The 72089-nt window shown below is 37.6% G+C and overlaps 1 protein-coding gene across 1 annotated transcript in view; it reads left to right on the top strand.

Moving 5' to 3' along the window:
* Window positions 1-70434: 70434 nt before the first annotated feature.
* The window catches only part of LOC136790031 (uncharacterized), a 1792-nt gene continuing 137 nt past the window's right edge, over window positions 70435-72089 (top strand). Inside the window, exons 1-2 of the mRNA XM_066991763.1 lie at window positions 70435-70798; window positions 70877-72089. The exon at window positions 70877-72089 is cut by the window's right edge and continues 137 nt beyond it. Coding sequence (XP_066847864.1) covers window positions 71222-72089 — 868 coding nt within the window. The 5' untranslated portion in view covers window positions 70435-70798; window positions 70877-71221. The remainder of the gene's footprint in view (window positions 70799-70876) is intronic.

Raw genomic sequence — 72089 nt, 5'->3', positions numbered from 1 at the left:
AGGTCCACTGGCCTTTCCTTCCTAGGTACCCACTTGGCAGGCTTACTTTGGCTAGGTAGCAACAGGCAAGGGTCAGCAGGGAGATAAAGTATAGCTACGCTTTTTCAAGGTGTCCTCTATAAAACAAATCTAAAAAGCTACTACCATTTATTCCCTCAAATCACAACACGATGCCTAATTCTTCATCACTAGAAATATTGAATTTCTTTAACAGCAATGCAAAGCTTGGAACTGAAGCTGTTATGTGTATTTATACAAAGTAAAATATGGCATATAAGTATGACATATATTTGCAAATAATTACACATGCTTTTGCATACAGCTGTCCCTGTAGGTTTATGTTTCTCTTGTCTGCCTAAATTGGAAGAACTTTGAGGAAAAGAGTAGTTCCATATGTTTGTTCAGTGCTTGTACTGATTTAGGCATTTAAACATGAATGTATTTCCAAGGAAAATGTACCAGGTTTGACATTTAAACATGAATAAATTTCCAAGGAAAAATAACAAGAATTTTGAATATTAAGCTATCCCTGAAAAATGAAAATGTCATTTTATTTCATTGAAAATTTTGGTCAGGAAATCATTATCTGAAGATCGTGTAAGTTGACATTATGATTTTAATCACAAACTTCCCGTTCTTGTCCTATATTCTGCTGAGAAGTGATTCTCTTGAAATTAATTTAAAGAAATAATAGATTTTTTTTTACATTGGAAATCAAAATTTTCAGAGACAAGTAATAATTGATTTATAGGGAAGAAAATACGTTCCTGAGAAAAGTAACTGGAAAAAAGCAAACAAAATACAGTGCCCCGATCTGCCTTCTTGTACAAAATCTAAGGAGAAACAAGACCAGGAGGATAACAGGACAACTGAATTTTTTGCTATGTAAAGAGGGGATTGTTATCATCAGCAATAGCTTAAAATTACCAGACTGAAAATTTGTCAATAGCCATTCTCCTGGGAGAAAATTCTACTTCTCCTAAATCAAAAGTTTTTAAATAAAAACTGCAGGAATTAAATGTGTATTGGAAAGAATCTTTAGGTACACATTAGAATTTTTATCATAACAAAAAAAAAATAATAGAGACCTCAGCTGACATAATCATAGCTCAGTATTTTTGCAGTTATGTGCATACAAGAGTCTTTAGCTTAAGGTCCTCCTTTGCCCAGTTCAGACAAAGACATATTTTACATCCCAGCAGAGTGTTCTGGGTATGCAAGGAGGATCTATCATATCTTTTTGTTAGCAGTGTGGTATTCTGTGCAAATAATCGATTGGGCCAGCTACTTAAAAGTTGAGCCTGCTACTTAAATGTTGACCCATTGTTCACTGTATTCCCTCAAGAAACAAGAAACAGTGACACAAGCCCCACTGTGGTAAATATTTAATCAGTTACCTGATGTGAAACAGCTCCAATAAGAGAGCTTGGAAAAAGAAATTACATTCTGACAGCTACTGCACACATTTATTTCACGGGAAACACTTTGCTTATATTGTTAAGACTATAACTATATGCCAAAGGAGGAAAAATGTGATAGTAGAAAGTTTTCTGTTCTAGCACACTAGTTTCATCATTATAAAGGCTGGAAACTTTCATATGGGAAATAAGGGAAATAAGTTTTATCTAGAACTATTTATTGATGACAATGATGGATTTTTCACCAGAGGTTGGTTTTTTAAATCAAAATGTGTTCCAGGTTCAAGGAGACATTGTTCAAGAAAATCTCATGGCCAAGCTTGTCAGGAGGGATGATTAGGTGTTTACAGTAGTCGCCTAATTCTGGCTTTGTAAGCTCAGAATTTATGAAGGCAACAAAATACAAAGAGGCAAGTCAGCAGAAAAAGACATTGAAGTATTTATTTCCAGTTTTGTGTGAGTGACCTACTGAGCTCATTGCAATGTTATACTATTTGGTCTGAACAAGACACAAAGAAAACATTCAGACGATGGACAAAATTCCTGCAAGTTGGAGGATCCATATGCTAGACTGAACCACCATGTGACTGAAAAGACCTTGTGGGCCTCTCTACATATCTAAAGGAGCAAGCAGAAATTAGTTCTTTTTCTCCAACCCTGTTTACTATTTAAGCAGCCAAAGCTGTGATAACATTGAAAGTACTAGTCCTCTACGAAGTTTTTTGTAACCTGAATATTATTCTTGTATATAACTTGACTTTGAGATGCCAGAGGCAATGCCGTTTCAACCAGATTTCATGGCAGTGAGGAACAGCTGATGACATGAAATTGTTACTTTAGATGTCTACAATCTAGTCCACTGTTGACATCAGACTTGCTCTCTCCACCATAGTCCTGGAGAGCAAATAAATCCAGTTAATGGAGTTTAAAGAACAATTCATCTGACCAAATTTGAGACAAAATGAACTGTTCTTCAAATGCCATTGACCTGCGCCTAGGTCTCTATTGACTATAATGGGACTTAGACAATTAATTCAAACATGGACAGATTCATTACTTATAACCACGACAATATGAATCCTAACCAGAGTCTTTCCATTATTGTGGATAATAAGAATACCTACACCTACACCAGATGATGTGCATGATATGCCTGCACAAGAGCTTTCTGTTTAAATCCCTTTGTTTGTTTCACATGAAAACGAACTTAAAACTGCCCTCAGCTTTCATCATGACTAAGAAGTTGAGAGCAATCAGACATGTTGTTGATGATATTGTTCCTTGAGTGATATGGCAAAAAAGAACTGCTGTACCTTAGCATTACTAGACTGGCAGGCCATTTATGTTTGAGCAGATTATTGACTTTCATGTGAGAATATGAATGTTTATATACCCCTGGCAACCAAACTGTGCCGTATAATCACTCAAGTAATTCACTAACACAAGGAAAGCCTAGACTTCAGAGTACAAAATTTTAAACCAATGACATTTGTCGCTATCCCACCTCCAATTGATAGGAAAGGGGAAAGTTAGATCTCAGTATTTGACTATTACTTTCTTTAGATCTTAAAATGTGTTGTTACATGTGACATAATTATTTTAACATAAATTTTAATCCCAGTAGATGAGTACAAAAACCTAAATTTAGAAATAAATAAATAAATAAACTCCACTGTGGATGTTTCAGAAAGATCTATATAACACAATATTGTAAACCATGCTAGAAGATGAAAAGTTCCTTGTGATAACTGTTCTCATAAAGTATATGTAAATGTTCACTGTGATGAATAAAATATTCAAATTCAAACATTAAAACTTAGAGATTAATACACTGAGTCCATATTTGGTTCAACCTTATCTCATTAAGAACTTAATGCTGAAATCATATCAGCCAGATGGCATTATAATTGTGGGACCAAGGAGCATAGACTAATTCCTTCAGGTAAAATGTTTTCAGACAAGACATGTCAGTAGTGGTCTCCTGTTACTTTTCAAGTTTGCTTAACTAATACTATTATTTTGCCTAAAATTACAGTTATACAGCTCATTCTAATTCCAAAACTTTAACTGATGGGAATACAATTTCTAAGAATCAGCTGGGATGTTCCATTTTATGCTTCCCACCAGAATCAGTAACAAAGAATAGTCAGTGACTTTGTTGGGTTTTGTTTTGTTATTGTTGTTTTTCAAAAGTTCAGTAATACAAAATAATGTTTTTCTAGAAAATGAAAGGTTTCATGGATGTTCTAGATTGGGTATTACAAGAAAATTAATTTGGTTTCATTACTGACAGCATTTCTCTAAGTACATGATTTTAAAGTATTCTTTTGATCTCTGGAGAGACATTATTACTGGTAAGCCACAGGAGATTGTTTCTCCAGATTTATAGGACAGTCTTCAGTTCATGTGTGAGATGGCAGCAGGGGGATTATTAGTAGTTTTACAGATGGATATAAGAAACATATATACAGATTGACAACTATTTTGTTTTGAAAACTTGATTCGTGTCATTCTGAGCATGTGGTTATCAACAAGCACAATCTGACCATTATCTTTTACTTCTAAAAAGCACATCAGTGTCTTAAGTATTGTGGCTGCCCTAGATAATAATTTGCTGCTACCCACATACATATTCATATAATATGCATATAACCTCAGTATGTTGGCAGTATCAGGAGAGACTTGCGGAAATGCTATGTTTTCTCCCTTTTATAGTTGCCTGTTTTTGTGTGTTTAACAGCACTGTGCTGATCTTCAGGCTCTAGGAATAACACAAAGTAACCAGAACAGATAGTCAGCAAACAGCAAGGAAATGTTTTCAAAGCAGGAGGAACAAAGATATTTGTGATCATGTTTTTGACCTGTCCCAGTGACCCTGTGGAACACAGCAGAAAACTTCTTGAAAGGAAATATTTGTTTAAAAAGGTCTTTGATTCCCAGGATGCTCTAGCAGAAGTTGTAGGCTGGTTGATTTTTTTGCTGTTTTTTGTCTTTTTTTTTCTTCCCCCCCCCCCCCCTTTTTTTTTTTTCCAACAAGCCACTTTAGGGTGTTAACCATACCCAATACATAGAGTCTATTCTTGGTCCATGCCTGCACTTTGCACTGGTGTTAAGCAGTATACTCTTTTCAGTGTCTCACAGATCCCACCTAGCAAAATTTACTTTTCAGCACAGTCGCACAGCTTTGGGATTGTTTAGCTTGTGGGCATACATTTACTTTTTTGTTGTTTCTTTAATAATAACTATATTAGCAAGAAGTACAGTACATTTCTAAATATTAACTTTTAACAGCTGTAAACACCAAAATAATTCTTTTTACAGAATTGCACATTAAAATAGTGGTATTAAATCACAGTAATCCTTCTGCTTTGAAGAACACCTTCATTATCCGACAGTAAGAATCACCATAGTAGGCAAGACCATAGCAGTAGCTCTTCTGATGCTCACACAATTCAGCTTCAATCACTGAGATTCAGCAAAGAGACAAACCCATATTCTTCTGAAGCTGAACTAGAACATAAGAAAAACTAGTTCTCTTTCAGTTCTCAGACTCCTAAGATTTTTCAATTTTCTTCACAGCACTTATAAACACAGCCTACCTGTTCCTTTCAATTTCACAATCCTCCCTCCTTCCATATGCTCTGTAACCTCTGAATGAAAATCAAGGGACCTCCACTGATGGTTCTGGCTGACTGTTAAACCATCTTCTCACACTCCCATTAAAATCCTTTTGCATTACACAGAAAATGCTCTTTAGTTCACCTACAGCTACCATAAACTTAAGAATGGAACATGGTGCAAATAGGATTTGTGCACATTTTTTCTGATGTGTATTTTTCTGCAGTGTTGTTTAGGTTTGAATACATCTATAACATTTTTCATACTTGGAGAAGAACCTGGATCCAAGCCAAGAAGAATTGCAAAATAATTTAGATCTGATTCATTCCAGTTCATGTAATAGGTCAAAGAGCATCTTAGCCTGTCCCTCACTCCTGACCTTGAATGCAGTCTAGCTGTAAATTTGAGGGCTATATCTTTTCTTTTTACCTCAAAAATTTTACATTTGTTTCATTTTCACCAAACATAAATTCTCAGCAATATCACCTAACACTGAGAAAGACACAAGTAGAAACATCTGACAGTTCAGAAAACTGTTAATGGAATTTCATAGAATCATAGAATCACAGAATGGTTTGGGTTGGAAGGAACCTTAAAGATCATCTAGTTCCAACCTCCCTGCCATGGGCAGGGACATGTCCCACTAAATCCAGTTGCTCAAAGCTCTGTCCAACCTGACATTAAGCATCTCCAGGGATGGGACTTCCACAACTTCTGTGGGCAACCTTTTCCACTGCTTCAACAACCTCATAGCGAATAATTTCTTCCTAATATCTAATCTAAATCTACCCTTTTTTAGTTTAAAACTCCTTGTCCTATCACTCCACTCCCTGACAAAAAAACCCTCCCCATCTTTCCTGCAGGCCCGCTTTAGTGACTGGAAAGCTGCAGTGAGGTCTCCATGGAGCCTTCTCTTCTCCAGGATGAACTACCCCAACTCCCTCACCCTGTCTTCATAGGAGAGGTGCTCCAGCCCTCTTACTATCCTCATGTTCATCCTCTTGCCTCATTCTAATAGGTCCACGTCCTTCTTGTGCTGGGGACCCCAGAGCCGAACGCAGTACTGCAGGGGTGGTTTCACAAGAGTACAGTAGAGAGGAAGAATCACCTCCCTTGTCCTGCTGGCCATGCTTCTTTTTATGCAACCCAGGATGCAGTCAGCTTTCTGGACTGCAAGCATACATTGAGGGCTCACATTGAGCTTCTTTTCAACAAACACCCCCAGGTCCTTCTTCTCAGGGCTGCTCTCAATCTGTTCTCCACCCAGGCTGTATTTGTGCATGGGATTGCCCTGGCCCAGATACAGGACCTTGGACTTGGCCTTGTTGAACTTCATGAGGTTTACATGGGCTCATTTCTCCAGCCTATCAATGTCCCTCTGGATGGCATCCTTTCCCTTCAGCATGTCGATTGCACCACACAGCTTGGTGTCATCAGCAAACTTGCTGAGGGTGCACTCAAACCCACTGTCCATGTCACTGACAAAGATGTCTACATAAGAGGCCAAACTTTCTCTGTATGAAAATTCTGCATTCTACTAACCCTGTTTCCTGTCTCTTTTCTCCCTTTTTTTGACAGTCATGAGTGTCAGCCCAGAGCAGTAAAAAAATCTGATGACCCTCAGCAACCTGAAGACCCATGGGCCATTTAAGAATCCCTCTCAGAAGGCCAAGCAACACCTATATCATATTATGAGATTGACCACGGCCAGGGGAGTCATCACAAAACCCTGATTGCCACTGGTGATCTCTTCCAGGCTGAGGTTCCTGTTGCAAATGCTGAATGCTTTGCTCAGATGATTAGACACAGCAAGTATAAGTTCTCTGGACACCATGCAACTTGTTTTGAGTTTTTCCTAATAGCTTTCTAAGTTACCTGCAGAATGGATCTCCCTGGATCTCCAGAAATTAAAAACAGATTTTTTATTTATTTTTTTTTTCCCCAGCTACTACAAAAGTAGAGAATTTGTTTTTCTACATGAGGAAGGACATGAGTGAACAGGACATCTGAGTCCTGTTCACTTTGAGTGCAAACAGTGAACCACACAAATATTCCTCTCTGGAAGACTGGAAGAAGAAAATACAACATTTTTTGAAAGCTAGAAGTCAAAGAGGCCAAAATTATACTTTTACTATATAAACCAAAACTTTTTTGACTGATAGTTGAACTCCAGATATTTTTTACCAAAAAATAAAAAAATAAAAATCATATACCTTTGAAACAATTTGATTTAGGAAATGATAACACACTCTCTGGTGGGAAGTAAGCAGCAGTATGACAGTTCGATCTGCTCCACACGTAACAATTAGTCCAACTAAGAAAAGGCAACTGCTGATAATAGTAGAAGACTCTCTTCTGAGAAGTACAGAGGTGCCCATCTGCCAACCCAATCCCCTTTTGAGGGAAATCTGCTGCTTACCAGGGGACTCGTATCAGGCATGTTATTAAGAGACTGCCAAGACTTGTAGAGGCTACAGACTATTATCTGCTGTTGTTGTTTCATGTGGGCATCAGTGATGCAGCCAGGAGCAGTATGAGGAATATCAAGAGGGATTACAGAGACCTGAGAGCAGTAGTAAAGGACACAGGACTGCAGGTAGTTTTTTCATTAGTCCTTCTGGTCAAAGGGAAGGGGATTGAAAGAGTCGAATGTGGCAAATCAACTGATGTTACAGGACTGGTGCTGCAGACTGGGGTTCAGCTACTTAAACCATGGCACTTGCTTTGAGAAACCTGATGTGCTGGGTGCTGATGCGCTCCACCTGTCAGAGAAGGAGAAGATCATCTTCAGAGTATGTTCACCTGGATTTCTTCCCCTCACAAGACAGGACTGCAATATGTTAATAGAAAATGTATGAAAGCATTTATTCGGTGACCAGTGAGCAGAGTATTTTGATCTGACTCATGCAGACATTAGGCACACTAATTACATAGGCTGACATTCCCTACAGGCAATGAGAAAGGAGCTGCCATCATCAAAAATTTACATACATATAAAGTCTTTTTGTGTAGATCTATTACTTTGTTTGTGGAAGTATGTGGAAGTCAAAGAGTGTATATATTGTGAAATATTAAAGTAAGCTATTTAGATTCAAACACTATCTGCTTACGATTTTAAAAATACCAAAACGTAGAAAAGAAAACTTGATGTTTTCCTTTGTAACCAAACATCACTTTAGCCTTGAGTTTCTTCCATCACTTATAGGGTAAAATCCTCCTTTCTTACAGAGTAAAATAAAAAAGAATTACACTGTTTTTAAATATGGGAGAGTATGGGAAAGTTCTTGTACATTAAAAATTCCTTATATAAAGGTCATAGCAGTAGAAAGAAGGAGAGGGTTAATTTCCCTGTGCCATCAACAAGCTTCCTTCACCCCACAGTGAAAATTCCAGAATAGAGTAGTAAGACCCAACAAGGCAAATCATAATAATGATAACAAATAAATAAAAATATTGAGACATATCCCGGTCATATTTTTCCTTTTATTTTACTTTCATTTTGCCATAGGCATTCTACTTTTTCCCTATTAAAATAAAACAAACAAAAAACAACAACATTTTTTATCTGCTTTGGAAGTATTTTTTATTTTTTTTAATGAATCCCTCTTAGCAATTTTATTAAAATAAAGTTGAATATATTCTGCTTTTAAAAGTGGAAATGATTCTGTGCTTTTAATTTCTTTCTGAAGTAACAAATAGCATAGCACCAGAATGTTGCTTACCATTACTGGTCCTGGCCTTAGGGAATGTTACTTTATTACCTTTCCAAACCATACTTCAGAGGAATTAATTAATTGATGCTCTTAGCAGCCTCATCCTGACAAAAACATATGATACTCAAATGTTAAACATGGAAGCTAAGATGAAACTGTCAAGAGAAGGCTGAAAGTAGTTATTAATATGGGTTTTGATAAATATCTTCTCAGGCTCACACTGTGCCTCGTCTACTTTCATCTTGGAAAGTAGTTAATCTGATTGATGAAGATCCTGTTTCAGATTGTCTCCATGCTGAGTTTAATAACTGCTCTTTTTTTTTTTTTTCCAAAAATAAGAAGGCCCTTATTGCAAGGCAAAAATTCTTTGCACTGTTGTGTTTTCCAATCATGTAAGAAGCCTAACAGTGAAACCCTTGTTTTTTGCTCTCTCCATGCTTGAACAGTGTTGCTTAATTACCACACTATTCCATACATGACAGCATCCTGTCCACTTCCTCCTCCCTGTGTGCTTTGCAAATCAGACTGATAAGAACACTGTCATATGCTGCTAATGTTAGGCCCTTAGGCTTATAAAGAGCAGGCTCATCATGGCATCCTATCAGGCCTCCAGCACGAAGGGGAGACACAGCAAGCCAATTTTGTATCATTATTAACACTCCAGTGTTAAAAGTGAAAAAGTTGATTTTTTTAATATTATTTAAATTCTTCTATTGTTGTTTTAAATATATAATCACAGTTGGTCACCAAGTTGAATAAAATATATATATATATATCTGCAGAATAACATCTGTAGATGTGTTACCTTACATAATGTAATTTTTCATGTTAGAAAGAGCAAAAACTGAAAATACTGTATATAAAATTTAGATAGAAGAGAACTTTAGATATAGAGAGCTACTGTACAGACATTAAAAGCTGTCAATAGTGTTGTTATTAATTACTAAATCAACTTCGGTTATAAATGTCATTATAATATGTCTACAGAAAATTCTTCTGTTAATTTGAACCTTAGATATTTTCTCCATGAATGTTCTGAGATCTAGTAACAGGATATATTGCCACAGCTATCTCTGTAATCATAGCAATGCAGTTCCCCTGCAATCCATTCACCATGCTATGCAAATATGAATTCCCTAGGCCACCTCTTTCTTGGAGCCCACCACTGATTCCCCCTTTCCATAATATCTAAAGCAAATAATCTCCCTTGTGTCCTACAGACTACACCTTACAAAGCAGACTGCAAATTCAACCCCAGACTCCTGATCCATTCTTGGTTACTTTCCTAGTAATGTTTTCTCTACTTCTGAGCCTGGTGATTAGGGCATGTTGCAATGTTCTGCTCTTAAACATCTGTTTTACTGAAATGATTGGGAAAGTTTCACAACCATTAGGTTCCTGCGGTGTGGAGATCACTATCTCCCATGAAGTGCTGGTTTCAGCTGGGATATGGTTAATTTTCTTGATGGTAGTTTGAATGTCTCTGTGTTCTGGATTTGCTGCCAGCGTTAAACCACAACGCATGCCAACCTGTGTCATCTCACTGTCACTCTGAACTCTTCTGACTGACTCACACATGTAAGCCCTGGGTAGTAACTGTTTTATTTTTAAGGAAAAGAAGTCCCACAATCTGAGAGCTAAAATTAGGCCATATTCAAAATGTGCATGGAAGTTCCCATCAAAATATCTTCTAAACCACTAAATTTACAGCTAAACCTGGATAATACTTAAGGCTAATGTGTGGGCTGAAGCTAAAAGGCAGTGCAATACTGAGGAACAAGTATTTTATTGCATCTACCATCCAGCCAAGGCAATAACCCTTTAGGAAATTATCTGGGAAATGTTATTTTCAGTAAAAATACTGATTCATCAGAAAATAAATTTAGAGAGGTTCAGTTTCAACTTGCTTTCTATTCTAAAATCTGTGTGATAAAAAGTGTATTTGGTTTCTTTTTTTTTTTTTAATCTACAGCAGCTCTTTATTTCATATGTAAGTTGCTTTTTGTAATTGAAAGTAGTCAAAATATACCTAAGTCATTGTAAAACAAATGTTCCAATTCAGTGTAAACTTATTTATATAGCAGTACTATATAAACATTTTTGAGAGGGCAGTAAGAACATTTTCAATCGTAACAGATAAACCAAGACAAAGAAACACAAGAATTACAATACATCAGGACAGAGACCCCAGTAGTCTTCTCTCAGCAGTGTCAACAAATTCAATTTTGTTACTGCAAGACTAAGGGGTCTGCTGGGGCCAGTCTGCTGCTTCTTCTAAGCAGATGGAACCTTGCAGAGGTATGAGTGGATAGAGAAGTTGTGAATCTGTATACATTGGAGGAAAAACACCCAAAGAGACAGGCTTACTCTTCCTTTTAATGGCAGGGAACATGCAACATGAGGATTCGGGCTACACATCTATAAAGAGCAAGTGCTACTTTAACTCATATACCCAGATCCCTTACTGGCAGTATTGCAGAAAATGATGTGTCCCTCCAGGGCTCAAACACTGGCAAAGGAGGTAGCACAGGCACACAGGCATTTGGTTGCTCCTAGTTCTCAGCTGACCTCAGCAACTGCTTCCCCAGTCTGTGCCTACGGCTAGCTCAGCAGCTCTGGAAAGATGACATCCAGTGGCTCCACTGCACTCTTCTTCAGGTAATAACATGCACTTCACTTTCGCCAACTTCATTCTTCTGAAAATCAATTCAGTGATTAGGTGACTTGGTTAGGATCTGGGAGATGTGTCAAATGACCCTTCCCGTTTGACTTTTCCCTGTTGAATATTTCCCCTGTTCATCAGTTACACACAAGTAAACTAAGACTTCCTTACCTCCCTCACCACTGCCATTATCTATTAGCAGTTATTTACTGCGAGTTATTTACTTGTATCATTGTCTGCAAATGCCACATGCAGTGTGGCAAACCAGTGGGAATCCAAGTTTGCTGCCAGTGGAAAGACTGATGAAATCTCCGTCTCTTTCAAAATGGTGGAAAAGCTTCTCACAACCCATTTTCCACAAAACAGTAACAAAAATCTAACATTGTGTGTATATTTTCAAGAAAAAAAAAAGGAAGAAAAAAGAACAAATGAATGAAGGAACGAAAGAAAGAAAGAAGGAAAAGAAAAAAAAAGAAAAAAAAAAAAAAAAAAGAAAAAAAAAAGAAGAAAATTAATGTCTTGATAAACACTTCACAATACAACATGGTTAATAGCCACATTCAGATTATGCTGCTCATAGCAATTCTAAACGTCATATAAGTGCCTTCGGCACCGCATCATTTTAGGTGTACTTTCCTGAAGGAATAACATGCTGAGCCAATTGCTGGCAAATCTTGAACATAACATTTGCAGGAAGGGGCTGCAAATATTCTGTTTGCCTATCTACATAGAAGCAGCTGGTGGATTTTTGCCCCATGTTGGTGTTACTTGTTTTGTTTTGTTCTGTTTAGTTTGAGATAAGTTACAGGGACCGCAGGAAGGAGAAATCAGCTGATCCTGCTGGGAAACAGACACTGTTTCAGACTAAGATGGAAATAAAAACACACTATTTATTTACAAAAAAAAAAAAAAGGGGGGGGGGGGATATTTTCAGTGATGTTGAGTCAGGTTTTCTCTCATGCTGTCTTTTTATGGTTTTGCAGTGGAAGAAAGGACAATAAGGAGCTGTATAACTGACACTGGAAATTCATGCAAGAGTGTCCCAGTAGGAGCAAAGCAAAATGTGGATTTTGACATTATGGGCAGTGTCACTCATTCAGTATAATGATCTTATATCAAGAAAGCAGAATTAGGACTAGAATGAGATAAACTCATTCATTCACTATAGTAAAGATAATTATTGAATGGCAAACTCATCCTCAAAAGGAAAACAACAACAACAAGAAAAAACAACTTTCTATATCATCAGAACTTTGTTCCCCAAATTCTTCATGATCAGTACGTTTTTGTCATCTACTAAAACCTAATCTGTCGGAGTGTTATTTAAATTATGCATGTAGTAAGGCAGATTTCCCAATCTTCTGGGATCTCCTCAGACATAGTGGAGTTAATTCTCTGATTCTTACTACCCATGGAAATAAGGAGTAATTTTCTCTGACTTTTGGTGGGCATTTCACATCTCATATAGAGATGTGGCTTCCTCTGCTGAAAAACACGAGTGCTGTGGGGAAAGAAAACATGAAAGAGGCAGAAATTATTTTAAGAGAGAGAGAGAAAGGAAGAGAAATTTCATTTAGGTGAAAAAGAAATTCTTGGTGGATGGAAAAAATATATTTTTTGGCAGAGCAAACCCAGGAAATTTAGTAAGATTAGATATTTTATGGGAAAATGGAAAACGATTGTCCTTGTGGAGAGGAGAAGCTTCAGCTTTCTTTGGAATTTTCCTTCTAGCTATGAACTTTCATGCATGAGAAAGGGTGAGGAGGAGATGGAGAAGGGTGGTTCAATCCATCATGATGCATAGTGGAGAAATGAGTATAATCACTTCCCTTTCTCTCTGTTAGTTCCTGGTCTTCCTACAGCACTGAATGTTAGGTAGTATAAGACACCTTTGAGGAGATCTTCTCTTGAAACTTTGTAACCATCCATAAGCAAGGTGACCATCACCAGGCCATTAGTTCTTCCCTCTCCAGTATCTCCTGATTTTCTTTTTGTTTTATGGACAGTATTCTTACTCACTTTTTTTCCTCCCATACTGAGGCTGATGGGTTTTGTTGAACTTGAGAATATCACACAATATGACTCAGTTCCACAGCTTCGTAAATCTCAGAGATGGCGTCTTTAGAATCTGTCAGGCCAATACTAAAGGTGCAAATTTCTTTTGTAAATGAGCACATTCTATTAACATGTTCAAACTTTGCTCACGGGAAAAGTGAGTTGGCTCTTTTGTTTGAGTACTTGGGAGTAGCGAAGCCTATTATTTTGTGTCTTTGCTATTCCTAACACTTCATACATAGAAAGCAATCAATCATCGGGAAAAAAAAATGAAAGTTGATTGTTTAACTTATTTTGGAGGAAAGAGATGAAAAGTCCAGCATTGCTACAGAAAGTACCACACCACAAAATAGTATCTTTAAAAAAAAAGGGAAAAAAAAGAAAAAAAAAAGTGTACTGTTTGCAAATTGCTATTAAGAAATGTAATTTTAAAAATACAAAATTACAATTAGTAGCAGCTCTGAGAAGCTATGAGGGTACATATTAGTTTCTTTAACAGCTATGGGAGAAACAGTAAGACTAAGTATCTTCCTTTTGTTTTTATCAATCTCTGTGACTGTTAAAGAGATAAGTATGTCTGACAAGATTCATTTCAAAGAAACCTCTTTGTGACTAACAATGAGTTGATCTCATTACCTGCTTTTTGTATCAATCTGGTGAAAGAGTAAATCTGAAGTTTAATTTGTCAATCTTTCTTAATCAGTCTAGAAAAAAAAAAGTCTTTAAAATAATTAATTCAAAAAAAAAAACACGAAGTGTTTCTATCTTTTGAGACCTAGGCTCTAGCAGGAAGCTACTTTTTTTTTTTTTTATCATTTTTATCAGCCTAAGAAATTAACTAGTCTAGAAAAAACATTTATCAAAACCACAGTTAGTCTCTGAGAAGCACTTAGGTCTAAGCAAAATGAAATTAAGTAAGAAAATTTAATACCATTGAATGTGAAACATTCATAAAAACAGTGCATGGGAAAAAGTATAAAAAAATGCCTGTAGACGTTAAGTAGTTTAGCATGTACCATACAGACAAAGTTGTTACTTAATTATAATTAAATTTGTTTAAGTTTATTCCTTAAGTTTATTATCAAAGGCCAAGAAAATAACCATTTAAGCTTTATTACTAAAGAATGAAACTCAAAAAAAAAAAAAAAAAAAGGCAAACAAGAGGTTAAGACTCTCAGGTGTAGGGTATTATTCTGAAGCAGCAGAAAATAGAGTCATTAGCAAAATAATACCAAAGGAATCAGAGAGTGAAGAAGTGGGCTAGAGAGAGTGACAGTGGAGAATGTAACAGCAAAGGCTACTGGACAAATAAGGAAAAAAAAAGTCAGCAGGGTGAGTTCAGAGTCATTCAGAGTCAACAAAAAGCCTGAAATGGGAAGAAACTTGAAGTGTCTAAGTGGATGAAGTCTCTGAAATAGGATTAAAGTGTTCAAGGTGAGATTAAACAAACGACCTGAGCTAGAAACGTGAAATGCAACATTTCATAGAAAAGTATTGTTTGTAATGTTCAAAAAGGCTTATTCAGTCTTTCTGAGGTCAGGGTGTTTAAAATAAATGAATAGGTATTTTTCCTCACTTACATAATTGAATATAGGCAATGTTTGAGTTAAAATTTTCATTTCTATTTCACAATATTTTGTCACAGGAGAGGATTTTCAGAATTAAAAGTTGAAATGCTCAGGTTTTATAGGAACATGTTAACTTCTTCAATTTTAATGACCAATGTCAACAAAAAAAAAAGTTGAAAGAAAAAAAGAAAGTTGAAAGAAGAAAAAAAATGTTTTCATTCTGTAATGATCTTAAAGAGTATGGGGAAGACATATAAGTGGAAATTAATTATATGTAAAAATTCCAAACAACAAAAATGAAGTCTTTGTTTGGTGCTTTTTGTTTGTCTTTTTGTTTGTTGTTAAACATGGCATGAAATAGTGCCTTTCTGTCCCTCAGCATTGCCATAATCTCCTAGGTGCAGCTGTGTTATGCGGGATCTACTTTGACACTCTTCATCACTAGTAGGCCCTAACTCACTTGCCTTCAGCAACCCCCACTTTCAGATCCTGCTTCCCATCACTTCACTGACTTGCTTGACTTGGCAAGTACATTTGTTCCCCTGAAGTGAGGATCTCCTGCAAGACCTTTGTCAGGAAAAGCATGATGATGATGGTTTCTTTCACCTTATTCTAAGGTCCACCACTTATGGCTGTGACTCTACAGTTTCCACTATGTCTTCATATTGTGCCCTTTTTCCAGTGATCTTCAACTCCATACTACATGCAAGATTATTACGTTCAGGGTGCCAGAGATATGTTGGATATTTGTTCTATGTTCTCTTTTTATCCCTAAAACCATTTTTCCCCGCTCCTGAGATTACATACATTCCATTTATATATATATATATATATATTTATAGCACTGGGATCTTCAGTATTATCTCCTGCCCCATCAGGCAGTGTTTGTATTCCTCTGTGTTGTATCCTGTGTTTCCTTTAGCTGATGCTAAGTCTCAGATCCCAGACTCTTGTTATTTAGTGATAACTGATAATTTTATTTTTATTAAGACAACATTATTTTCCTTACAGTTGTAAACAAATACCTTCATGTCATTCCCTAAGTTTCCTCCACAATTTAAGAAGATAAATGCCTATATTTATTTGTCTCAGAAACTCAGAAACTAATGAAAAATAAAAATAAAATCGGTATAAGATCAGTATTCTGATCTGAGAGAAAACAGAGGCTGGCTCATGATTTCTGAATGCTGAACTCTTGAGACTGGGCATACTGTTGATTAGGAGATATGTTCCTTAGAGACAATAAAAAAAAAGAAAAGGGGGGGGGGGGTGATTGCATGTGGTTAATTTACAAGTATGAGAATGAAACAGAGATGCAGATGGCAAAGGAATATAAGGGCAGGAGAAACTGGATGAACATCACTGTTTATAGGAATGGTGATGAGAGAAGAGGAAACAAGGGCGATAATGGTAACTGAGGAACATTGTCTGTAGCAGTCAATACTCAATGCAAGCAGTGTTCAATCAATATGTAAAGAAGCAGTTAAGTGGCTACAGCACAATGCTCAGTGAAGAAGTTAAAATGGCTGCAGTACAGTGTACATTTGTTAATCAACAAACAACTGAAGTAGTACCGTCTACTGTGATATGAAGCATGAGGCAGGGGGCAGGCAAACAAAGGTTAAGTGAATAAAATGTGATTGGTTAATAAGAACAGCAAGCAGGCAGGAAGCAAAGCAATTAAGACTGAGGGATGAAAAGCACAATTTTTGTAATGACAACAGAAAACGTTGAACACGTGCGTACAGCTCAGCTCTGCTCAGGGCACTTCCAGCCTCTGCCACCAGCACTGAAGCTGCATAGCTGATCAAGCAAACTGTATGTCTCTCACAGCAATAGGCCATCTGTCAGTCCATGCCTGTCTAACCACTAAGGAGAATTTCCTCGTGCAACTTCTCTCCTCTTCCAGGCACATTCTCAACACTCACACAATCCCCACCTCCTCATCCCCTCCCCCCTCACCCCCCACCCCCCCACCCCCATAATCCTGTATATTACAGTAGCAAGTAGAAACTGCCTACCTACCTACCACCACCATACACGTTTTTTTTAGCTAACGGTAATGCCCACTCTCCTCTTTCAGATCCTTCTTTCACTGCAGATCCTTCTTTCACTTTGCTATTTCCTTGGCATGCTCCCTGTCCAGATCTTTACTTTCCATTGTTACTTCTGCTAGTGGAGTTTATACTCTTTGTATCATATGAGTACATTAACAAAAATTGCTAACAAAATGGAGAAGGACTTCATACAGACATAACATTGCAGTTAGCCTAAAAATGCAGAGAAGAGCAGAAACATTTAGTCAGTCTTTGGAGTGGACATTCCCTATTAGACTTCCTCCAGTAATATTTTAGCAGCTTTCTCTCCTGGGTTGTTTTTTTGTTTCTTTAGAGAGGTGTAGGTTTTTTGCAGGTTATGAGTAAATTGAAACAATCCCTAAAGGAGATATATTACAAAAGGGAGGTGAACAGGTGCAATCAATTATCTGACTATTCCACAGCAGAATCTGCCAAGAGGTTTGTGACCTGTAAGTCTTATACCTTATTTTTTTAACAGGACTGGCCAGGATGGCTGAACAGTAGTAGATTCTCAGCATCATCAGAAATCTGAATATTACTCTTTGATTAACTAAATAGGCCATGAAATTGTCCACTGTAAATAGTAATAGTAATAGTAATAAATAATAGTAATAAAAAATGTGCTTAGCCTGTGAAGAACATACCATTTAAGAAATTAAGTACCTTTTTTTTGCCTGAATACCAAAATCCCACAACACATTACACATAAATACTATATATTAAAAACCAAGATAAGGCTCAGAGCTTCTCAGCAAACCTGCCTTCATTTTTCTATAGTAGTTTAAAGAAGACACTAAGCATAACAAAAATACCATGGTACAGTTTGATACAGTTACTCTGAGAAATTATTGTTAACTAAAATGGTTATTCCAGATAATATGTAGATTTGTCTATAGACATACAGTGTTCTGCTTATACCTCCATAAATACTAAAAGACACAGTCATCTGTGGCTAGATAGATGGATATCACTCTCTCTATAAGTGAAGAAATAAGAGTGTACAATTCAGAAAAATAAATACTAGTTAAAACTTTCAGAATATTATGGACTTAATATTGAATTTTATATTTTCTCTAATATAAACAGCAAGAGTAGAAACATTTGACAGAAGTTAAGAGTCTCCAGGATGTCTGACAGAAAAGAAAGATGGCACTGGTGATCAGTGAATGAAGGATAAGGGTTGCTTCCCATTTCCGCTATTGCTGAACACTGGGGTCTTGTTCAACTGAGAGTAGTGCCTTCACAGCTGTAGGAAGGCTACAGCTGACATTTATGCCTTATTAAGCATCACAAAATCCAACTGCAAAGGATAAACCCAAAAGTAATCCAATTTGATTATTCCAATTTACAGAGCAAGTTTTCAGAAGACATCACTGCTCTTTATTAGAATGATAGAATCATTAGAATCATAGAATCATTTCACTTAGGTTGGAAAAGATGTCTGAGATCATCAAGCACAACTGTTAACCTAGCGCTAAACCATGTATCTAAGCACCACATCTACACTTCTTTTGAGTACCTCCAGTAATAGTGACACAACCACTTCCCTAGGCAGCCTGTTCTAATGCTTCACAACCTTTTCAGTGAAGAAATTTCTCCTAATATTCAATCTAAACTTCTCCTAGCAGAACTTGAGACCATTTCCTCTTGTTCTTGCTTGGGAGAAGAAACTGACCCCCACCTCATTACAATTTCCTTTCAGGTAGTTGTAGAGAGTAATAAGGTTTCCCCTGAGCCTCCTTTTCTCTAGGCTAAATAACCACAGTTCCCTCAGCCACTCCTCATTAGATTTGTTCTCTAGACCCTTCACCAGCTTTGTTACCCTTCTTTCATGCTTCAGCACCTCAATGTCTTTCTTGTAGTGACAGGCCCAAAACTGAACAGAATATTTGAGGTGCAGCCTCACCAGAATATTAACATGATTATGAATTTTGGAACATGACCACAAGTAAATTATTGTCCATTATGGTGCTAGCTGTAGTGACTTTACAGTGTCATAAGTGTGGAGGTGAATGCCTCCAGATAGTGTCCAGGGTTTTTCAAGACATTGATGCAAAAGGGAGCCTTCCCACATGAAAGCATCAGTGGAAAAATATTTTGTGGAGGACAGACTGGCCATATGTTGTAACTGCCATTAGGTAGAGCTAACAGGTGAAGGAGGAACATAGCTTATTGGAGAAGGTTTTATCTTCACAGTGAAATATGCTCATTACTAGGGAGCAGCACTTCTGATTGTGTATGCCCACAAATTAATGACCACAAATATTAGCTTATAGACCAGCTCCTTCAGCATGGATTAAGATACTGGAATGCAAGGCTGTAATCTTTGTCCAATGTTACTCCACTGTGTTTCAAAGGGACAAAAGTTGTACTTTGAAAAGAGATAGGGAAAAGGCAGATTCGAGTCAGCTGATAGGATTGAGAAAGGGGTGAGAAGGTGTTTTTCCATGCTTATTTCCATGGGTCTGAACTCTTTATGCAATATGGTTGAAAGAGAAGGTGACAGATTAAAAAGACATTTGTGTGAGCTGGCAAGAAGAAAATAATGAAACTATGCAAAGGTTCTGTGATATAATGAATTGATAGATAAGCAATAAGGAGTTATAGCAATCTCAGATTTTTACGGAAGTCATAAAAAAAAAAAAAAAAAAAAAAGGATTCATTCACGATAAGCAAACTCCTGGCAGGCACACCTTTCACAGTGTCAGAATTATAGTAAGTTTGCAAAACCTGTGGCTAACCACGTATTTGTATGCTATGGGAATTTCAGGCAGGCTTGGCAAGTTCTCTCAAATTCTGGTGTATAAGGAAAGAAGTCCTACCAGGACAGTCTTCAAGAGAATCCACTTATTACTAAGCCAAGGTGACAGCTAACTCTCTATCTTTGTATCAGATTCAGAAACTTCTCGTCTCCCCTTCCTACCACCATTCTCCCCAAGATGAAAATTCTCTGTAAATTCAGTTCTAATTAAAACACAATTGTAGGAAAGCTAATAACCCAGTTTTACCTTTCCAGAACATTTTTAAACCTTGTTCTTTTCCGAGCATACAGTATATACTGGCAAAAAAAAAAATAAAAAAAATGTTATAAAGGTGGGACAATATCACTTCCTCAGACTCTAAAGGGAATTATCAATTATCATCAAAACAGTAGCATTGGACTAGGAAAGATAGGCTTCTTTTCCATTTTTAATTCTCTTTGGCAAGACCTAAACATATTTCAGGTAGGATTTTCTTTAAGGGCCATATTTATATGGCCGTGTGGGTAAATAAGGAATATAAAAATCATAGTAAGGTTTTTAAATCATCCAATTTAATGGTGGATTAAAATAATAAAATCTAAGCTGAAAAGCATAAAATGTGAAAATAAATCTCTCAAGGTATTTTAACATTCTAAAAAGTCTTAGCCAAAGTGAATTTAGAAGCACACACTGCCTGAAAAAATCATCAGGATTTCTGTTTCTATATTATTTATGAGCTTAAGAAAATTCCACCTAGCAACTTTTTGATTTTAACAAAATATTTAAATGCCTCAGTTCTGGAGATGATTGCAACCTAATCTCATGTCTTAAAGAGTCTTAAAATGGAAAGACCATGCAGACATTTTTTCTTGTTTTCATTTACTTTGTTGTATTAAAAAGAATATATTTAGGCATATAACACTATTCTTCCAGCCACACAGGAGCAGTGACTGCCAAACAACATTTGATAAAAACAGAGAATTGACTGGATCATTTCAGTGTTCATTGATGGCTACTACCTATACCAGTGTCTATACTTACTGCAATAAATTATGCAATGAAGACACACACAGAGAAAAAAAATAATAATAATAATTGAGTTTAAAATATTGCTCTATATCTCCAGTATTAAAAACTAATACTGTATATTGAAGTAATAATAACAATAACAATAATAGTAATGGATTTATTATGTATAATTCTCTATAACTTAAGCCTTCGTGTTTAAAGTTGAGGTATTTACCACGAGAACTAGTCACTGGGTGCATTAAAGAGGCATTCAGAATCAGAGATTGAGTTTACTTCATAGTTTTGCAGGTCCTCAGTGAGATAGAAGAACCCAGAAAATTCATGTCATTAAAAAGCAATGAATGACATAGAAAACTACATGATGCAAGAGTAGCCCCACCACCACCCTCCACCTCCAACCTACTGGTTTGGGCAGAAAAATGTTAATATTATTATATTAATATACAATATTAACCTTCCAAGCAATCAACAGATCTCCACAGGAGCTGTTGGTGTAGGGATGTGGCAGTGCTGTTTCATGAGATGTCACACAATTTCTGAATAGGTTTGCAACTGTGACTGGCCTCATTCGTTCAGTAAGAGGTATTTTTAATTAATCTAAGTGCCATGTAACCTGCACAACCATGAGACTTAATCCTTCAAAAGAATATGTTTCATAAGAAATTCTTATAAAATTTTTGTGCACACACTTTGCAATTATTTCTGCTTCTTAAAAGATCTTTCTTCAAATTTGAACTTATTCCTTATCAAAGACATTATTCAGACAATTGCTTATTGTGGTTTGTTTGCTTATCTCTAATCCCAACAAACTCAGCAACACATTTCTAACGAAGTAACAAATACAAACAGCAAAATATAAAGTCAGACCTCCTTCCCAAAATTCCTGCAGGAAGATAGCAAAGGAGTTCAAAAACAAAAAGTCCTAATCTGCTTAAACACATTAATGAGCAGACATAAATGTCTAAATTTGTTGAAAAAATATTCACTGTTATTAATTCTTTTATTTCCAGGTATGCCTGATTTGTTTCCAAACAGAATGTCTGTTCATCTTTTTCCTTAAATTTATTGTCTCCTGTTATAGAAAAAATAATATTTCCAGAGCTAGATGTCTGAAATAAAAGCACACTTAGGTATCCAAATAAGTGATCTGATTTTTAGAAATGTTGAAACTCAGTTTCCAGTGTAATCAAAATATATATTGATTCCATATACTACTTTCTCTTTACACAGCTGAAAACATACCAATATCGGCATTCAGTATTCCATCAGGAAGCTATAATTTATTTTTTTTAATATCCACATTATTAACAAACTAAAAGTGTCAAACTATAATACCAATGGTGTATAGCGCTAGAAATGATCAGCATTGATTTGTAAAGTTTGAATTAGAGAACTTTATATATTTTATATATTCTCTTTATTATTTTATATTATATTATTTATTATATCTTTTATAATTTATATATTCTCTGAAATCCAAGAAATGTCTTAAAATTGCATGCTGTAGACAAGGTCTGAAAAACTCTCTGACCTCTCAGATAATACACTTAGAATCTTTCTTAGTGATGTAGTTATTAACATTATACATTTATATCTTACATTTTGTGTAAGAACAGTTTCCCTGTGAAGCCAAATCATTGATCCTTAAAGGTTTGTAATATTTTGTTCATATCATTTTTATCATCCTGAAAATGCCATAACTTCCCTCACCTTAAGGCTGTTACTGGATTATAAACTGGAAAAATCGACATCCTATCTCTGTTAACCTTTGGCGAAGCTTGAGGAACTATTTCTTGCTCATGAAAAAGCCATCTAATTGCTAATCTATAATCCTTTTAATATGCTCTACGTTTTGGATTGATCTATTGCCAGCTGACCCAGCAGTGCCTGTGGCTATATTAATCCTATTATTCACATGTTCCAATGGAACTCTTTAATGAAGTCTGAAAGGCTTGCATACTACTGATATTAAGGATGGTTACACTTGTATTGCATTGTACCTAATTATGGAGCATTCTATTGTCCTACCTAATTGTTCAAATTATGTTTTTTTCCCAGGGCATGATTTATTTTCATTACAAGAATTATCATATTTTTTCCATCTGAGTTCTTTTTCTCCTTTTCCTTTCTTTTCCTTTTTCTTTTCCTTTTTCTTTTCCTTTTTCTTTTCCTTTTTTTCTTTTCCTTTTTTTCTTTTTTCTTTTCTTTTCTTTTCTTTTCTTTTCTTTTCTTTTCTTTTCTTTTCTTTTCTTTTCTTTTCTTTTCTTTTCTTTTCTTTTCTTTTCTTTTCTTTTCTTTTCTTTTCTTTTCTTTTCTTTTCTTTTCTTTTCTTTTCTTTTCTTTTCTTTTCTTTTCTTTTCTTTTCTTTTCTTTTCTTTTCTTTTCTTTTCTTTTCTTTTTTCTTTTCTTTTCTTTTCTTTTCTTTTCTTTTCTTTTCTTTTCTTTTCTTTTCTTTTCTTTTCTTTTCTTTTCTTTTCTTTTCTTTTCTTTTCTTTTCTTTTCTTTTTCCTTCCCTTCCCTTCCCTTCCCTTCCCTTCCCTTCCCTTCCCTTCCCTTCCCTTCCCTTCCCTTCAATATTTATAGCTTTAAGGATGAGTTTTTAATACACTAACATGCATTACATCACTTGATCAGGTAATCTGAAAATAAAACTAACAAGGTAAACAATGATATCTTGAAAAGTAGCATTAATAAGTAATAATAGCATCTAGTGTATTTGGAATTTAACCTGAGGATTTTAAAACATTCTAAAAGCAATGACAGGTTGGTAGATCTTAAAGGTACACTTTTAGGAAAGCTTATTTAATAATAACATCATTATATAGAGAAAGAAATTAATGAAGCGTTAATAGTAAAAGCACTTTACTCTCATCTGCTGCAGTTCTTCAGTCTTGATTCTTTCTTGCAGCAAATACAGGAACAGTAAACATTGAATTGAATTATCCTTTAGGATCATGGAATATTTCACAACTATTGAGACTGATGTCATCACTTCAGTGTCTCACAGTAAAAAAAAAAAATAAAAAAATCTATTTCTTCACTCCATGCATTGCACAGCAAGAAAAACACACAAAGTGTAAAAGTATTGCATTTAAAAAAAAAAAAAAAAAGTTTCTAATGCAGCTATCTGTAAAAGAGCACAACTTGGAAAATAAAGGCCCCTATTCCCTACACTGATGCCCTTCACTGAGTCTTATTATAGCTTGGGTCATGTATCTCCACAAAACCTGCCCTGCAGTTACAAGAGAAATCACTTACGCTTCATGATGCCATAAGAAAAATAATAGCCTGCCCCCTCAAAAAATCACTCAAACTGACTGTCACGTGTTATTCTGTACACCATCCCAAGATATAAGAGCATCGAGAACAAAATTACTGTTTTCTAAACTGTATCTTGCTATGTTAACATCTTATCCAAACTCAGGAATATTCTCCACTTGCTTTATATTGGAAACTAAGATTTTATTATTAAATCTTAAAAATTAAAAGAAAAAAAAAAAAGAAAAAAAAAGATTAAGGACATTGTAATGTCTGAGCTGCTTAGTGATCAGCAGAATACATCTGTTCCCCATTGACAAAAAAAATTTCAACGCATCTGCCACACAGCAACCTTCAGCTACCTGAGCTTTCGCTCTCAGATTTATTTCAAAATACTAAATCTCTCCCACCAAGTTGTAAACTTAGACAAGTAATGCACAATGGAGTATTGATCACTCTCTTAACCTCAGTAACTCATATGTATTCTTTACATACAAAAATAAATTCACAACAGAATATACTTAAAATATCTGGCTTATATTGTACCATGTTGTGCAACTGGCTATTTACTCGTGCTTCCTAAACAGCAGTGAAAATGAAGATATTTTCATGCTATTTCTGAAAGACATCAGTAAGGTCATCTAATAGGAATGCTACTAAATTCTCCAGTACTCTGGCTACAGGTTCTCTACTTATAAGCAAACATCATGTCTGATTCAGGACAATATTTTAAAATTTGTTACATTGGTTTCTTTGGGTGTTAAAGCTATAGATAAACCAATGCAGAAATAGTTGCATATTACTCAACATATATTTTTTTTTACAAAATACTGGTCTCACAGAAATCTCTAGGAAGAATAATTCTCCATGGCAAATGGCGCACACTCTGATTTTGGCTTTTTTACCAGGCATGTGCTTTCCCCAGACACTGTTCATTTCTTCCATGGGGATTTCCATAAAGCATCCTTCTTTCCTTTCTGCACATATATCTTACTTTCCTTACAAAGCAAAACAAGACTGAAGAATTCAGTCTGTCTCTTCACAACATCAGGAACTCAGGACCTACCTCAAAGGACCTGTGTCCTTCAGCATAGACCCAGGCAACATTTCCCATAACAAAGAAGCAAGGAACAATTCAAGGTAATTTCTCATGCTGTTTTGTCTCCCCTCCTTGTGTGGTAGGAGGTAACTATGCTGCTCCCTTGAAACACTTCCCTTCCCCCACTGCAGGAAACACTTAGAAATGAGGTGCACAGCGCTTGAAGTGACTTCATAAGCAGAAATTGAGACTGAAAATTCCCATGGGATTTCACAGTAACCCAGTTTCCCAGTCTAAGTAATCCTGTGCCTTTACCTCATTGTCATTCTAAGGAAGGACTTTCTGAGTAAGGTGCAAGTCAGCATGGGCAACAGTGTAACAAACTAGGACACAGACCTGATAACTGATATAAGTGGAAAAATAAGTAGTCCAACTAAAGGAAATCAATAGATTACTCAACCCTTGGCAATACATGCTATTAGCATAAATGTGCTCATTAGTCTGCTAATAGACTTAACAGCCAAAAGCATCTTTCCTTTTAGGAGCATTAGCACCACAGAATGTAGCATAGACTTACATTGATTCATCATATCATCTCAAGAGAAGAGAACTGTGCCAATGTTGTATATATTGCCTTTGCCTAGCACTAGCAAACACTCACTGAATTGAAGGGGAAAAAATGGTTATGCTGGACTATCAACATTTCTCACTTGATACATTAGTTGACATTTGCTTGACTGACTGCAAGCAGTAAACTGTTAAAGCAGCCATTAAGAGGGTTGAGAATCAAGTTAGGACAATGTTCTTCTCATGTCTTCATCTGTGATAGAGTTAGTTTTCTCCTTCATTGCTGGTATGGTTCTGTGTTTTGGATTTAGGATGAAAATAATGTTGATAAGACACTAATGTTTTAGTTGTTGCTGAGTAGAGCTTAAACTAAGTCAAGGACTTTTGGGCTTTTTATGCTGCCCTGCCAGCTCCTCTCTGGGGGTGCTCAAGCAGCTGGGAGGTGACCCAACCAGGACTACTGACCCAAAGGGACCAAAGAGATATTACTATATCGTGCTCAGCAATGAAACCAGGGGTGTTGGCTGGGAGGGAGGAGCTGGGCATCTGTTGGCTGGAGGTAAGCAATTACACTGTGTATCCTTTCCCTTCCCTTCCCTTCCCTTCCCTTCCCTTCCCTTCCCTTCCCTTCCCTTCCCTTCCCTTCCCTTCCCTTCCCTTCCCTTCCCTTCCCTTCCCTTCCCTTCCCTTCCCTTCCCTTCCCTTCCCTTCCCTTCCCTTCCCCCTTCCCTTCCCTTCCCTTCCCTTCCCTTCCCTTCCCTTCCCTTCCCTTCCCTTCCCTTCCCTTCCCTTCCCTTCCCTTCCCTTCCCTTCCCTTCCCTTCCCTTCCCTTCCCTTCCCTTCCCTTCCCTTCCCTTCCCTTCCCTTCCCTTCCCTTCCCTTCCCTTCCCTTCCCTTCCCTTCCCTTCCCTTCCCTTCCCTTCCCTTCCCTTCCCTTCCCTTCCCTTCCCTTCCCTTCCCTTCCCTTCCCTTCCCTTCCCTTCCCTTCCCTTCCCTTCCCTTCCTTCCCTTCCCTTCCCTTCCCTTCCCTTCCCTTCCCTTCCCTTCCCTTCCCTTCCCTTCCCTTCCCTTCCCTTCCCTTCCCTTCCCCCTTCCCTTCCCTTCCCTTCCCTTCCCTTCCCTTCCCTTCCCTTCCCTTCCCTTCCCTTCCCTTCCCTTCCCTTCCCTTCCCTTCCCTTCCCTTCCCTTCCCTTCCCTTCCCTTCCCTTCCCTTCCCTTCCACGCATTCAGCTCTGGGGCCCCCAACACAAGAATGACAGGGACCTACAGGAAAGCAGGAGAGGGACTCTTTGCCAGGGAGTTTAGTGATAGGACAAGGAATAATGGTTTTTAATTAAAGAGGGTAGATTTAGATTAGATGGACGGAAAAAAACTCTTTACTATGAGGGTGGTGGGGCACTGGAACAGGTTGCCCACAGAAGCTGTGTATGCCCCATCCCTGGAAGTGTTCAAAGCCAGGCTGGATGAGACTTTGAGCAACCTGGTCTGGTGGTAGCTATCCCTGCCCATGGCAGGGGTGTGTGAACTAGGTTATTTTTAAGGTCCCTTCCAACCCAAAACATTCTATGATTCTATGATTATCAAAAGTTTAATTTCATATCATCTAATTTGGTTAATATAATTATTATCAAAAGAAGCATATGACAATAGAAAAAGTGGCTAAGATTTTAGTTTTGGAAGGAAGAAGGAGAAGAGGGAAAAATTGATTTATTTCACCTTTGATTTTGCTTTAATGGTACTGATTACCATGATCAGTCTGTTTATACATCATTTTAAAGATGTTTGTGATAGATTATAGTTATCAGATGTATTTGTGTCTGTATGCAACTGATATATTTGCTCTGGGATTTGTTATATTAAATTGGTATAGATTTACAGGTACCTTGATGTGTGTTTGTTTGTTTTCTAGCATATTTAAACCATTTTTAATTATTCTCAAGAAATTATTATTTATTACTATAAGGAATAAAAATAGTTACCTATTTTTTAAAGTTTAAAATGAGCTGATCTTTTCTTTCTGGGAATTAATGAGTTTTTAACTCTGCAGGTTGTCAATCAGCAGTTTGGATATTACTGAACACCTCAGCAAGAAGGCTTTGTACTATTTCTGTTGTTTATGATATAGTTAGACAATCTCAAAAGAATGAAAGTGATTTAGTTACTTCTGCTAATTTATTGATGAGCTCTCCTGAAATTACCAGATTTCCAACTATGCTACACGTAAAGTTTTACTAGGCTAACTTCACAACTGATGTTGGCTAGCAGAGCTCTGAGTAGCAGCTATAAACTCTTGACATCAGGTCTTGCTGTCATTTGGAAATTTTGAATCAACTTTCCACTTTATGTAAAATTAGTATATCATTTCTCTGCTGTTTCCTGGATTATATCTGTTATTTGCTTTCTCCAGAAATATGTATTTCAATTCACATCTCACTAGTTCATCAAAAAGAGTAGTTATTAATTCATCATAATAATTTGCAAGTGCAATATGTAGTACTTCATACAAAGCACAGCACAAACTTTAATGAAGTTTCCCAAAATTAAACTGATTGCCCACTGTATAATATTGCTGGTACAATATTGTATTCCTAATTTCTGCCAAAATAACATGAGCAAATCAATATGTTACAAAATAAGTGGCAGTAAGTTCACTAAACACCTATTGTAAAGAACATATCAACTATATTTAAAAGTCCTAAATAAAATTAATTGTAAATTGTCACAGCTATCTGATTTGGGAGTTGAGCGATCACACAAACTTAGGCAGCAATATGTTTCATAAAATAGTAAGAACCTTGCGGCAAAGCTATCAAACAGAAATAGCAACATTAATCAAAAATGGCTCAGTGCAATAAGTGGAGGCTTAATAAGTATAAATGTACTGAAGCAAAACATTTAGTTAACCCTACATGCTCTGCTGAATCAGCAAACTATTCTGTAGGTCGTTCTAGTACAGCATATCTGTATCATAAAATAATTGGAGATATCTGTTCCTGTGGTGTCAACAGTTTATTTATTTCATATATAAAGAAAACTTTATTACCAAAGAAGAGAGAGAGAGAGAGATTATTGGTTCACTGGTTAACAGATAAAAATAACTAACTTTTTTATGCTAAAAGCAATGAAAAATAATACCTGGGTATTTATGGAAAATAAATTACCTGAGTGCTGAATTCAGATTGTTTCAGGAAAATATTTTGTATATTCATTGCAATCTGACTGAAAGCAGGTTCTAGTTAAATATTGCCAAAAGAAAAGTATGAGAAACATTTAAGTATTATTATACTTAAATGTTTTTGTCAGACAGAAAATATTTGGCCATATTGGTTTCTTTTATACAGATGCAGACTTTTCATAGTTTTTGTCTGTTTGTTTGTTTGTTTGTTTGTTGTTCCCCCCCCCCCCCCCCCCCCCCCCCTTTCTTTTGGTTTTGGTTTTGTTTTTCTTTTGGTAAAATTTAAACACAATTTTACTATAAATCCATTGCAGACAGAAAAACCATACCCTGAAATCAGCTGAAGCTTTTCCTAAAACAAAAACAAACAGAAACAAACAAACAAAAAAAAGCCTGCAGGTGAACAAATGTAAGGGGTAAGGTTATGAAGATATTTGCAAGGACACAAAAATATGAAGCATAAATAAGAGGTCTGAAGGGTTACTGTTCTGTCCAGGAAAAATTGAGGAAACAAGGAGCTGTGCATACAGTCTGTGCTGTGGAAGAAAGGAGTATAGTTTATCCACTTTATAAACTTCCGAACTAACAACTGGAACTTTTAGGCATCCATCATCCCAAAATAATGCATTGCAAACAGCTGAGAATAGCTAATCCTCAAAAGAATCCTTGGTGATCTCCCACTTGCAATCCCATTGGTTCCATGGATCCATCCCATCAGTTGCATGGTATACTTGGGACTGGTGCCTGGTAACACAGGGAATATTCACAACTTACAGCTGCCCATGGACTTTGAACTTCTGTAGAAGGGATATTTTAGTGGCAACACCTGCATCCACAAATTGCAGTATATTTCAGATTTATACTTTTCATTCAAAGACTTATCTTTGCAAGTATTTTGTAGTTCTCTGTAGAGCATCAGAACTAATAGATCAGGGAATGAGTGATTTGTTAAAAATATTCTTCCACTGAGCTTTATTAGTTGTCCAAGTGAACCTATTTTGACACACGGTGATTGCTTTGCTTCATCTTCATAGTTTCAGTGTGGTTCTGGGCACAGCGACTGAAGTTCCATTGAAAGGAAGTATATGTTTGATTCATGAATTTTGATGTTACCTTTTAGAAAGGGTGAAAAAGGTGTTAACTGTACTACCTTCAATGGCCAGGTTTGCCAGCTGTTATTCTGATAAGGTCTGGTTCCATATGACATCAGCTTGCTGGATGTTTGGCTCAAAAAGAACCAAAGATTTTTTTTTTTTTGGGGGGGGGAGGGGAGTAATAAGTGGAAGAACGAATTTAAAGATACTGCCTTCCAGTATCGATTGTTATAATTTAATGTTTTTTATATAGATTTTTTTTTATGTGGTAATGTGTGAAAGTTAGAACTGTATAATTTGTGGTGTTTGGAATTTTTTGTATTCTATTTATTTTCTGTTTTAAATTTGTACATAATATTAAGGTACAGGAGAGAAACAGGAAAATACATACATTGAGTTTGTTAGCTAGTGTATTGCTTTATGTTTTATGATGATGTCCTTAATTGCTTGACCACTTTTGAAAATTCATGGTAATTTGATATCTTTTTCACAACATGCACACAAACACAAATGTTCACAGAGGTCTTTCTAGAAGGAGACACCAAGGTGAAAGCTTTCTTTTTAAATAACAGCTAGAGTGAGGATTCATTGACAGTTTCATTTGGGAGATTCTAGACTGGCCTATAAACAGTCACTGTCCTGAAGATGGAACAAGGATTGCTTGTGTAGACATAAATTGTAACATTAATTTAGCTTGTAGAAGAATTGGAATCAAGTTCCCAACTCTTTTATTCTTCCACTTTTATATCCGATTATTTTTGTTGGCTAAAATATAATTAATTTTGATTGAATATCATATTTAGAGCCAAACAATCTTTCTGTTCATTTCTCAAAAGACACCCTATACTTTTACAGCCCTGCAAAGCAGTTCATGTCTGATGGAAATTTTTCTAGCCATCTCTGGTCAGGGACATCTGGGGGGGAAGAGTTATCTAATCTGTTGAGAGTAGGTGGGTATCTTAAAATAGAGATTTTTGAAGATTCTAATGAAAAAAAAAAATGTCTTCCACTGATATATGCCTTCCTTTGTAGGTTCAGAGGGAGAAAGATGAAGATTCAGGGAACAGTTAATCGTATTAGCAGTTCTTATAAATGTAGCTTGAGTTTTCCTGAGCAAGGCTGTAGTGACCACAGTAAGTTGTATTTGTTTCTAACAGTATATTACTTTACCACTATTTGCAAATTTACTGTTTCATACTTTAAAGGCTGCCACTTGGTTCATCATGAGACTTACTCATGCATGGAAAATAGTGTTATGTTTCTACCAGTTACTAGACTAATCTTTTGCAGACCATTCAACAAATATATATATATATAATCAAGAGTTGTTTTTCCCCATCTTTAATTTGTATGTATTGCAATAGTTTTTATAATAAACTATTCTATATATTTTCAAAGCTGATATGATAAAGATAAGCTTTAAAAAAAAAAAAAAAAGAGGCAAAACACAGAATATTTGAAACATATAAATATTCCAAAACATATACTTTCTCTTCTGTCTTTTGCTGTTTCTAAAAAGGCACCAAATTTATAACAGCACATGCTAAGCCACAGTTACATTTGCAAACTTTGAGAGAGAAAAGTGGTCAATAGCAAGGTACAAAATTGTCTTGACGTGGATAACATCGAATATCAACAAAATAATGACCCTTCGTGATGTCAAATATTTTGGTAACTGAAAACAGTATAAAAGCTTGTCCATTTAAGTGAACAACAACAACAGCAACAACAGCAACAAAACATTGATGTTCCTGTGCTTTGTATATTTTAAATAAATAAATAAATGCTTTACTTTGTGACTGTACCTCATGCTTTTAATGAAAACTTCTGAATTACGTTTGGAACCTGTTTAGAAAAAGGCAACTATTCGCCCAGCTAATTTCAAACATGAAAACTATTGACAATAATAAGAAGAAAATTTCATTTGAGCATGACAACTATCTTAAATAGAGAAAAAATAATAAAACTTTTCTATTTGGAATATTTCTAGTTTTCCTATTAAACATTATCCACATTCTCTAATGGAGGATTCAATTTCTAGGACAAAAGAGATAAAACATTGATATTAGTAATGGATTTTAATCTGAAATGGAATGAAGAAAAAATAGAAGCATGCATTAAAATATATTAATGTTAGTGTTTGCATAATATCCATAATATCATAATATGTTTTTAATGTATTTAGGAAAACTGGAAACAACTGACATTAACAGCAGATAATAAATCCCTTTATTTTGTACGTCCAGATATAATTTACATGCTGTGACATTATGTTCCTTGTCATGCATTTGCAATGAAAATAACAATGAAATAAATTAATCTAACACTCCTGAAGTGGGCACTACAGTACAGTCTCTCAGTGGTTTTGATCCTAAAAAATACATCACACATCTAGACAACAAATAGGACACAGTATCATAAATACTAGCTTATACCTATGAATTCTCTTAACACGTAGAGAAACTGCCAATATGCCCTTGGAAAATATATTGTGTTAAACATGTCGATAACCAACTCTATCAACTTAATGAAACAGATGTTCAGGATTTCAAGTGGATTGAATGACACTGATAACTTCATTCACAAGTAATAGTCAATATAAAATATGATTTTCTTAATAGAGTAGAGCACTGTATTGATAATTAAATAAACTTTTAATAATGAATCTGTCACAGAGCAAGAAGTGCTATGAATCATTCATAGTTACATGCTTGAGGCAAAAAGTGAAAAATGGATGATTTTTTTCATTTTATTTTCTGCCAGATTTGCTCTTCCAAATTAGCTAGTCAAACCAGCTGAATAATGAGGTCAAATTTTGACAAGGTTGAAACATCATGGGTTAGGGGTAATAAAAAATAAATTATTTAAACAAGAAACCTTAATACTCAGTAAATTATTCAAGATTCTTTTCTTGTTTGTTTGTTTGTTTTTGTTTTAAGGAAACTGTGATAGAGTCTACAAAAGTTTTCCATTGCAAAGTTGGAGTAAATATCTCTTAGTATATCACTGTATCTGGTTCCTCTGACTATTCAATCTTTCCACAGTCCAGTTCTCACTCTGTTTGGCATCAATGCTTGGGCTAAGAACTAAAATGCAGTACAACTCTCTTATGATCCATCCACAGAGTTTTCATTTGGGAATATTGTAAGTAGGCATAGGTGCTGCATCAAATATATTGTGATTGTTGATATAACAGGAAAGCCCTGAGGCTTTTGACAAGTTGGCCCTCTAAGATCCTTCAGCCAAGCACCTCAAACAATTCCATGCAAGAGACAGCCCTTTCCCTGAAAGTTCAGTCAAAACAAAGCATACTGAAAGAAGAAAAATGTAACGCCAAGTTTGCAGATAACACCAAACTGGGGGAGACAGCAAACAGGATCAAAGCCAGAGCTGCTATTCAGAGGGACCTATACATTGTAGACAAATGGGCCACAAGGACCTGATGAAATCCAGCAAGGGCAAATGCTGAGTCCCAGTCATGGGAAAGGAGACTGCCTTACGATGATACATTCTAGGGAAGGGGTCTCCTGTAGGGCCTGAGGGTTAGCAGAGAGTGAGCTACGCATGAGCCCACAGTGAGTCCTTGGAGAAAAGCAGACCAACAGAATCCTGAATCATACGGACAAGACCATAGCCAGTAGCTTGAAGTCTTGAGGAGAGTGATTATTCCCCTCTAATCAGCATTCGTTACAACACATCTGGATTCTGTGTCCAGTTTGGGCCCCTGGTATAAAGCATTGATCAACTGGAGCAAGTTTAGAGGACAAGGTCAGGTCTTGAGAATGTACCATGTGAGGAGAGGCTGAAAGAGATGGGCTTGTTCATCCTGGAGAAGAGATCACATGGGGGCAACTAACAGCAGCCTGTCAGGGCCTATGAGGCAGTTACCAAGAAAGCTGAGACATTTTCCACAGTGGTGCATGGTGGCTGAATGAAAAATGAGAATAGTTGAACAAGAACAAGTTGAACAAGAGAGGTCCAGCTTGGACATATGGAAAAACCTGTCAGTCTGACAGGGAAGTCAGTTTCAGGGAGGCTGTGCAGTGTCTAACCCTGGAGGTTTTTTTCAAGACCTGGCAGGATCCTGAGCTACCACATCTGACTTCATATGGGACTACGCTTTGAGCTGCAGATTAGACTACAGATGTGCAGATGTCCCTTCCAACCTGAATTTTCTTACAATTTCATATGACTTTGCCAGAACCGTGGAATCAGTTAAAAAATAAATTAAGATGTTAATCCATCCCTTGAGTCTACAACTAGATCTTTACCATCTTTTGTGTCATATTCACTGGACTCACTGTTTCTATCCTGCCTGGACTGATTACATCCATAGATCAGCAACAGATGAGAGTTGTCTGTGCTATTGGTGAGAGCACAATAGAGTTACACTGGATGAATGAAGGGACTAGTTACCAAACTCCTTGATGCTCTGAATAGTTGTGCTGTCATCCTCCACAACTACACCACATGGGTTAGTTTATATCTTAATTTGGATAACCTTCAATTTATCAAGTATCATGGTTATTATTTTAGTTAATGGCACTGCATGGTTATAAACATTCTCATATTTCATTGTCCTGTCAGACTCTGTTTTACTAGATGAAAATAAACTTCCATCAATAAGCCAATGAAGACTGAAAACAGTCCTAGAGACTTCTTTGGAGAAGGCACTTCTCCAAAGGAGCTCAAGAGCTCCAGAGTCTACTCTTCCATGTTCCCATCTTCATCTTCTTTAGAGACAGCCAAGAGCAGAAAGCATTTCTGTGTTGTGGCCTGCATACAGTATAGATGTATATATTTTATAATATTTTAAAACTAGTTTAAATTACAAAGACAGATAAATTATTTTATGTTATGCTTCATATTACTATGGCTAGTCTTCTTCCAGTTAACTCACTGACAGATGACTTTACCATACTTACACAATACTGCAAACTGCAGGATAGGAACAACTTTGTAGATAATTGGCGCTGATGATCACTAGTATTGGTTCATCAATGAAGCGTCAATTAACATTGTTGCACAGCACTGCTTTCTGCATGTTCCTGGAGGTTTTATACTTAGTTTTCCCTGGAAGTGCAAGGCAGGGTTGATAATTTGACACAGATATACTCTAGTCTGTCTCACATCTTTTCTCTGCTATGATATATTTCTTCAGTGTCTTTATTCAACAGAATTTTCTTTCTTACAATCAGGTACATATGGTGAGCAATGCAAGCAATTCTTTATTATACTCATGTTCTCAATTAGTTCTTCCTTACTGAAGAAGTAGATCCAGGACAGTTTTTCCTCTAGATGGATTTTCTACTTTCTGGATCATAAAGCTGTCTTCTCTGTATTCTAATAACTACTTCCATGCTTTACTGTCTTCATTACCTAATGGGCTTCAAAATGGTTATTGTTAAGTCCCTCATGAATATAGTATCTTCTGGTTTTTAACACTTCAGTGTCGATGTAGGAATTTTCCATTTCAAGTCCAATGACCTATAACAAATGCACATGATCATTTCTTCATTGTACACATTTATTTTTTCCAAAGCATCCAGTAACAATAACTGGTACTGTTCTGTTTTTATTATTTTTTTTTCTAAATAATAATTCAAATATTTTATTTCAGCCTTTGTTATATATACATAATATATATATTTTTTAATTTTCACCTAATTATATGTTCTCTTCTGTTTCTTCCTCGGTTGCTGTCTTAGCACTTTTCTTTATACATATTAAACCTTTATTTTCTTCTATTATTTCCAAATAGCATAGGGTGTGTGCAGCTAAAAGTTTTTTGTTGTTTTTTTGTTTTGTTTTGTTTTTCCTTTCACCTGAAAATTAATGATTTTACTTTATGGGCTTTGCCAGAAAAGATAAAGATCTTTGCCATCCATTTGTATTAGTATTTTCTTTTAGGAAAGCATGTTCTGTGTATTAACTAAAAGATACAGTAAGACACGGTAGTTGCTAGGAGATTTTTTTCACTACAACAGCAGAACAAATAGTGATTTGTCTGAAAATAATTTAGAGCTACCCTGAGGCTGCAGTAAATTATGCATCTTCTTTTATTCACAGAATGTCTTCAAAAGTCTTACAAATATCTACTGAAGATACTTTTTTCCACCTGATTTTTTTTCCTGTAGTGCTGCATATCTTTAATATAGAGTAGTAATGTGTTCATAAGAAAAAATAGCACACTTTACTTTTCTCTAAGCTAACATCTACAATACGTATGATATCTTCATAAACACACTCTATAAAGTAGCCAGCTTCTTGTCATACATAACAACTGCTAATGTGTAATCATTGTTTACGGACAAGGTGAATGTTGTAGGATGTCTATTCCTTCTTCCTCCTCATCAAGAGTGTAAGGGACATTTTACAGAATCACAGAATCATCTAAGCTGGAAGAGACCTCCAAGATCACCGAGTCCAACCTCTGACCTAACACTAACAAGTCCTCCACTAAACCATATCACTAAGCTCTACATCTAAACATCTTTTAAAGACCTCTCAACCACTTCCCTGGGCAGGCTATTCCAATGCCTAACAACCCTTTCAGTAAAGTTCTTCCTAATATCCAACCTAAACCTCCCCTGGAGCAACTTTAGCCCATTCCCCCTCATCCTGTCACCACGCACATGGGAGAATAGACCAACCCCCACCTCACTACAGCCTCCTTTAAAGTACCTGTAGAGTGTGATAAGGTCGCCCCTGAGCCTCCTCTTCTCCAAACTAAACAATCCCAGCGCCCCCAGCCGCTCCTCCTAAAACTCGTTCTCCAGACCCTTCACCAGCTTCGTTGCCCTTCTCTGGACTTGCTCAAGCACCTCGATGTCCTTCTAGTAGTGAGGGGCCCAAAACTGAACACAGTACTCAAGGTGCGGCCTCACCAGAGCCGAGTAAAGGGGGACAATCGCTTCCATAGACCTGCTGGCCACACTGCTTCTTATACAAGCCAGGATGCTGTTGATCTTCTTGGCCACCTGAGCACACTGCTGGCTCACATTCAGCCGACTATCAACCAATACTCTCAGGTCCTTCTCTGCCAGGTAGCTTTCCAACCACTCATCTCCCAGCCTGTAGCGCTGCTTGGGGTTGTTACGCCCCAGATGCAGGACCCGGCACTTGGCCTTGTTGAACTTCATACAGTTGGCCTCAGCCCATCAGTCCAGCCTATCCAGGTCATCCCGCAGAGCCTTCCTACCCTCGAGCAGATCAACACACGCACCTAACTTGGTGTCATCTGCAAACTCACTGAGGGCGCACTCGATCCCCTCATCCAGATCATTGATAAAGAGAATTGGCCCTAGTACTGAGCCCGGGAAGAATGAGGGTTAGTTTTCAGAATTTTTACTTTTAAATTACTTGTTTATTTTTAAAACCTGCGCTGTGGAGTGTGGAAAACTGGAGTAAATTTTCATTTTTGTGTTCATTAGGTCCTTTCCCAGGGAATAATTCTAGTGAACTCCCTGTGTCTTTGTTTCTTATATCCAAAAAGCAACTTCTTCAAAGAGAATTCTGAATCAATGTCTTGTTGTTCATGTTGGTCATAGAGTGGAACATCCAAAACTGATCCAAAACTATCAGAACTGGTTTACTGACATTGTAGGCCTCTACTAAATTTTCCGGAAATCTTCTTATCCTAAAGTTTATAAAATGCTTTTTTTTTTTTTTTTTTTTTTTTAAAGTATAATATTGTCATGTGCACATGGAATCAATTTAAACTGGTTCAAAAGGAATGGCAAACAATCAGAACACTTGCATTGGATGAAAGTGTAGCTTCACTGACACAATGAGAAGACTGAACATGTATTTTTGATGCATGTGGGCTATGAAGTCTAAGAGACTGAGTATCCAGACGGACACTCTAAAAACTGTGTTAAAGATGGTAAAGACTTACAGTAAGAAACCACCTCACTTAAATGATCAAAGGATATATCAGTTATGGAAAAATGCTCTTTTCACCTCATACTCACTAGCTCATATTATCCTCAAGCTCATGACAAGGCATAGAAGACTGGACAAAACCAAAAATTTAACTAAAACAAATTATTTATTTCAGTCATAGATTAAGTCCAGTAAATGATACTTGACACAGAGCAAGACAGTAGAAGACAAAGGAGATAGCTTTGGGAACTCCAATTTCAGAGGGCAAAAAGATTTAAACTAGTTCAGCAAACCTTGGAGAAAATTCAAACCCGTAGGCTGGTTAGAGGATTCCAGTATAAGACTTCTTTATAATTTTTTTTTATTTAAAGGGAGGAGACAATCATTACAGCTAAAGCATTCAGATTTTTTCCCTTGCTGGTTTGATCTTCTCAATTGACCTTATTTAGATTCTTCAGCAAGATCATCAGTTCCAACACATATAAGGTTGGTGATAACACAGCTTCAATGAATGTGGATGAAGAAGATGTAAATATAGAGCATTGTCACAGGTTGGCTTCTCTCCTAGAGGAAAATAAATAAATAAATAAATATATAGATAAATAAAAGTCATCTATGTATGGAGAAAGAAATCCTGATCTATGTCTTCAGGACTTGCTTAACTTCTTAGGCTTGTGGTATTGGTTTCTAAATCCAAGAAAACTTCCTCTGACCCTGGGAGTTCAGTCTTGCTGTGAAAGAAGTTCGTAAATATTAGCTATTTTTAAGGGAAAAGTTCTGGTAAATATCACTCAAAGACCTGAGCACTGAAGAATTGAGCAGGAAATTAGAATCTTAGCCTGTGGTCACTCTGCATCAAGACAAAACTGAGATTTCTCAAGGGCTTTTGTGGAGAAAATAGAATCTCCTCAGAAGAACCTGAAGTAGCTAAGTATTACTCTTTTGGAACAACGCAGTTGCGAGTTCAAGTCCTTCTCATGAAATAAATAAGAGCAAAGATCTGAAATCTGCTTTTTCATACTACCAGTACATGGCTATCTGCTGGCAGTGACAGGTTTACTTTTTTCTAGTTTTGACAGAAGTTAAACACTGAAGAAGAGAACTCTTCCATGTTAAAAAACAGACAAAAAAAAAAAAACAAGGAAGCAACAACAACAGCAAAACATATATATTCATGTGGAAAATTCCCTTTCAATGTATAAGCATTTTCTTAAAAAATAAAAAATAAGAAAATAAAAGAAAAAAATCTCCTTTTCTAGTATAATTTTTATACACTGTGTTACTTAGTTTCTGGATTTTAATACCAATGAAAGCTGTCATAGTATGTTATAAAGTTCCTCTTTAATACGAATCCTTAACACAAATAAAGTCTAGAGCTAGCAATAAAAGATACTTCATCTATAGCTTATTAGAGGAAAGTAAAATCAGTCATAACTCCAATTTTCCTACATATTCAAACTAACCCATTACGTGGACTCAACATGAACATTAACTTTTAGCTTTTCCTAAGCAAAACTGTATCATCTATTGTTCTTTCTTTATTTCTAGGTTATAGAAATAGGTCTTGTTTGCTTCATGTATTTTGTGATAATGTTTTACTGAATTTTGTTTGTCCTTTATTGTATCTAAGAACATGTTTTCTGGAATGTAAATTTTTCATGTTTCACACAACTCAGAAACTTCGCAGGCTCAGAGGGGCTTATAGCAGCAGCTGTTTTGTGATATGTTTTTCTTGCAATTTTTACAAATTTGAAATTTAAGAGAAGGGCTAAGTTGATCCAAGGAAAAAAATTCAGGCAGCGTCAGGAGTTTTCCAAGTTAGTGGAAGACCTGCCTCTGTGAAATAAAAAGTTTTGAGCATGGGCTGAGACATCCTTCACCTTGATTTCCGACACTCAAAGAAAACAAGAAAGGTTTTGGTTGTTAGCTGCTGACAAATGTAAATGAAGTTTGGTGTTTTGTTATTAACTGGATTGATATATCCTGGGTAAAAGCACTCTTGAGCACTCCTGTTAGGTAGTGATATTGGGTGAAATAGCTGTTTTGCATCTCCCCAGTTATCATTATGTTAATTAAGTTAATAAAGTTACAGCCTCTAGCTGTAATCATATTCCTGTGTGTATATCTTATTTGCCTGAGGTGTTTGAATCAACATACTAGTCTTATCAAGTCTGTCAAAATCCATATTTTGTTACACAAAATTACCAGTTTAAAAAGAAAGTTTGGAGGATTGGGATGTATTCAGTTACTGACACCTTGAAACATTAATTTTTAGGAAATATACCAAACAGAAACTTACACAACTTTCTAAGTACAATTGCTGTCCCCACATGTAAACTCCAGTTATAATGATGAAAATTTTTTTACCATACACAGGAGACTGCAGAAATTCATATTTCTTTCTAAATAATGTTTCATAAGTTTTTATCACATAGTCATCACAGTATCAAATTTTCATCATAGTAGTTCATCAAATGGAGTCATCTCCACTTATTTAAATGAGATTTTACTTTTCTATATCTTGGTGATGTTTTGCCAAATTTTCTAAAATCTCTCATAGTTTTCAGAACATTTTTCTCAATTTAAAATATTTGTTCATCAAATAATAAATTTCAGACCTTATCTGAGATCTGCTAAGGTAAACGGAAAAGCTAGGGTGGGTTAGAATCAAATAGAATCTAAATGAATCAATCAAATTGAATAGTTTAGCTTGGTTCAGTTCAGCTGCAAAGGACCTACAATGATAATCAAATCCAACTCTCTGACCCCTTCAGGGCTAACCAAAAGCTAAAGCATATTATTAAGTGCATTATTCAAATGCCTCTTAAACACTGACAGGCATTTGTCATCAACCACCTTACTAAAAAGCTTGTTCCAGTGTTTGACCACCCTCACAGTAAAGATTTTTTTGCTAATATCCAGTCTGAACCTCCCCTGCTGCAATATTGTGATGATCCCTCATGTTTTACGGTTTACCAGGGAAAAGAGACTGGCACCTCCCTGTCCACTCCCCTCCCACCCACACCCAACCCCCTGTCCCCTGGAGGTTCTAGAGAACAATGAGGTCACCTCTTAGCCTTAGCTCTCAGTCTACTTTTCTCCAAACTAGACAACTGAAGTGTCCTCAGCCTCTCCTCATGTGGCATGACTAACAGGTCATTACAGGTCAAAGCTTACTTATAAGCTTTGTTACCCTCCTCTGGACACTGATAAGTACCTTAACCTACTTTCTACATTCTGGAGCCCAGATCTGTACCCAATATTCAAGGTGAGGTTATACAAATGCTAAATATAGTGGGAGAATCATCTTTTATTATCAGCTGGCTATGCTGCATGTAATGCACCCCAAAATGCAATTTGCACACTTGTCTGCCAGGGCACACTGCTGGCTCATGTTCAGCCTACTGTAGACCAGCTCCCCCGGATCCCTTTCCACAGAGCTGCTCTCCAGCCATGCATCTCACAGCCTGTGCCTGAGTCCATCATTGTTACTCCATCTCAGGTGCAGAACCCAGCATTTATCCATCTTCACATCTTTCCAGGGAGTCAACAGCACCTCCCAGTTTACTGTCACCAGCAAACTTGTGGAAGCTGCATTCAATATCTCCATGTAGATCACTGATAAAAACGTTGAATAGGACTGGCCGTAGAATTCCACCCTGAGAAACACCATTAGTGACCAGCTACCAGCCAGATGTAGCCCCATTCACTACAACCCTTTGAGCTCTACATTGGAGCCTGTTCATCACCCAGCATATCATGAGCCTATTCATATCTCAATTGAGAATTTGTTTAGAAGGGTGTTGTGAGGGAAAGTATCAAAGGCCTTACTGAAATCCAGAAAGATTATACCACTGCCTTCATGAGCCCATATTGACTACCCCTGATAACAGCTTTTTACTTTAAATGTCTTTTGATAGCACCCAGGACAATCTTCTCTGTAACTTTTCCAGGTAACTGAGATTAGACTGACATGTATACAGTTTCCTGGGTCTTCTTTCATGATCTTGTTGTAGATAGGCATAACATTGGTTAGTTTCCAGTCGGCAGAGACCTCCTAAGACCTTTAGTAAACTGTTGAGAGGGATCCAGATATAACATCTGCTTTTGATCAGACTTATAAGCATTTTGGGTTTTTCTTGAAAGAGAAATGGCATCATATTTTTCCCTGAAATATGCTCATTGAAGATAACAGTTACACCAAGCTTGATGATGTATTAAAAACTTTGGCACAGATATATATATATATTTTTGCAGCTAATGCTTTCCTTTTCCAGTGTGTATCTGCAGACAGTTTAACTATATGCTAAAATTTAAAGATTCTCCAAACTACTATATCATCCAAATTTTGCCCAATAATTTCATTCTCAAAATAAATTTTATTTACTAGTCCACAAAAATGTATGATGATTTTATCAGACTGGATCTGTTTAATTTCAACCAGAAATGCTAGTATATCAGGAAATTTTAGCTCAGTCCAACCCACTTTCAAAGCTGTCACTGACTTGGAAGTTCTCTGTTGGGTTGACACAAAGTGCATGAAGTCAACAGGCATTTTCACTTGAATGGTAGCTAGGACACTGCATGTATAATGATGGTATCAGCACTCCCATAGTGTTCAGACTGTTTTTTAACAAATTTTTAACAAATTTTAACAATTTAACAAACTTTTAACAATTTTTAACAAACTCATCAAGGATACCAATTTACAGATGTTCTCATGCTCTTTAGCTTTTAAAGAACATAATTATGGTGTGACTGTGATGTTTATTTTTAGTTCTCACTTTTGATTTTCTTTGGGTTTGAGATTTTTGAAGGGGTTCTTTTTCCCTCTGGTTCAGCCAAATTAACAATGTGAGTTCTAGTACAAATCACAAAGTTTTGGTATTGATTTCACAGGCACCTCAAACAAGATTTTAAAAAGGAAAACCTATTAGGAAACTTAATCATTTGTAGTAAAATTATGTTAGCTACTACTCAGCAAGATTGTTTTAGAATAAGGCTTTGAAGCCTGTCACAGGTCTTAAAACTAAAATTGCTTGAGTAGTTGAGGAGAATTGTATTAAAATGCAAATTTCCAGCTGTTAATATTTCTTCAAAAACCAATAATCCCTCAAGGCCACCGATATGTCAAATACTTAATGGAAAAATATCCCTTAGGCAGAATGGCCTTTTTAAGTTGACTTTTGATTAAACTTAAAATACTATATAGAAAAAAAAATTAAAATCAAAAAGGGCTATAAATATAGTACTAGACTAAAATGTCATAGAGAATGCAATTGGAGGGGCAAATTTAAGGTCACTAATTTTTAAGTAATTGTCTACCCTTTATGAGGATTAGCCAAGGAAATAATTGCTAATATAAGGTACACCTTATAGCACACGTTTACAAATGGGCTTTGGAGAAACAGGGAAAGTAGAAACTAATACTTTTTCAAAGTAATACTTATGTCTACATGAATTTAAGGTATATTTGGCATGTATACTACTGTTGAACACTTCTGCTTCTATACTGCTGTACGAAATCTGGAACTTGAAGATCAAAATTATCAAGTAAAAATACAACAACAGGTCTCTTTCCCTTGCATCAGCTTTGAGGACTCTTTGTGTCTCTGTCAAACACAGGAGTCAAATTTCCTTTGAAAAAGAAAGACTAGATCGAAAGTCCAAATCTGCTTCTATGAAAAGCAGTGATAAAACAATAATGTAGACAAGAGATCCTGTTTTGCATACATTGAGGTACTGTTGTGGTTTAACCCGGCTGGCAGCTAAACACCACACAGCCGTTCGCTCACCCTCCCCCCTCCCTCTCTGGGATGGGGGGAGAGAAACGGGAAAGTGAAGCCTGTGAGTTGAGATAAAGACAGTTTATTAAGACAGGAAAATAATAATAACAATAATAATAATAATAGTGATAATGGTAATAGTATTAACAATAATAATGTGTAAGAAAACAAGTGATGCACAATGCAATTGCTCACCACCCGCTGACCGATGCCCAGCCTATTCCCGAGCAGCCGGCCCCCCCACCCCGGCCAGCCACCCCTATATATTGTTTAGCATGACGTCAGATGGTATGGAATACCCCTTTGGCCAGTTTGGGTCAGCTGTCCTGGGTCTGTCCCCTCCCAGCTCCTGCTGCACCCCCAGCCTGCTCGCTGGCAGGACAGAGCGAGAAGCCAAAAAGTCCTTGGCCTGGTGTAAACACTGCTCTGCAACAATTAAAACATCAGCATGTTATCAGCGCTCTTCTCATCCTAATCCAAAACATAGCACCCTACCAGCTACTATGAGGGAACATTAACTCTGTCCTAACTGGAACCAGGACAGATATCCACCCCTTATTCCATACCATTTATGTCATGCTCAGGTTACACTCTGTCCAATACATTCTAATTAATCACCATTTTCATCTATGATATATAGCAATCATGGTAGTGATGACATACATTATTATATAATAATTAACATACTACAATTCAACTCATGGGCTATTCTCACCCAGTATCAAATCCCCTTGAGGTACACACCGGACCTCCCCATTCTTTTGCATTACCCACCAAGTGCATCCAGGTCCCTGAGCAAAAGCAATTCCACGAATGGGTTTGCCTTTTCCTGAGGCAGGAGTAGCCCAGACTGTTTTACCCAGCATGTTTCTTACGTGCACTACAGGAACTTTATCCCCTTCTACAGTGCGTAACAGGTTTGATTGGGCAGGTCCAGCTCGGTTGGCAGATCCCCTCGTATTGACTAACCAGGTGGCCTTTGCCAAATGTGTATCCCAATTTTTGAATGTCCCAGCACCCATTGCTTTCAGTGTAGTCTTCAACAGTCCATTGTATCGTTCAACTTTTCCAGAGGCTGGTGCATGATAGGGGATGTGATACACCCACTCAATACCATGTTCTTTGGCCCAAGTGTCTATAAGGTTGTTTCGGAAATGAGTCCCGTTGTCTGACTCAATTCTCTCTGGGGTGCCATGTCGCCATAAGACTTGCTTTTCAAGGCCCAGGATAGTGTTCCGGGCGGTGGCATGGGGCACAGGATATGTTTCCAGCCATCCGGTGGTTGCTTCCACCATTGTAAGTACGTGGCGCTTGCCGTTGCGGGTTTGAGGGAGTGTGATGTAATCAATCTGCCAGGCCTCTCCATATTTATATTTCAGCCATCGTCCTCCATACCAAAGAGGTTTTGACCGTTTGGCTTGCTTGATTGCAGCACATGTTTCACAGTCATGAATAACCTGTGCTATAGTGTCCATGGTCAGGTCCACCCCTCGATCACGAGCCCATCTGTAGGTTGCATCTCTACCTTGATGGCCTGAGGTGTCATGGGCCCATCGGGCTATAAATAATTCACCTTTATGTTGCCAGTCCAGGTCCACCTGAGCCACTTCAATCTTAGCAGCCTGATCCACCTGCTGGTTGTTTTGGTGTTCTTCAGTAGCCCGATTCTTGGGCACATGAGCATCTACATGGCGTACCTTTACAACCAGGTTCTCTACCCGGGCAGCAATATCTTGCCACAATGCCGCAGCCCAGATGGGCTTGCCCCTGCGCTGCCAGTTGTTCTGCTTCCATTGCTGTAACCACCCCCACAGGGCATTTGCTACCATCCATGAATCAGTATAGAGATAGAGAACTGGCCACTTTTCTCGTTCAGCAATATCTAAAGCCAGCTGAATGGCTTTTACTTCTGCAAACTGACTCGATTCACCTTCTCCCTCAGCAGCTTCTGCAACCCGTCGTGTAGGACTCCATACAGCAGCTTTCCATCTCCGATGCTTTCCCACAATACGACAGGACCCGTCAGTGAACAAGGCATATTTCTTCTCATTTTCCGGTAGCTTGTTGTACAGGGGGGCTTCTTCAGCACGAACCACCTCCTCCTCTGGTGATATCCCAAAGTATTTGCCTTCTGGCCAGTCCATAATCACCTCCAAGATTCCTGGGCGACTGGGGTTTCCTATTCGAGCCCGCTGAGTAATCAGTGCAACCCACTTGCTCCATGTAGCATCAGTTGCATGATGCGTAGAGGGGACCCTTCCTTTGAACATCCAGCCTAGTACCGGCAGTCGGGGTGCCAGGAGGAGCTGCGCTTCAGTACCGACCACTTCCGAAGCAGATCGAACTCCTTCATATGCTGCCAATATCTCCTTTTCAGTTGGAGTATAGCGGGCTTCAGATCCTCTGTATCCCCGACTCCAAAACCCCAGGGGTCGACCTCGAGTTTCCCCAGGTTCTTTCTGCCAGAGGCTCCAGGTGGGACCATTCTCTCCGGCTGCGGTGTAGAGCACATTCTTTACATCTGGTCCTGTTCGGACTGGCCCGAGGGCTACTGCATGAACTATTTCCTGCTTAATTTGTTCAAAGGCTTGTCGTTGCTCAGGGCCCCATTCAAAAGCATTCTTCTTACGGGTTACTTGGTAGAGCGGGTTTACAATCAGACTGTAATTTGGAATATGCATTCTCCAAAACCCCACGACACCTAGGAAAGTTTGTGTTTCTTTTTTGCTAGTTGGTGGAGACATAGCTGTTATTTTGTTGATCACATCCATTGGGATTTGACGGCGTCCATCTTGCCATTTTATTCCTAAAAACTGGATCTCTCGTGCAGGTCCTTTAACTTTATTCTGTTTTATGGCAAAACCGGCCTTCAGAAGGATTTGGACTATTTTCTTCCCTTTCTCGAAAACTTCTTCTGCAGTGTCACCCCACACAATGATGTCATCGATGTACTGCAGGTGTTCAGGAGCTTCCCCCTGCTCCAGCGCAGACTGGATCAGTCCATGGCAAATGGTAGGGCTGTGTTTCCACCCCTGGGGCAGCCGATTCCAAGTATATTGGACTCCCCTCCAAGTGAAAGCAAACTGTGGCCTGCACTGTGCTGCTAGAGGGATGGAGAAAAATGCATTAGCGATATCAATTGTGGCATACCACTTGGCTGCCTTTGATTCCAGTTCATACTGGAGTTCTAGCATGTCCGGCACTGCAGCACTCAGTGGTGGCGTGACTTCGTTCAGGCCACGATAGTCCACTGTTAGTCTCCACTCACCATTAGACTTTCGCACTGGCCATATGGGACTATTAAAAGGTGAATGAGTCTTGCTGATCACTCCTTGGCTCTCCAGTTGACGAATTAGCTTATGGATGGGACTCAGGGAGTCTCGGTTGGTGCGATATTGCCGCCGGTGCACAGTTGTGGTAGCGATCGGCACTTGCTGTTCTTCAACCCTCAGCAACCCCACAACAGAAGGGTCCTCTGAGAGACCAGGCAAGGTAGACAACTGTTTAATGTCCTCTGTCTCCAAAGCAGCTATGCCAAAAGCCCAGCGGAACCCTTTTGGGTCCTTGAAATATCCTCTTCTAAGATAGTCTATGCCAAGGATGCACGGAGCATCTGGGCCAGTCACAATACGGTGCTTTTGCCACTCATTACCGGTTAGACTCACTTCAGCCTCCAATACAGTTAACTGCTGGGATCCCCCCGTCACACCATAAATACAGATGGGCTCTGGCCCTTTATAGCTTGATGGCATTAGAGTACATTGTGCACCGGTGTCTACCAAAGCCTTATACTTCTGTGCGTCTGACGTGCCAGGCCATCGAATCCACACAGTCCAATAAACTCAATTGTCCCTTTCCTCCCCCTGGCTGGAGGCAGGGCCCCTCTAGTCCTGGTCAGAATCTTCATTTCTGTGTTTAAAGGACTGCCTGCTGGAAGTTGGAGCAGCAAACCTTTCAGAGAACTCCTTTTTCCCAATTGTTTTCCTTTGCAATTCACGTACCCGTGCCTCTAGGGTCGCAGTAGATTTTCCATCCCATTTTCTCATGTCCTCTCCATGGTCACGTAGGTAAAACCACAGGGTGGCGCGGTGTGTGTGCCCACCATATTGTCTTCCTTGCATAGATGAACGTTTACCCCTAATAGCTGAGACACTGGTTTGTACAGGTGGGGAGGAAAATAAACTCTCTTTAAGTTGGTGGATCTCTTCAGAAAGTTTCTCCAAGGTATTCTCTTTTAGCTGGTGGACACTAGTTCGTTCAGGTGAAGGGGAAGATAATCTTTCTTCAAGTTGGTGGATCTTTTCAGAAAGTTTCTCCAAAGCATTCTCTTTTAGCTGGTGGACACTGGTTCGTTCAGGTGAAGGGGAAGATAATCTTTCTTCAAGTTGGTGGATCTTTTCAGAAAGTTTCTCCAAAGCATTCTCTTTTAGCTGGTGGACACTGGTTCGTTCAGGTGAAGGGGAAGATAATCTTTCTTCAAGTTGGTGGATCTTTTCAGAAAGTTTCTCTAAAGCATTCTCTTTTAGCTGGTCTGAGTATCCCAAGGATATTCAACATCTCGGAGAACCACCGTAACTAACTCGGGGGATAAGAGAGTGGTGGTGAAGGAGAAAGGGAGAGTGAACAGGTAGGGAAACATGTCTTCCCCTGTCCCCTTCACAGATTGGCTCCCTAACGAAAACAGGCAATAGGTGTAATTGCTAATAGTTTCCGAGATATGGGTTCCAAAGTATAGAGTCGACGTCAGTGCTGAGTACAAATACCAGGTTAAAGTCGTGACCAGATATTTCATCATTTCATAAGCCATTGTTACACCGCACAGTACCATAACAATCTTAAACCAGGGCCCGGAAAGGATAAACAGTGCAACAGGGAGCACATACAGAAAGTAACGCACCATAAAACTCAATTTGGAATACAGGTACAGCAGACTGGAGATTAAGGCAATCAACATCGTGACTAGCAACTATTAAGCAGGTCCAATACTTATACCAATTTTAGTTTAACACACTCTGGTCAGATTTGTCGATATCTCAACCCTTCGTGCCCCACGTTGGGCGCCAAAAAGACTGTTGTGGTTTAACCCGGCTGGCAGCTAAACACCACACAGCCGTTCGCTCACCCTCCCCCCTCCCTCTCTGGGATGGGGGGAGAGAAACGGGAAAGTGAAGCCTGTGAGTTGAGATAAAGACAGTTTATTAAGACAGGAAAATAATAATAACAATAATAATAATAATAGTGATAATGGTAATAGTATTAACAATAATAATGTGTAAGAAAACAAGTGATGCACAATGCAATTGCTCACCACCCGCTGACCGATGCCCAGCCTATTCCCGAGCAGCCGGCCCCCCCACCCCGGCCAGCCACCCCTATATATTGTTTAGCATGACGTCAGATGGTATGGAATACCCCTTTGGCCAGTTTGGGTCAGCTGTCCTGGGTCTGTCCCCTCCCAGCTCCTGCTGCACCCCCAGCCTGCTCGCTGGCAGGACAGAGCGAGAAGCCAAAAAGTCCTTGGCCTGGTGTAAACACTGCTCTGCAACAATTAAAACATCAGCATGTTATCAGCGCTCTTCTCATCCTAATCCAAAACATAGCACCCTACCAGCTACTATGAGGGAACATTAACTCTGTCCTAACTGGAACCAGGACAGGTACACTGTGACTGAGTACACCAGAATTTTGTGGAAGATAAATTGTCATTTAAATACTGAATCAACCTTAGGATGACTAGCTGTTAACAACTTGAAGTACATAATTCCTAAGTACTGTCCTATAAAAAGTATTTATGGAAAAGAAATCACAAAATATCTTTTTATTGATGAGCATACTCTGTGACATCTGTGCTACTGCAATATCAAATTTTGTGATGGAATCTGTGGCAGTAAGGTGAAAAAACATGACAGATCCACATTGCTTGCAGTGTCAATGGCTAAATAGATTTTTTAGTAACAAGAAAAGGCAAATCCAGATGCCTGAAGTACAATCCAGTCTCAATTAATCTCTAGTGTACATTTGTTTTTAAATAGGAATTAGACAAGTGTTTTTCAGATAACAAAATCATATATGATCATGAGAAAACAGCAGCTATATTCTCAGCTAATGTGAACCAGAATAGTAATACTGATATATCTTGAAGATATGAAGAGCTACATCAGCTAAGAACATGACATTATATTTGGTCTTTAGAAGATGTGGTATGATGTTCTTAGTTTGTAATATAATTCCAGAGAACATGCTTTCAGTACTACATCTGTTTTACAGTCCTTCAAAATATAATCATCTGTAGAGCTTTGCTTTAACTTTTGAGACTCCAGTCACCTGTGCATTACTCTGGTGATTGTGAGTTACCTAACTGCAGTGAAATTACTCAGGAAAACAAAGCATGAGGCAGGGGCAATATCAGGCCCCTGTTTTTAAACAGAAGGAATGTTAAAATCTGTAGTTTGCACAGAGAAAAAATGTCAAACATAAGCTTCCTTCCTCTTCTGCAACAAGCCCTGAAGAGAAAATTAATTACTGGAGATGGTTTACCTGATATTCTAAACAGAATGGGTTTGTTTCAGCTCTAGAAGATGCCAGAATGCATGAATATACTCCAGAACCGCAAGACTCAGGCACCAAGTTGAAATCTGGATTTCACAGTTTTTCTTAGAATTCTGTAGTTTCTGGATTTCATTTGTCACTTACTAAGGAACATTAGCAGCATAAGACTCCATGTTCAAATGGAGATGCAAGCATCTGAGAAGGACGTTTGACAATTTATATATCCAACTCCAGATTTTATGTGCATCTCTGTATTGAGAACTAGAGCTTCCTAAAATGGCTGGGGAAGGAAGAAGATGAAGTTATAACAGCAGGTGTGGAAAAAAAAAAAAAAAAAAGAGTAAGATATAAGCACCTATCTTTACTAGAGGGCTACAGGATCTGTATATCAAATCAGAAGGGGCTCTAGTTCTTAGCAACCCTGGTCTTTAACATCCCAGAAGAATTACAAAGGTACCCTGAATCCTGTACTATCCCTGATCATTTCTCAGTTGCTAAGGAAGCCAGGAGTCCTAGATCTCATCTTAAAATGTCTGACCATCTTCCTGTATAATCTCAGATCCTCATACAGGATTTTGGATTTTAGTTTCAGTTTAAAGACTATACATTTTCTCTCAGTATATAATCTAGTCACTTAGAGAGGTACTTCAAAAAGAGCACCCCTACTTTTGAAAACCCAAGGATTTAGTTTTGATGAGCACTCAGAGCAAATAAAGTGGAATCAGATAAGAACAGTCAATGTGATCAGCAGGCTTCCAATTTGCTAAGTGCCAAGCTATTGTCTGGGAAAACAAATTGAAGTCTAAAGAAACAAGAAATTATATTTTAATTTTTCATGTCCTTTATAAATTCTTGCTCTTTTTGCCACAAAGAAGTTTCTTACTGGGTGTTGAGGATGCCATGTTAAACACAATGACTGGTCTTGATTATGACCAATGATCACATTCAAATCTGGGCTGTGACCAACAACCAAAATGTAGTTGCTGACATAGTGTATCAAAGCAGTAGAACTCAGAGCATCAAAATAGCTATACAAGCAGTTTCATATATAGCAGCTGCAGGATGAATAGTAGCACATTTTCAGTTTAACAAGTCTGTGCTAAAGAAAGGGTAGAAAATGAAATATAATTAGAATGACAATAAACAAAGTTTATTTCACTTACAGTATTTACTTTGGAGTTTGTTTTATGAAAAATGTCAAGTGCATTTTGACCTAATTCTCTGACCTTGTCTTAGAAATTAATTTTACCAATTTATGTTGAAGTCTTAGCTCTATATCCAGCCAAAGTACATGTACCAATACCATATAACTACAGTCATTTTTATCCCAGCTTCTCGTGGCATTTAATGATGGTTTGCTATAAATTCATTTTCAGTTGTTTGTGAGTCAGACTTAGCAGCAAAAAAATAGTTGTTATGAGCATTGTGAAGCTAAAGATGGAACCACATTGTGTTCTGTATTCAGTTCAGGGAGTTTTATATTCCTTTCTCTCCACTATTTCAGGACAGAAGCAAAGAAGGTCTCTTTCAGGGTTGGATGCATTCGTAATTAACAGTTGTCACACTTTCATTCATTAAACTCTTTTTTATGTTGTCTTGTTAATCATTTAAACTCATGAATAGGTGCTCTAATACAGCATATGTAGTGGGGTTACAGTTTTATTTCACAGTCACAATCATTTTGCCTTTGTTTATCTGGCAGGAAGTTCTGACAATCTTTTTAAAGTCAGAGGTCTTGCACATTTATTTAGTCCATTTTCTGATATTTCCCTTTATTTTCCCCAGGGTCCATTAGGAGATGAAATTCTGTTTCAGCTAAGTCCAAACACCTTTATTTCTCTGTTCTCCAAATAGTGGTAAAATTTAATTATTATTTAGGGGCCTTCTTACACTTAAACAGACAATTGAGCAGTCATTCTTATTTTATTTTTTTTTCTCATTTACTTTTCATCTTTGAAAGGTGGATCAAGGTGGATCTTGTCTTTTTTTTTTTTTTTTTAAGTTTACTAAGAAAGGTGCTTGACCATTTATTGACAGATTTCTAATTATTTCTCCAAAGAATAGTCTTGTTTGGGGTTTTGGTTTTGCTTGTTTTGGCTTTGTTGCTGTTGTGTTTTTTTTCTGTTTTTGTTTTGTTTTACATTTAAATGTCTATTTAATTTGTTATCCAGTCATAGTATCAGATGAATTTTTCATATTTTGCCTTTTTTTTTTTCTTTTTCTTTTTACTATTCACATCACAAAGGAATCAGGAAGTTGTTACACAGTGGTGTACATTTAGACACATGGTATTTTAAACCACAAATTTCAAAAGAGACTTGTTATCTTAAATAGTTTAAAAACAATTAAGGTTTTTATCAGAGAAGCAGAGAAGGAGCATGAATAATTAAAAAAATATAACTTTCTGTAAAGCATATCCCAATAATGTATTGTATAAAATTTAAACCCTTTAGTGTTCTTACAAAAATTCTTTAAAATAAGAATTGTATGGACTTCTAACTTGAGGTTTTATCATCAAAGAAAGATAAAAGTAAGAAAGAAAAAGCCTAGTAACAGATTTGTATTTAGTACCACAAAATAATACTTCTTCTAAATATCCCTTTTGAATTATTGGAAGTAAAGGAGTTTTTCATATTTGGTCTGTTGAGTCATTTTCAGTTTGTTGTGTGGGTGATGTTATACTTATCTGTGAGACCAAGTATTGTCTTAATAGATGAATTCTTTTCTTTTATATAAACTTATTATTTACTTATCTTTTAACAAAGGTTGTAAATAGATTTATAACCTGTTATTGCTGACTGCCACAGTTTTACCTTGGTCAGACAGCCACCAAGCTGCTCTCTCACTTCCCCTCCTCAACTGAACAGGGAGAGAAAATAACATGCAAAAAAGTTTGTAGGTCAACATAATGACAGGGAGATCACTTGAAAGTTTATGTCATAGGCAAAACAGACTTGACTTGTGGAAAATTAATATATTGTCAATTGAAACAGATCTGGATGATGAGAAATACAGGTAATTAAAGCAACACCATCTTCCCACACCCCGTTTTTCTCATGCTCAACTTCACTCATTCATTCCTGACTCCTCTACTTCCTCCCTACATCAAGGGATGCAAGCAAATGGGGAACGAGGTTTACAGACAGTCCATAACAATTTTTTTCTGCCATTCCTTGTTCCTTACTTTTTCCCTGCTACAGCACGATCATCTACATGGGCTGCAGTCTTTCAGGATAAACGTGCTCTGGCACAGGCTACAGTTCCTTCAAGAAATATCCAAATGCTTCAGTATGAGGTCCTCCATGAGCAGCAATATGGCTATCTGCTTCAACATGGTTCCCTCCATGTGCTGCAGGGAAATACATACTCCACTGTGGGCTCTTCCATGGACTGCAGGTAAGTCTTTGCTCTGTTGCCTGGAGTGCCTCTTTCCCTCTGACTGGTGTTTGCTCTGACATTTCTCACTTATTTTTTCACTCTCTTCTGCCTGCCTCCTCTGCCTGCTTGGTGTTTATGCCTTTTTTTAAATACATTTTTCCAGAGGCAACACCACCTTGATTGGTGGGCTCAGCTGTTTCCCAGATGGGTCCACTGCAGCTGGCTGGAACTGGCTGTATCTACCACAGGACAGACCCTGGCTTCCTACCACAGAGGTCTCCTGCTGCCAATAATTTGCCACCATCACACCATACACCAGTTTATCAGAGCTGGTTACTAGATACTTTTGATATTTTATTCAATATATATGTTTAAAAAATAAATTATATTTTATATAAATTTTCCTGAAACAAAACTGTGTGATTTATAAAATTAAATCAGGAAAGGAGTTATAATAGAAGTGTTTCACATCTGTAGAAATATGGGCAAGTTTAGTAAAACTTTTGTGAACAACAAAGTACTATCTTCCTGGGCGTTTTGTTTTTACATAGGTGGCAAAGTATAAGTCTTTCAGCATTCCCCTATTTAGGCTGTATATCTCAATAGAGAAAAGACTGAACAATATTTTTATATCATGATATTTATATTCTTCAAGTATTATTTGTAAAACTGAGTGTCTCTTCAAGTCAGTAACTACACAAGCAAGAGCTTAATAACATAATTTTCCCCAAATAAATTAGAATTATTTTATTAATAAGTGTTTTTGTATCTCTGTTAAGATTTACTTTCTATATTGGTTTCACACCAACATGCTAAAACAAGCAGCAGCTTCTTGCTGGTAATGAAAATAGAGGCAATGATATTGGATGGAGGAGGTTACAGAGGGTCATATTCACCATAAACAGATGTGTCAGAAGAAATCTGATTCATTTTCAACTTGTTGGTAAATGAAGAACACCCTTTCATACAATTTGCAGACTAAACAGCAGATTTAAAACTGCGGTGTCATAGGCAGACACTCTATATATGCATTTTACTTGAGCATGTGAACAATGTGGCACCAAAGGGGCAAAGATGTTCACTATTGCATGTATGAGGTATCCAGGTAACAAGAAATTTAAAGAAAAAGGTGAGCACAAAAGACTGTAAATACATATGATATATCCAAGAAGGATACTCATAGCTGTTTATGAAACAATTGTTAAAGACTAACAGTTATGTAGATGCAGTCATAATAACTTGTAATATGTCAGAACCAGCGACCAGCATATAACAGAGGGGGGGGGGGGGGGGGGGGAAGGTGGGGGGGGAAGGTGGAGGTATGATCGATTTCAGTAAGTTTCACTTTAAAGCCCAGAAAAGGTCTGTTTTTTCAGTAGGTTAAGCACTCACATCATATCGATCTTCCATTATATAAAGACTATATGAATATAAGAATAATATATTATATGAATATATTATATTGTATATACCTATATGTAGATATATTCACTTGTAAAAAACTTCATGAAATTTCTCCATCAACATATTTGAACATGAAAATTTTAAAATTTTAACATCCAACTATTTTCAAAATGCCAAAGAATTACCTAAGCGTCAATATACAAACTCATAACAAGTCTGCTGAAATATGGGGAAAAAAAAAAAAAAAAAAAAAGTGTTTCAGAACTATTTTCTTACCCCTCCTACTGAGAGCAGAGAGAGAGCTCTTCAAGCTAAGTTAATCTACCAACTGTGCAAGATGCTTAGTCAGCAAGAGTAACTTATTTAAGTTCCTCTTACATTATATATAATAATAAATGTTTCATTTCTCTCTTTACTCGAACACAGTGTTATCCCCTGCACTACATAATCTTGGGCCTTCAGAGAGAGAAACAAGAGATACCCTCTCCTCTGAGTGTTCCTTCTGTGCTGGGAGATGAAAAATATCTTGGAGGGGAGAAAAGAAAGTTCAGACATACAAAATTTCACATAACATAATCAAAAGTGAAAAACTTGAGGCATGAGGCTGGCAATAGGAAATCTCTTTTAGGAAGCATGGTATGATAAAGGCATGTTTACCAGCACCAGAGGTCCATCCAGACCTCTCCATTGCTAACTGAAGGGCCTGTTTTCAGAGTGCTTTTCAAGAGCCAGTTGTGACAGAAAATTCCTCTCAGTCCCACTGATCCACCTTCAATTTCCATGATCACATTGTCAGTTCTGATGATGATCAAGACTGTATCCTGTATCTTGCATCCTGTATCTGTACCTATATCCTGCATCCAGGAAAAAAAAAAAAAAAAAAAAAAGTGCACTCCCAACATCTTCTCCTTTGTATTCTTCATATAGTCAGCCCTCTCTGAAAAAAAAAAAAAAAAAAAAAAAAAAAAACAGGCATCTGACTAGGGATAAGTTGTGTTACATGGGCAGGGATACATCCAGTATCTTGGGACTTGCCTATGTGAGTTTTATCAGCTTTATATTGTTTCATAAAGCAGTCACAATGCACAGAGACAGAACCTCATTACTGTTCCCCGCAAATCAGAGGCACAGATGGTTTTGTTATTCTCATGTTATGTGCAGCATTTGGGAAGAAATAAATTGGCAGTGTAAGAATGTATTTCTACAGTATGTAACAAATTATGTAGAGAAATTCTCATATAACAAAATTCCGCAACCTTAATATTCTTTTTAAAATAACTTTTTTACTTGCTTTTCATTCCAGTTACTCAAAGATTCTTCTAAGAGAATTTCAACCAAAAAAAAAAAAGAGGAAAAAAAGAATTAAAAAGAAAGCTAATGAATATGATGTTTAGTATGTTGTCAGACATTTAAGGTTCATGCTGCCACAACTCCCGTTAGCTGAGAACAGCAGTAGTTATGAGAAGTAATGAGTTTGCCAGACATTTTGAAAATCTCTCCTGCTGTGTGCTATCAATTGAAAAAGAGGGAAACAGCGATGGCCAACAATTTAAACACAATGGATTGACCATAACTGGCACCTAAACAACAATAAAGCAAATACCAATGTCAGGATCTGGCCAACTATCTTGTAAGTACCCTGAGAATGACAAAAGCTGTTGTATTTTAACTTTTGCTCAAAAATAAAAGTTCAGCTATGGATTCAGAAATCACCAAATAATTCATTAGAAATAAACATATTTTATTAGAAATGTAAGATAATTTATGGCAGAATGATAAATATTAAAGATTGTGAAGCATATTTTCATTTTTTTTTACTGCCTAATTGAAAGCAGAGATTGCATTTCTGCTGTGAAAGGTTGCAACCAGGATTAGGAAAAAAAAAAAAAAAAAGTCATAACAAAGTAGAACTTCATAGCTGCCGCCATGCTGCACAGTTTGGTCATCTGATATTTTCTGGTAAAAGAGGTATTGGACATCAGAATTTCCGCTCCAGAAGAAGCCCCCGCTTTTTGAAGTTAATTAGATATGGAAAAGTTATTTTGCTATAACTTTATTTTTAAAATAATCCTTTAGTTTTGCCAAAAAGGTAAAAAAATGAAGTCACAACAAATCTTATGTGTCATTTTTTCCCTCCTTTCCAATGAATAACATTTAATATAATGCTTCACCATTATGGAATTGACCAAATAAGTGTCACTTGAGTTCAGTTCTACTATTCAGCAAGAGCAAGTGAGCCTGGAGAGGGCTATGAATCTGTTCTTTATTCAGGGAATAAGGCTCATTCAGGGTGCAGGGCTCATCCATGATAGATAGGAAGGGCTCATGCACCCCACTAAGATAGACAAAGCTCAGTGTCTGAGGCTAAGCAAGTCACCCCAACATCCTGATATAGCCAATGGAGAGAAAAAAGCCACCTCTAGACAATAATTTAGCTCCCTAAAATGGGCATAGATGGATCAGATTAATCTGGGGTACCTATTTTTTTTTATAGTGCCTATAAAGAGTCTCAAGTGTTTAATTCTGATTTAAACATCCAATTTTGAGTCATCTAAATTCTGTGCAAATTACTTTTTCATCATAATTCAATCTCGAGTATTTTGCTACAGATATTCTTTTTCATTTCCTTTGAGATAAAAAGGTAGAGTTTCTTCCTAAAATCCAATTCTGTAAGATTATGCAACAGCCTGCATTTTCAGACAGAAGAATCAGGCCTAAATATATGTTATTTGTTTCTTGTTATATCAGTTAAGTTATGCAATAAAAATAAATGTAATATTGATTAAGTTTGACAATGCATCTCTGCTTATCTGGGTTAAGAGAAATAACAAGTTTCTAGCTTATTTGGAGACTACAACAATGAGTTGTTGCAAAATATCTTTGGGGAACTGGAAGTCCACAGTCCACAGCTGATCCTCTGGTAGCCCCCCAGAAGCCACTGGAACTCATCAGAACAATGCTACTAGGAGAGTTTTTAGTTCACAGAATACTATCTTGACCAAATATTGAAATATATATTGAATATCTGAAATATTTAGCTATTTATTTTTTATTTTAAACTATTAAAAAATAATGGAACAAATTTATTTCAAACTATGAAAACAAGAATTCATCTGTTCTGTGCTCATCATGTCTGTAGAAAAGCTGTGCAAAGAAGCCTCTAGACTACATGGATAATGCATATAGCTTGCTCAAGGAGGCCATGATGGATCACAGGGTTGAAATGTCTGTCTAACAGAAAGAAGCACAGAGATCCAAAGTCAATACAATGGGTAAAACTCACCATTGGATGTAACTGTAATCCCAGTCTGGTCATACAATGAGAAAACATGGTTTTGTCTTGTCACATCACTTTGGTTGACACATACCTTCCTGTTACATCGTATAAAGATGTGAGCTTTCATCACCCAAGAAGCAGTACCTGTTGTGCTTATGTGCGCAGGAAGAAGGAAACTGCAGCTCTGTACAGGCCACAAGGAAGCTCCTTGTGTTGCAGCACTGGAATGAAACCTGGGGTCTGACATTCCCAGATAATTCTCTGCCTCCTTAGCACACTGTCTAAGCACCACAGAAAGACTGCAGCTTTTACCACTGGAAAAGGAGGGCAACTTACAGCAGGAATGTCAATAGGCTTAGGTAACACAGTGCCACAATACACAGCCATGGCTATAACCTAAACAGTGTGCTCAGAGGGGTAATTACGTGAATCTACTCTGTTAGATCCTTAACAGGATCCTGTTAAATCCTTATTCAGTTTCATCTATGCGATTTTTTTTTCTCTGATACTGAAATGCTTCCATAAAATAAACGTATTTATTAAATATCTATCCAAAATTCCATAATGATATTATCTGGAAAGACTTATCATCTACCATTTTAAAGTGAACAGAAATACAAACTTCTGAAGTAGGTGTATTGCTGTCAAAAGAACACAAGAACGAGACAGAAAATCAAGAAAAAGAGAATGATCTGTGTTTAGAGAAGCAAGCAAGCAGAAGACTTTGGAGTCAATTCCTTAATCTGCCACTGACTGTCTTTACGTCTTTATATCCTTAGAAACACCAAATAGCATTTCTTTATATTTGTTGGTCTTTTCTGAGGGGTTAATAATGTTTTCTCCCTATCTTACAACATTATTTCACAAATAATCCGTGTGAGACTGAAGCACTTGGATAAAAATTCAAAGAAATAAAACAATTAACTGTCCATTCTAAACATTCTAAACTTCTCCCTCAACTCTCTTTCTACTGGAAAATAATAATAATAATAATAATAATAATAATAATAATAATAATAATAATAATAATAATAATAATAAAATAATTAATAATAATAATAATAATACAAACATGTCTATGAAAAGCATAGTCTATGAAAGAGCATTCAATGTAGACTCAACACCATATTACTCTTATGGGTTCCTCTTTTCACTGCCATAACTCCTAACTTTTCATTTACGTCTGTCCAATCCCCACACTGCACAAAGCATAACCACTCAGTGATCAAAATCTTCTGAACCAGCTTTAACATTTCTGTTTCACACAACTGATTATACCAACGTTGAAGCTTTTCAGATTGTTTTGGTCTCAAATTCCTCTTCTACATTTTTGCTTCTTTTCTTTTTCCTCCTCCCACCTTTATATCCCATTTCTGAGCCTGAACTATATTCAGATACCTCTTGCAATTCAGGCTTCACAGTCCTCTCCTAATTGGCAAAAGCCTCCTGGGAGGATGACTTTCTAGCATTCTAACATCTTATGATATTGCTGTGATCTTTTCTGTATAAGAGCTGCCAGATACAAATGATTCACGTTGAGTTTGCCAAATGAGATGACTAATGGGAATGGACAATGATCTGCAGATGGACCATTTTGTCTCATTCTACCCCATGCATGTGCAGATATATCACCATTTAGTTTACTGCTATTTTGTGGGGGTGGCAGGAGTTATTTATAACAATTTTGTACATTCAAACTAGGAAATAATCCTCCTATTTTCAAAACCATTGTCTCCCAGAGATTACATATCCTCAAAGTCATATTAAATCCTTGTGTAGGGTGTAAAGGCTTTTTCTAATTAATTCAATTTGGTTATGCAGATTTGGTTCTGTCTACGTAATTTTTTCACATAGCATTTTAATCTTACTTCTTTTACAAAGAGATTAGACCAGAAATTAAAATAAAATCTATGTGAAAAATAGGATGGTATCAGTCTTGCTTTAACCCTAACAACTACATCCTCTGTAAGCTAACAGGTGCTGAGCACACTAAAGTTCTTAAGTTGAAAAGTGACTGCATAAATTATGCAAAACAATTCAAAGTTTCTAGACATCAAGAGGCTTGCAGACTTGAGGTGTGATTGAAGTGTTATAATGATCTTTTGTCAGTGAGTTAGCCTGGGTCTGAAAAATAGACTAGCTGATTGAAGGACTTGACCTAATGATCTCATTCTTTTATCACTACTCTGTCCTTGTTTCCAGTCCACTCTAGATCTTTGTTCTCCAGTTCTTACTGGATGAAATTTTTCCCTCAACTCCACTTATGTAAATGTATTTCACTGAGCCTGTCAGTTTGGGTGAGATCACTTTTTACAGTACTTTACAATGTTCAGCTGACATGACAAAGCTAGCTATAAGTAACACAAATGCCTTTGGCACAGAGATGACATGGAAAATTCCAGATGAGTTAGATAAAAAAATGTTTGACTTAAATAACAAATCTTTAAGCAAGTTTAGACAAGATTCCAGGAAAGAAAATATGTCTCAAAAACTGAGAATTAAAAATTTGGCTAAATATGGCTATTTAGATTTATCTTGATTTTGTTATCTGATAGAAAGTTTCATGTGCTTTAGATGTCTCAGATCAATCCAGTATAGAAATAATTCTTATGGGATTGGTAGGATTTTTCACAGACTCTATCAATTATTTTACAAATAGACACTGTTACTATTTAAAATCTGTGCTAAAGGAACAACTGAGATTCCTGTTTATGACCTAGACCATGTTGTACTTGCCTTGTGAGAGATCTTGTGTGAGACCCTCACACCTGGGGAAAAAAATAAAATAAAATAAAATAAAATAAAATAAAATAAAATAAAATAAAATAAAATAAAATAAAATAAAATAAAATAAAATAAAATAAAATAAAATAAAATAAATAAAAAACCCACAATGCTTTATTTCAGAAAACCAGCAAACATTCTGTATATTTACAGGGCAGGTAAAGAAGAATTAGTATCCAAATCAAAACTATAAATAAAAGCTAATTTTAATGAACCAAAATACAATACACCTTTTACCTTTTGTAAATTAGTCTATCCATAGTTGTTGGCTTTGTTATCAGAACAGAAGGCTATTCTGATTTTCACAAAATATATGTGAATGGCTTTATAATAATATGCATGTGATTCTAGATTTTGGTGTTCTTGCAGAAAATGTAGGCTTGATTTTAAATGATTAACAGGAAAGTTAGTGAAGACACATGATTTAATTTAGATATAACTGAAAATGGCTTCTAAGTATTATTATTTATTGTTCCTAGGGATTTAATCAAAGTTTCCCCATGAAGCCTAATATTTGAAACCAATTTACAACTTACTAGCTCTTCTAAAATAAAATTAATCAGCAGAAGACCCATTTTTATATTTATTTTTTTTTTTAGCTGAGAGGGGGATTTTTTAAGGGAAAATTCATCCAATACCAAAAAGGTTTGCAAAAGTTCTGCATTTGCTATTTATGCCCTGTGTTCATGATAAAAGTGAAACTCTCAATGGTGCTTGCTCAGGAGACTTTAACCCAATTAAAAAACCCTTGACAAAACAGGCTACTGCATTTCAGACTCAGCCTCTGGAGAAAACATCAGGGGTAGGGACAGGACGACATGGTCAATTAACACAACTCCAAATGTGTTAGCCTGGATCTAGAATGAATAAACTCAAGTGAACTAACACAATTAAAGAGCAGAGACTCTTTATTCTTTCAAATTCTTCCCAAAGACTAAGAAGATGACCTACTGCCCAGCAGATCTTTTCAAGGAAGACAACATAAAAACTCCATCCCATTTTTATCCATTTATTCAAGTCAAATCTGAAATCAGTTCTTCAGTGCTGCACTAATCCATTGAATCTCATGTTTCTTTTGCATAACTTTTTATTATTCAAATTATTTATATATGTAGTGAAATGTAATGCCTGTCCTGATCTCTTCAACAGGCTAGCATTGTACAGAAACCATACAACTCTTATGGTGTTGCTAGACACCTGTTATAATGAAACTTGTTATAATGAAACAAAGGAAAGAAAGGATTTTGACTTAAGTTCTCTTTTTCCTTAAATCATGTTTAATCCCTGTCTTGTTTTCAGTCCTCCAAAATAAATACAGAAGACATGTATGTGCCTCTTTAGTCTTTGAGGCCAAATTAGCCAACCTCTGTTAATCTTCTGTAAGGTAAACTTTTGATATATTTGCTCATACTGTCTTCTCTGTACCTTTTCCAATATGATTTTATCTTTCACAAACATTAAGAATTTAAATGGTATTCTTCGATTAGAGATGTTGATTCTTCTATGAGGTTTTCTGCATTAAACAACTTCACTAATATTCTTAACTACTCAAAGTTCAACCTATGCAAGTCAAAACTTCTGAATTTTATCCAGTTTTTGTCTATATTCACAAACCTCAATAAAGTTCATTTCAATCTTTTCCTGTTTTCTGTTTTCCTTTGTCTTTATTCTTTTATTATTCTTTATTATTCTTCTTTATTTTTATTCCATATATGATTATATAATAGTCTTTATAATTATTATTCTTTATTCTTTTATTTTTCTTTATTTCTTTAAAATAGTCTGAAAATCTTTTATAAAACATACTACCAAGACTGTATCAACAAGTCAGTAGTTTTTTTCATAATTATGGTACTATGCTTGGAAATATATTCTCAATTGTCCAGCCAATTTTTATGGATTTATTTTATGCTTGGAACTGAAAATTTTCTTGTGTTGTTGTACAAAACACACTTTCTCCATCTCTCAGCAATTCAGACCTGGATTCAGCCTTTTCCTGTGTTTTTTCCCTTATTTGAGCTATGGATACAAGAGAGTTTTTGCAGATGGAGACTCCTCTGAATGTCAGGCTCCTCTGAGACTTTTGTCCAGACTGTTTCCAGAAAAGAGTGTGCTCCTTTAAAATTATAAATCATAAAAGCATTTTTGTTTATCTTTCTGTTATTATTGAATCATCTTCTTTCAATAACTCTCCTAAAATATCTCCATTATTTACCAAAAATAAATAACATGTCACTTTATTGGTTTTGTTATTACTTGGTTAAGAAATCTGTTATATCACACACAAAAGTGAGTGGGTCCTACTGCCATCATCAGCACTTTTTCTACACTCTATAACTGGAAAGTTAACCTTTCCTAATGTTGCCATTGAAGGTTCTACCTTTAGCCTAATTTGGACTATTCTTTGTAGGTACTTTACTCTTCACTATCTGAACTTACATCCAACCATCTGATTAAAAGTCATAACTCACTTTGAAAATTTCTTTGACCACAATTTCATTGAAATTCTAGATTTCCAAACACAAGTGGAATATTTTTTAAAAGGTATTCACAGACCAAAGAAGCAACAATAACTTAATATTCTTTGAATGGTAAAGCCTCATACCTTGTACAATTTGAAGAATCAGCCTCAGCAAATTTCAAATGTGAAAAGAGTGACCAACACAAGAACTGCATTAAACAGTGGGTTTGCACAATATGATACTGGTGACGTCAAAAACAAAGTTGCCCCATGTAACGCAAGGATAGAATAATGCAGATGGAAAGAGACATAAATGCAAGTACACTTTTATAGCATTAAGTAAATGTTATAACTTGTACTGGATGTTAATACACAGCAGCTTTACAGGGATTCATTTAGTCAGGTGTTTTATCAACCTATTAAGTGCAAAAAAACTGTAACTGCCCAGTGCTTGTGAGGAAACACCTTTCTCACTGCTGAAATCTGGCACCTCTGGATTGGCACAGAGCATTTTTACGTGTTTGTTTGTTTACATACTGAAATGAAATGAACATGGCCGGGCCCAGAGAGTTGTGGTGAATGGAGTCAAATCTGGTTGGAGGCCGGTCACTAGTGGAGTCCCCCAGGGCTCGGTACTGGGGCCGGTCCTCTTTAATATCTTTATCGATGATCTGGATGAGGGCGTCCAGTGCACCCTCAGTAAGTTTGCAGATGACACCAAGCTAAGTGCGTGTGTCGATCTGCTCGAGGGCAGGAAGGCTCTGCAGGAAGATCTGGATAGGCTGGAGCGATGGGCTGAGGTCAACTGCATGAAGTTCAACAAGGCCAAGTGCCGGGTCCTGCACCTGGGCTGCAACAACCCCAAGCAGAGCTACAGGCTGGGAGATGAGTGGCTGGAAAGCTGCCTGGCCGAGAAGGACCTGGGAGTATTGGTGGATAGTCGGCTGAATATGAGCCAGCAGTGTGCTCAGGTGGCCAAGAAGGCCAACGGCATCCTGGCCTGTATAAGAAGCAGTGTGGCCAGCAGGTCGAGGGAAGTGATTGTGCCCCTGTACTCGGCTCTGGTGAGGCCGCACCTCGAGTACTGTGTTCAGTTTTGGGCCCCTCGCTACAGGAAGGACATGGACGTGCTCGAGCGAGTCCAGAGAAGGGCGACCAAGCTGGTGAGGGGTCTGGAGAACAAGTCTTACGAGGAGCGGCTGAGGGAGCTGGGCTTGTTCAGCCTGGAGAAGAGGAGGCTCAGGGGCGACCTCATCGCTCTCTACAGTTACCTGAAAGGAGGCTGTAGAGAGGTGGGGGTTGGTCTATTCTCCCACGTGCCTAGTGACAGGACGAGGGGGAATGGGCTAAAGTTGCGACAGGGGAGTTTTAGGTTGGATGTTAGGAAGTACTTCTTTACCGAAAGGGTTATTAAGCATTGGAACGGGCTGCCCAGGGAGGTGGTGGAGTCACCATCCCTGGAGGTCTTTAAAAGACGTTTAGATGTAGAGCTTAGGGATATGGTTTAGTGGAGTACTTAGTGTTAGGTCGGAGGTTGGACTCGATGATCTTGTGTCTAGACATACACACACACACACACACACACACACACACACACACAAAAAAAAGCTGAAACTTCCAAATTATTTGTAACTACCAAGCTATGTGTGTGTGGCAAGCCATAAAGCTGTTGAACTTCTTCACCTTTATCCTTCAGTTTTTCTTCTCCCTGCCTTGTTGCTTATTGCACTCATTACGATCCATCTCAGAGCTGATCCTGACCTCTTCAAGACAGAGACTGTTTTCTCTGTGTATTTTCTACAAAGTGAAAATTGTTTTGGACATCAAATAATTTGTTTCAAATAATACTTGAAAGAACTATGAATTGATTTGGATAATCAGCTTGTCTCTTAGTGGATCAGAAAGGAATAGCTACATTTGCTGAATTATCATTTTAGATTAAAATCTGAAAAGATTTGACTAGGAATCTGACGTACTCTAGTAGTTTGCAATTTGTCTTGCAATGCTCCTGGAGAAGTCTCATAAAGGAACTGTGGTGAATGCTGCCTCTTGCATCTAAAGGTTTTCCAACATGGAGGCTGTAGGTCTTTACAGACCTGCGATGGTTGTCATCTCTTCGGGTATGGATTTCACCTCTTTCCAATGACTCAGAATAATATTATAATGATCTCTTTGTTGCTTCTCTGTGGCAATCATAGCTGTCAGTTATGCTACTCTTTGTAATTTCATGGTTTTCATGACCATAAGTAGCAATAAAACAACGAATTCTCCATTATAACTAACCTAAACTTCTTCCGCAACTCTCTTTTCACTGAAAATAAATAAATAAATAAACAAATAAATAAATTTTAGTAGTATTTGACCTTTCACTTTCATCTTTCAGCACAGTACGTCCAATGTAATTATGGAGATGATATGTAATCTCTTAGCAATCAGGCATACTTAGACTCTACAATAACAAATGATTTTTGTAGTCAGATAATACTAAATGTTTTAACAGGTTCCCCTAAAAAAATGTCATGACTATTCATGAAAATTCAGTTTATTGTCATTAAAGGAACTGGGTTTGTTCAGCCTGGAGAAGAGATGGCTTCAAGAGTAACCTGAATACCAGAACCTACAAGGAAGGCATCATGGAGGGCTTGTTGTTTCAATAAGTTGAAGCAAAAGAAGTTCAGCCCGGATGAAAAGGTTTTTTACCATGAGGAAAGCTAAATAACTGAGTAGTTTGCCCAGAGATGTTGGTCAGTCTCTGTCTTTGAAAATTTCATTACCTGACTGGATAATGTCCTAAATATCCTGGACTAATTTCATAGCTAACAAAGAGCAAGACTCTTTCCATCCCAAATTTTCCAATGATCCTCTAATCCTATGAGTAACACAAGCAAGGAAAAAGATATTGAACTATTCATGTGCTTGTATTGCACTCATAATTCCATGTAGATACATTGAACACATATTCCTCTTTTCATCCATGGAGAAACATCACTGACAGTATATGTGAACCAATGAAATTCTTATTCTGCTGACTGAATATCTTGTACAATACCTAATATAGCAGAGGGCCAGGGATCAGGGAGTTTAAGTGCTCAAGTGGCACAGGTCATAAATAGTGATATTAAGCGTACTTTACCAAGGTATTTAAATATTTTGGCTTATTTACAATAATATAGGACATTTAATCATTGTAAATGTACTACTAATCAAAGATAACCTACAAAATTTCACTGTGTTTACACATATTTCCTTGTGCTCTACACATGCACCAACACACAGCATATGACATACAGAAAACAATTAAAGCAACCATCTCATAACCTATAACATAGTGACTTGTCAGGATGCAGCCACAGGGATTTTAACATAAACATACAGCTAGAACTACTCATAAATATAAATTTCAACCTTTCAATGGCTGCATTAGAGAGATTTAGAATAAACAGTATCTGCAGAAAGTGTCAGTACTGTTGAAAGTTATTTCGTAAACCTTCTTATCACTTCTTAGCATGGTGCAGAGGAAAAGCTCTTCACCCTCTTCCTTATATTCACTTATCCAAGTATCCATGTTTTAGTGAAGAAAGAGATGTCACCCCTTGCGTGTGAGCATGTGTGAATAATTTCTGTAGGTATCTATGTTACTATCTAGTTACTGGAGAAACAGTAACTGGAAACCAACAGGCTGAAGAGATTAGAAGGATGTACGGAGAGGTAACGTGATGGTCTCTCAAGAACTGGTATGCTTCGGTGACCAGAGGTCCTGTTGAATCTATACAAACTTAGAAACCAAGAACACCAAGGACTGGCCAAATCTACAAGACCAGCAGTACACGCTGGCATTATCAACAGCTTGTGTATCTTGGAACATATTCATGAATTTGATGGCTGCAAAGACTATAGAACTGTGCGCATACCTCATAAAAGAAGGGACCCATTAAGGGGCTTTCCAAACACCTACCTAGAAGTCACCAATGTAAGAGATTTTAAAATTTTTAAATGGATTGATCTTGGAAATCTAGCCCAGATGAAAAAGTAGCAGGTGATTAAACTTAATGGAATGGAATGATTTCAAATAAAGGCGATGATGAAATATAAATATCTTGATTCCACTGTGATTGGTAATGCCCAAGGACACATTTGTGGAAACATTTTTGGTCCAGCTTTTCTTCACAGGTCTATTAAGATTAATCGATTACACAAAGAAGGAAAACATTTTTCAACATCTTCAAAAATTGAATATGTCATTTTATGTTGTCCCAGATGTCTCAATTTACTTACTGTTTCCATAAACAAGAGATGACATTTCTTGTCACTTAGAGACAAATTATAACTTTTAAGGTGCAAGATATGCACAAATTGCCATTTTGTTTTACTCTATGATTTTTATACTATTGCTTTGATTTGTAATGTACTGCAACTTCATTTGCAGTTTGTACTATCTTTCTAGGGAGATCAATTAAAGATAACCAGACAAATTCTTGATTATATTCAGAGAGTCAATTTTAATATTACTTACATAAGGGGATTGTAATCTTATCACAGATGTAATCTCTCCAGTTCTTTCGCTTACTGGGAGGTTTAAGCACTGTAATTCAAACCAATGTGATATGGAATATGAGCAAAGTCCAATTTATCAGTGTTCAATCATATAAACTGAATAAATATCAGTGCAATGAAGAAAAATCAAAACTACAAAAAAAAGATTTCCATTAAGTTTTCCAGAAATACAATGACATTTCTGAGAGTATATTCTGAGGCAGTACATCCCAAAGCCAAAGCAGAGAGTGAGAGAGGAATCAAAATAATACCGGTTTCAGACAGAGGAATATACAATAGCCTGTTAGATTCAGAATGACTTTATGTTGTCTTTATATTCAAAAGACAGAATGACATCCTTGAAAGAGCAGAACAATAAAGTAACTTGACTTCACTAACTGCACCCTTCACTGAACATGGAAATGTCAGCTACTTGCCTTTTGTATAGCACTTCATGAATGGTCAACATCAATAACTCCCAGCACTGGCCACAATATGGATAAGACCCTCACCTTACTGAAAGTCAGGCCTCTTATCTAATGTATAATTTTAGATGTATACCTTGAGACTTTGACTGAGTGTTGTCCTGGTTCCAGTTAGGACAGAGTTAAGTAGCTCATAGTAGCTGGTAGGGTGCTATGTTTTGGATTAGGATGAGAAGAGCGCTGATAACATGCTGATGTTTTAATTGTTGCAGAGCAGTGTTTACACCAGGCCAAGGACTTTTCGGCTTCTTGCTCTGTCCTGCCAGCGAGCAGGCTGGGGGTGCAGCAGGAGCTGGGAGGGGACAGACCCAGGACAGCTGACCCAAACTGGCCAAAGGGGTATTCCATACCATCTGACGTCATGCTAAACAATATATAGGGGTGGCTGGCCGGGGTGGGGGGGCCGGCTGCTCGGGGATAGGCTGGGCATCGGTCAGCGGGTGGTGAGCAATTGCATTGTGCATCACTTGTTTTCTTACACATTATTATTGTTAATACTATTACCATTATCACTATTATTATTATTATTGTTATTATTATTTTCCTGTCTTAATAAACTGTCTTTATCTCAACTCACAGGCTTCACTTTCCCGTTTCTCTCCCCCATCCCAGAGAGGGAGGGGGGAGGGTGAGCGAACGGCTGTGTGGTGTTTAGCTGCCAGCCGGGTTAAACCACAACAGTCTTTTTGGCGCCCAACGTGGGGCACGAAGGGTTGAGATATCGACAAATCTGACCAGAGTGTGTTAAACTAAAATTGGTATAAGTATTGGACCTGCTTAATAGTTGCTAGTCACGATGTTGATTGCCTTAATCTCCAGTCTGCTGTACCTGTATTCCAAATTGAGTTTTATGGTGCGTTACTTTCTGTATGTGCTCCCTGTTGCACTGTTTATCCTTTCCGGGCCCTGGTTTAAGATTGTTATGGTACTGTGCGGTGTAGCAATGGCTTATGAAATGATGAGATATCTGGTCATGACTTTAACCTGGTATTTGTACTCAGCACTGACATCGACTCTATACTTTGGAACCCATATCTCGGAAACTATTAGCAATTACACCTATTGCCTGTTTTCGTTAGGGAGCCAATCTGTGAAGGGGACAGGGGAAGACATGTTTCCCTACCTGTTCACTCTCCCTTTCTCCTTCACCACCACCCTCTTATCCCCCGAGTTAGTTACGGTGGTTCTCCGAGATGTTGAATATCCTTGGGATACTCAGACCAGCCTGCTCTTGTTGTTATGTCTCCTGAATGCGCTTCAGATTTTGTGGAGGGTTAAACAACTACTTAGGAATCTCATCCGGAGATCTGTCTTGAGGCGGGATAGTTGCGAGTGGCAGGGAGTGTGGGAGGATATGGGCAGGTTTCTAGAGCAGTGGTCACCTCCAGTGTTTTGGACATTCACCCCTGAACAACTGCAAAATCCTAAAAAGCTGGCAGAATGCTTGAAAAAAAGGTGTCATGACTCTGGCAGTTCCAAAGTGACACAAATCACTGTAGCGTGCTGGGGTCTGGCTTGTGCCTATCGAGCTGCAATTGATGCTACTAGCAACCTAGCTCCAGCTCCTGCAGCCGCTCCAGCTGCAGCTCCTGCAGCCACTCCAGCTGCAGCTCCTGCAGCCGCTCCAGCTCCAGCTCCTGCAGCCGCTCCAGCTCCAGCTCCTGCAGCCGCTCCAGCTCCAGCTCCTGCAGCCGCTCCAGCTCCTGCAGCCGCTCCAGTTCCAGCTCCTGCAGCCACTCCAGCTCCAGCTCCTGCAGCCGTTCCAGCTCCAGCTCCTGCAGCCGTTCCGGCTCCTGCAGCCGCTCCAGCTCCAGCCCCTGCAGCCGCTCCAGCTCCAGCCCCTGCAGCTGCTCCCACTCCTGTGGCTGGGTCAGAGAAACGAGCTGTAGCAGTGCAAGTTGACCCCGCAGAGGGTATTCCAACCCCTGTGGCAGACCCTGCGTCTGGGTCAGAGAAACGAGCTGTAGCAGTGCAAGTTGACCCCGCAGAGGGTATTCCAACCCCTGTGGCAGACCCTGTGGCTGGGTCAGAGAAACGAGCTGTAGCAGTGCAAGTTGCCCCTGTAGACAAGGTGAAAAAATGGTATAGAGGCTCAGGTCGTTTAAAACGCAGACAGTCTTCTGCTAAGTCTGGGCGTAGTGAAGACGAGGCTGGGCCATCAAAGGTGCAGGAGACTGAAGATGAGGATGAGGATGGCGAAAAATCAACAGTAACTACCCGGACTCCATACCGGCCATCAAAGGTGCAGGAGACTGAAGATGAGGATGAGGATGTCGGAAAATCAACAGTAACTACCCGGACTCTACACCGGCCATCAAAGGTGCAGAAGACTGAAGATGAGGATGAGGATGTCGAAAAATCAACAGTAATTACCCGGACTCTATACCAGCGTGAGCTACGAGATGTGCGAAAAGATTTTGGTCGCTGTATAGGCGAGCAGCTTGTCACCTGGCTGCTCCGGTGCTGGGACACGGGAGCCAATTATGTGGAATTGGAGGGCAAGGAAGCCAGGCGGCTGGGATCCCTTGCTAGGGACGCATGCATTGACAAAGCAATTGGAGATGGAGCACGATCTCGCAGCCTCTGGAGGCGTCTCCTGTCAGCTGTGAAGGAAAGGTATCTCTTCAAGGAAGAACTTGTATGTTTACCAAGCAAATGGACCACCATGGAGAAGGGAATTCAGTACCTGAGGGAATTGGCCGTACGGGAAGTAATTTATAAGGACCTAGACGACGCACAAACATCCGCAGATCCAGATGCAGTCCGGTGTACACTACCCATGTGGCGGAAGTTTGTACAGAGTGCCCCATCATCATATGCCAGCTCATTGGCAATGCTAGCCTGGAAAACGGAGGAGAATCCCACAGTGAATGAAGTGACTAAAATACTCCGGCAGTACGAAGGAAATCTCTCCTCTTCCCTAAAGGCCTGTGTCTCAGCTGTGGAGAAACTCTCTGAAGAGGTCCACCAACTTAAAGAGAATTTATCTTCCCCTCCACCTGAACGAACCAGTGTCCACCAGCTAAAAGAGAATGCTTTAGAGAAACTTTCTGAAAAGATCCACCAACTTGAAGAAAGATTATCTTCCCCTTCACCTGAACGAACCAGTGTCCACCAGCTAAAAGAGAATGCTTTGGAGAAACTTTCTGAAAAGATCCACCAACTTGAAGAAAGATTATCTTCCCCTTCACCTGAACGAACCAGTGTCCACCAGCTAAAAGAGAATGCTTTGGAGAAACTTTCTGAAAAGATCCACCAACTTGAAGAAAGATTATCTTCCCCTTCACCTGAACGAACTAGTGTCCACCAGCTAAAAGAGAATACCTTGGAGAAACTTTCTGAAGAGATCCACCAACTTAAAGAGAGTTTATTTTCCTCCCCACCTGTACAAACCAGTGTCTCAGCTATTAGGGGTAAACGTTCATCTATGCAAGGAAGACAATATGGTGGGCACACACACCGCGCCACCCTGTGGTTTTACCTACGTGACCATGGAGAGGACATGAGAAAATGGGATGGAAAATCTACTGCGA

Source organism: Anser cygnoides, chromosome 2 (assembly GCF_040182565.1).
Source record: "Anser cygnoides isolate HZ-2024a breed goose chromosome 2, Taihu_goose_T2T_genome, whole genome shotgun sequence".
NCBI lineage: Eukaryota > Metazoa > Chordata > Aves > Anseriformes > Anatidae > Anser > Anser cygnoides.
Note: the sequence above shows the minus strand (reverse complement) of the source record. Positions and strands in the feature narration are given on the sequence as shown.